This window comes from Pungitius pungitius, chromosome 1 (genome assembly GCF_949316345.1).
Source record: "Pungitius pungitius chromosome 1, fPunPun2.1, whole genome shotgun sequence".
Classification (NCBI taxonomy): Eukaryota; Metazoa; Chordata; class Actinopteri; order Perciformes; family Gasterosteidae; genus Pungitius; species Pungitius pungitius.
Window position 1 is genome coordinate 24,771,295 of NC_084900.1, and position 72,089 is coordinate 24,843,383.

General features: G+C 44.2%; 1 protein-coding gene across 1 annotated transcript; it reads left to right on the forward strand.

The window, feature by feature from the left end:
• Positions 1–11,668: 11,668 nt before the first annotated feature.
• Positions 11,669–46,703, forward strand: ajap1 (adherens junctions associated protein 1). Its single transcript, XM_037478531.2, has 6 exons — positions 11,669–12,034; positions 32,131–32,882; positions 43,056–43,143; positions 43,259–43,501; positions 45,326–45,459; positions 46,277–46,703. The coding sequence occupies exons 1-5, from the start codon at positions 12,006–12,008 to the stop codon at positions 45,396–45,398; spliced, it is 1,185 nt and encodes a 394-aa protein (XP_037334428.1). The 5' UTR covers positions 11,669–12,005; the 3' UTR covers positions 45,399–45,459; positions 46,277–46,703.
• Positions 46,704–72,089: the final 25,386 nt, after the last annotated feature.

The following is a 72,089-nucleotide window of genomic DNA, read 5'->3' on the forward strand; positions in this document are numbered from 1 at the left end:
TGTCCAATCAGAAATAATTGCCTCCTCCTTCCAGATCAAGCCACCTATAACGAGAGAAGGGCCTTAGAAAAAAAAGCGTTTTTTGGAAGCACATCTGAATATGAATGCATCGATGTTAAATAGCTGCCAGAGATTAAAAAAACAAAGCGCGCACACACACACACACACACAAACAAAGAGTTCCACCTCTTCACACCCACTCCAGCACGGATTCCTTTATAAACAATATGAGTCAGTTGCTTGGCTTTTTATCGCGGCTGTAGCTCCCCGCATCCCCGTCCTTGGACCCGAATCAGCCAATCACCGAGGAGGCAGGGAGGCGGAAGCAAGCCGCAGTTTTATCAACAGCCGACCGGAAATGAGCCGCGCACGGACCGACCAGGTGCTCGCTCTCTCTCTGGTAATTGGCTTGGTTTTAGATATGAATATGTTCAATCCAACAACAGCTTTCTGCCAGAGCCCTGAGCCTGAGTCGACTGTGGAGGAATGGGCCCTCTGTGCCGTGGCGTCCTTGTCTGGAGCTGCTTTGGCGCCTGTCTCTCAGCTTGACTCGATTGCGGTGTGCATAATTTCATGGAAACCACGGTCCAATTCAGCGGCGTGTAGACGGGGTTCAAAATAAACCCTGCGATCAAAATCTCAACAATAGTGGATCGGTAAATCCCAGGACCCCCTTTATGGTATCAGAGGTCCCTCCCGTGAAGGGTTTTAAGTGGATAAAATACCAGATGGAAAATAAATACGCTCTTTGGACAGTAAGTCTGTAATTAAACTCCTTAAACCTTTAAAAAACAAACAATTTCAGTGATTGGAGTTAATATCCCTTATTCCTTATAATTTATCCAACCATGAAATTGAAATGTTTTATAACATTATGTGCTTTCTGCATGAATTTCTTCATTTTGACGGTGCTGCAATAACTTACGTTGCCTGCATGAAATATCTGTCACTGTTTAAAGTAACCTTACAGCAAGAATCTGTCAAAAAGCTCCTACCCCAGTAAGCTTGAAAGCTGGCTGTGAAACATTGGTAGTTCGCTCCTTCTCTGAGGATGGCTGAGGTAGTCAGCTTGGATTCGCATCAGTTACACATTGGATTACAATAAAGGCTCAGAGTTACTGCCAGAATGAAAATGTGTCACAACTTATCAAGAAACTGCTCAAACCGCTGACGCAGCACAATTTCTGCTGTTAATCCATGTGTTGCGCGTGTGAAGTGCTAAACATGCCGCTGCTATACAGTTAGACTCCAAAATGTATTCATCAGCTGCTTTTTACAGTTCCAATGAGGCCAAGCGTCTGTGCACCGGAGAACCTGCACATGTGAACATGAACATGTGGATTTGAAGGTGTGCCGCTACATGAACTTTGTTACTCCATAACAACGTCCCTGTGATAAGTCTTTAAGCCACCTCGATGTACACATGCACATGTGGAGACGCTGCCTGTTCTGCAGGAGTGGTTTGGAGACAGTTATGGACATTTTGATACATTTTTCCTGCTATGACTTCATACTAAGCTGACGCGCCCTCTTCTGCCAAAGGTCAAGCTGTGAACTCTTCTGCGACAAGTACTTTGCACGTTGAGTTATCTTTTCAAACGATTTCCTAAAAAGCAGCAATTGGAGCAAATGCATTTTTAAGTTTCTTCAATGGCTGATTTAGCCTTGAGGAACATTTATTTTTCTGTGGTTAGTAATTAACTGGCAAACGATGACGATGTGAGCTGCCGTTAAAAGTGTGTCTCTTTTAAAGCCCCATAAAAACTCTTTTCCTAACATTTTTCCTAAAAGGGCCCTCTTGGTTGTGGGTGTTGATTAATTCTTCACGAACAACACACACTTTTTTCAGGGCGACAGGATCCATTAAACAGTGGAAACCGCACAAATGGAGTTAAGTTAACAGCAGATGTTTTTTTCTCGGCTGCAATTTGAGTTTTAATGACAAGGAAATATATCTTGATAATCTTTGACTCCTTTGAAGCCCTCTTGGTTACAGTCTCCTTCCATTATGGACCCAAGCTTCTGCCTAATGTTCTCTTTTAACCTTGAAAACGTATATTTTCTAATATCAGCAAATTCCACATCTCCTTATCACACGATGATGCCCTGGTATGACCGTTTCAAATGCGTTTCCTCATCGTTGCTCAAGTCTTTTATTAATGGTGACTCCGTTTTTACTTAGGCTGGTGGGTTTTGTTGAATCGTCTGTTTGAATCCCTGTCCGCTCTAAATGAAAATGCATTCAGCTTATTTCATTTATCATAAGCCTATAGTCTGGGGCCGTCTCTGCATTTCCTCCCATTTCTCATAAATAATTGAACGAGTCATTTTATCTACAGTGAAGGGCTGTGTTAGCAGGCACAAGAGCGGACTGCTATTTAATTGCATTATTTAAGGCTCAATTAAATATGAGCATTTGATTGAATACAATACATGGGACATCTTCAAAGCAAACAGAGCTATTTTAGATGCTACCCTTCATGTCCAGAAGTCCAATGATTTTATGACTATCATTCATTTTGCCGTGTTTAGCTCTGTCCATTGGACAAATTGAAATTTAAGGATTGACCAACAACCATTTAAAAGCATTTATTAGTTTAAAATGTATTAGTCACATAATTTACTACCTCGGTAAACATTGTAAGCATCAGTCATGAGAGCATTATTCATTTAGTAAATTATAGTTCTTATTATATATTATTATTATATGTTCAGAGTCAAATAAACAATAAGACAGGTTATGCTTCATGGAGGGGCTTCCTAGTGATATTCCTGTCTGGGAGTTTTCCTCTTACAACTTGAATCCTTTCACTTACTTAAAAAAAAAAATGAAATGCATATTTTGATCTGTTAGTGACTCACATTTTGGATTAATTATCCCCCGAATAGAGCCGTCGACCTTGAAAACACAAGTGTTAGTAGAGCGGCATCTCTATGCGCACTCATCCTATGATGGCCATTAATACCCGAAACACAATTCAAGAGAGTCTGTCCGCCAGCTGTGTTGGAATGACAGCGCTTGAGGAACTCTCGTCATATGACCCTGCCTTTAAAACAGCAGAAAAGCTAAAAGGGCATTTACACTCTCCTGCAAATGAAGGCATGCTGCCCAGGAAGAGCAGCAAGTAGGTGATCCCTTTTGAAGCCAGTCATTATTCCCCTGATTAGGTACAGGTTACACGGAGGGGACATTTTCGTGGTTGAATTATGGCCACGGATTTATGACGGAACCTTTTATAATCTGTATTTAAATATCCATTTCTCATTGAGATCATTACGATGGTAGGATCAGAGAATGGCACCCCAAACCCTGTCGTAAGAATGAAACTTTGACATTATGGAGGAGGGAGGCCATCCAGTCACAAATTTGTGCAACTTCTAATGGAAACAATTTCACCAGGAACTAGTTTTAATCTCATGCGATTCAAATTATTCATAATGGTGGTTTTAATTTCATCCTCAAATGTCACTCTGGGACGTGTAATCACAGTTTCTGAATATTCAAGAATTAATTTGAAAAGTTTCCACACGAGGCTTTGCGGCGAAGTCTTATTGTGCCAATCAGCCTGGACTTATGCTGGAATACCTTTTGCGAGCACGTAAAGGTCAAAACACAGAGTGAAAAATGGTCGTGCAATGCGGTCACGGCTAAATGTGGGTGTATTCAAATGTGAACCCTCTTGGGGTGAAGTTAAATATGCATATACGGACTGTAAGCAGCTCAACTCATTCAGGGGGGGGGGATGGAAACCGCCTAGTGGCTCGCTCATGGGTCCGGCACCGACAAAAACAAAACAACAAATTAGCCCACAGCGCCACATTTAACTAATGCGCACCCTCCCAGGAATAAGTCCAACAATCGTTTAACCTTTTAAAGTTGTTCCTGTGTAGGCGTCTGCTCAGTAGCTCCGGGAGGAGGGGGGTTGCTGGACTTGTTTACTCATTACAGTGCAAACTACAGCGTTCTTTGGTTGTTTCTTGACACAGCTTAGTTGTATTTCTATAATTCTGTGACCACCTCTCCTCGTTGGGCCGGTTTTATAGCAACGGAAGCGCACCCGACGTCTTACTTTGGTAACTGTGTTATGTGCATGTGTTTTGAAGACACCTTTGACCGACCGAAGACTAATAGAACATCTATTTACTTTTGCTGGTGAGTGATTTGCAATGAATACTTGTTTTTGATTCTTCAGGTAACTTACCAAATATTGCTGCCCTGTCCCACTGTCACACGTGCCCATTTGTTGGTACTGTCTTTGTGTCTAGTATCAGCATAGACTCTGTTTTTTTCTATTAATGCATGATCTGGCCAAGCTTTCTGTATGTCAAGAGATGCGTATTATTACAATCAGTATTGTTGAATCAGGGTTAATTTTAAAACCATGACGCTCCATCTCAGATCACCCAGCCCCTTGACTCATAATGAGAAAACGCCTCATGCCCGTGTGCGTAATATCTGTTCAGCTGAGCATTATGTAAGGGTTGATTGGGTAAAAAAAGGACCAGGCTCCCCACCATTGCGGTGATGCTAGGCTAAATCTTATACGCGGCTTGAGGCTTCGGATTAAATGTGTTCATCTGTTGCATTGCCAGCGGCAAAACACCCAGATACACATTAGAAAACAACTTAGCGTTGAAATAATTACGAGTCCATAGAATTATCCCAATAGCAAATTTTGGTTGGAAGTCAGTATGTACCCATGTGCTTGATATGCGTGGGTTTTTCACAGTGTGTGGGTGGGTGACAATTAAATGAGGGGAATAAATGTAATCACTGTCAGTTGATGAAAAAAAGAGGTCCGTCTCACTTCCTCCTACTAAAGCCCTAACGGAACAAGAGGACCTCAACCAGATGCACGGAGCCACTCTGCTGGTGCTCTTGCTCCCCCTCAAGTGACAAATGACTGATCCTGCATTTACATGAGCTTTGCATATTAATAAAGCTGCTCCAGAGAGGAACATGCCTTCTCCATCAGAGGGTCTGGCCTTGTTCCAAGGCTTCATCGAATGATTGTTTTGCGTCTCGTTTGAGATAGCTCCATCCCAGTCATCGCTGAGAAGCATTCGTGGGCAGACCTGAGAAATGGGGTTTATCTTATCAGCTGTTAAACCGCTGCGAAAATGAAACAGAACAGCGATCAAACAAGAGAAACCCTTGCCTCCAGCCAGACATCGCACCAGCTTTATCGTCTGCTGTTCGCAATGTGCAACCTGCATCACTCACATTGACTGAGCCCTGTTGATTTATTATTGGGTTTTTTTTGGTCCATCCATACAGCTTTATTTTACAGCAATAACTGATCTGACTGAGAAAAAAAAAATCAGGTAATACAATCGAGTAGTTGTATCTGTTTTTGCTTCCATTGATTGCTGCTCCCAGTGGACAGCGACGTCAGAGGTGAATTTGATCAGTGCAACTGTTTCACAGCAGATCCTTGACCTTACAGAGGGGGGTGGCTACATGATGACTGAACAGATGAATGCATGATTTGAACGTCTCCCCCCGAGCGATTAACAGGGTCAAGCACTGGTGAAAGCAACAAGCTTTCGTCAATAAGGGGCTGATGAAGCCTTTTCCAAAACCGATCAACCATCTCATCCGCTGTGACTGTGGTTTGGATGGAAAAATTAACGACCGGGAGACTTTGAATGTGCAGGTCGTCCGTACAACCCTTCACCACTCGCAGGACAAATTTGAAGGCAACAACTGAGATAAATAAATAGATAGATACATAGTTACTTCACTAAACACGCAAATATAAATGTTTCAGCAACAGCAGCAGTAGTAGTACAGGACAGGAACGATCTTCTGTATCTGTCCTGCTGCTCTGTCCATGCAGCAGGTGGTCTCACAGAGCCACCAGTTGCAGCTCTTTGCATCAGGTAGATGATGACGTCGCCCACTCCCACACGAGGCTGCAGAGGGTGAAGTGAGGATTTCACCTGCGGTCGGAGGAGGGCCGGGACAAGCCCTCTCCGTGTCAAAGATGTGTAGCACATCAGACAGCTGGGTGACATGACTTCAGGGCCCTGGGGCCGATGCTTTAGACAGGTGGAGACTCTCCAGCTGTCTCCTCACCTGGCTACCTTCTTTTCCACAAAATATCTGTATTTGGCAATTTCATGGCTTGGGAAGCTTTCAACATAACTTTGATAATGATTTTTTTTAATAAAAACATCCTGTTTTCACCTGGCGTTATAACTGTGACCCACAGAGCCACTGGTTCCATCCACATGGAAAATAAAAGAAATTAGAAGAAGTTCCAATCGTCCAAGGTGTTTGAAATGCAGGTGCTATACCTCTATGGGCTTTTCAAACATGATAAACATCGAAAAAGCCAACGAAAGCGATTCTTGTTAGTTGTGTAATGTAATGTAATGCTGCAGTTGATGAAGTAGTGGGGAGTTATTAAGAGTTTTCTTGGATCATATTAGGGAGCCTCTGTGTTATTATTACACTACTCTCATAAGTATAGTCTCAACTCATAACATGGGTCCCCAAGAGGGTACTTCTGTCAGAAAGAACATTCTCACTGTAACACTATTTACTGTGTAATATTCTGTCATCTGCCATTGTTCTTCTCTCCTAACTCCAGGTTAAATCCTTGGCCACTTGTTCCTTAATACAACTACTGAAACCGTTAACTATGCTCCAACTATTTTTATATGCTGGTTCCCAACAGCAGGATTTGAATGCCAACGATTTTAAGCATTTTTGTAATGAAATGTGTAAATTGGGCCGAACACAAAGCTTTAGATTGGGGTTGTAGATGAAATGATCTTTTCTCACTTACACCTCCTCATGAGCACGTGGCATTCACCTAACGCGTCTGTCTAGTTTTAAAGGGTTTTGTGACTCAAACTTTTTTGAACGAGCGAATAAAAGTTATAATTCTTGCCATTTCTCTATGAGAAGCTGTCCCATATGGTGCCTCCCCCCCCCACCCCCCAGAGAGTTTTAGAGTGAACACAGAAATATGATCTCACCCATAAATTATATTTTAAAGTAATAGCATATGCACAGCGTTACTGCTGTAAGTACTCACTAGTGCACTCGATGCTTATTATTCCAGCGCAGAGATTCAAAAGAAATGTTTAAATAGTATAGAAGCCTACTATTTAGTATGATTCACCGTTCATCAAAGACATCTAAAAAGTCCAGCATTTAAATTGAATGCTTTTTTCCTGTTGTTGTCTACTCTGCTTTTTCTTGCTGGTCCTTGAAGTCGCTGTAGTTACAGTTACTAATTACAGTTATACTAATCCATCTTTGCATATAGTTATACTGTACAGTATGTTATTTCATCATTGGCTGCCGTCTACCTTGACTGACCACCAGTGTTTGCTGTCTGCATCTCAGAACTGCACTGTGATGGCAGACCGTTTAGTCTCACAGGGTTTCAGAGCAAGGAGCAAAGACCGAAGCTGTTATCCGGCAGCCGTCCGGTGGTACCGGACCACATATTGAGCAGGAGAGCGCCAACACGTTTTGGAATCCTCTCTACTTTTTGGGTTAAGGATTTTTTGGGATCCAGGCCTGTACTTAGAATAGCTATGTGCTTACTCTACCTACACTGTTTAGTCATTGGCAGTGTGAAAGGGAAGCAGAGGTATGCAGGTGAACACTAATCCTGTACGTCATACTGGGAAATACTGGCCGGACTCGCAATCAGTGTAAAGATCAGATCAAATTTGAGTGAGTGTATGTGGTTATTTAAAACACACACACAAATATTTAATATTTATTCCAACATAAAATTGGAAAAGCTTGCGCCGAGCTTAAGTCTATTTAAGGACGCTGATTGGCTAAATTGTACATTTTTTTATTTAATCAGCCATCGGCTAAAGTGCTTCTTAGACTTTAGCTTGCCCCTAAAACACGCATGAAGACAGGAAAAATGGCAGCGACGTGCAGGAAAAGCTTTAATATTTTGCGCATATCTTATTTTACAAACATTGGAGGTCTACATTTCTCGTTTTAAAAATACAAAAATTGACAAAAAAAGAAAGGGCACTGAAGATGGGGCGACGCCCCGCTGCCGTCTATCGGCCAGCCGCCACTGGCATAGTCTCACTTTCAGCGGCGAATCGCAGACAGACCTGCTAACCGGTGAAGAAAATCCAGGGTCCTGTGACATACAGGGGGGGGGGGGGGTGGAGCCGGAATGAGGTGCGATTGACCTTGTTGACGTCTCTCCCTTTATTAGCAGCGGTAGTGACCTGGCGAGAAAAAAAACAACAACAAAAACACCACGCAGAGCGGAAGGAGAGATGCCTTGTTGCTGTGAGCACTTTGTGAATCAATAAACGTGCTGAACACCAGCAAAGTGTCCAGCTCAATCGGCGCACCCAAAAAAGAGCCCCCGGATAACCTCAGAGAAGTGAAAGAAAGAAAGAAACACCTCCTGGCCGCAGGGAAACGTGACGACCCTCACTTTTCCGCTCCCAGCTATGTTTTTTTGGTGTTTTGGCTCCCAAAACTTCTTTCACTTTGGATCAAAGCCTCAGACGGCTGCAGAGTGCACCACCAACTGTTTCCTCAGTTAAAAAGATACACAAAGGGGATTTAAAAAAAGGAAGGCCAGAAGGCTGCTTGACTGAACTGTTGCCTGATGAGAACCATGTAAAAGTCACCATATTTGATGTCTGCTACCCCATCAAGACCACGGCCATAAAGCCCCCTCTGAAGCATCAAATTCCCCCTGCGAGCTTAAACTGTGCCCACAACTGCTGTACAGAATGACTCCATCCAGCTCAGCAGATACACAGCAATACTCAAATACCTCCTCTTCCTTTCAATTCACACTCTCGAGGCGGGGTGTTAATGGCTTACACAACAGATGTTTAGCATGCTGCGTTTAGGTCCATGTGAGCCGAAGCCACCCACGGTCTTCGACATGCATGACAACCTGTGACTCTGTCTCCGAGGCAAAAAAGGAGCGCTGCATCACACTGCTGCTGCCTGCGTGGACCAACGGGGAGACAAACAGGCGCGCGAGCGCGGGCGCACGAGCACGCGCTCACGCGCGTGTGAGGCCAACGTGCAAAACGGCGAGTTTGGGAAAGAGAGTGTTAAACACGGGGGGGGGGGAAGAGAGAAGGAATAAGGCACAGAGGGGAAGAGAGCGATGGCAGCTTCCATCTGTCGGGGAGCCGCTGATGGGTTTTCCTCAGAGAGAGGTATCCACTTGGATCACAATGTATGTATACACACACTAATGCAGTAATGAGAGCTATTTGACAGAAGTGTGCTATATGGCTACAATTAGAAAGGGGAGGCAAGTTGCCTCATCGCGTGTGGAGCAGTCGATTTTATAAACAGCTGCAGTTCATCTTGACTGGGATGGAGAGGCCCTGATCAAGGCTGTCCTAAGGTGCCGGAGTCCGATGGAGCAACACAACCACACCTGAGGCAGGGAGGGAGAAGCACGGGTCTCTTTTCCTTTCTAACAATTAATCTCTCCAGAGTTGAGAGTGTGTGCACAAAACAAGTCCAAATGCAGGGAGTATAAACACTTCAGCCCTGTAAATTATTTATATTCTTCATCCCAGGAAAAGGCCAAAGCCGCCGCAAAGGCTAAAACAGGTGCGATGTGTTCATCGGGTTGACACTTTGACCCCGAGGTGTACACGAAAGGCCGCCACGTTCTCTAATTTTCTCACGCAAGAGTTGATCTTGTCGTGGGTAATATTTCCACCTATAACTCGCTGTGCAGTCATAACAGCACATTGATTCTAATCTGATGGGATTTTTCCCTACTGCTGGCATCTTGCTGTATGTGTGCAAAAAGCCTCCAGGATGACAGTTTAATGCTGTATTCATCTCATATGGGAAGGATGGTAGAAAAGTACCTGTCACTTCTGCATTCAGCTGCGAACAACACCGTTAACCTCAGCTTAGGAGAAGTTACGGTATCACCACTGTGAAGCTGGGGGTGATGGGATGGATCCTGACATGTGAGACTTTACAATTACAATTCTGTTTTTATTGATATATTTACATATAAACAATCACACTTTTTATGTTTCAGGGCATGGCTTTTTTTGTAAAAGGAGCGGATCATATCTACAAAGTTAAGCTTTTCGAAGCATTTTCGATGCTCCAAGCTAAATCTAAATCTTCAAGTGTTGTAAAATATGTAGCCCTTTCTTTTCAGCTCCATCCGCAGCATGGCTGTAGGGATGGCAATATCTGTGCGCTGTCTGACACTTTGCTGCGGAGTGAAATACCAAAACAACTGTTTGATGAGTTACCATGAGGGGAAAAGGTCATGGTGGCCTACAGAAGACGAGCGATGCCCTGAATTTTAGCTCTCATGTCACTGTGAGGCTGACACTTTTGTTTCTAGGGAAATGTCTCAGCAGTCAAGTAGTTTCATTTATTTCTCTCTCAAATGTGACGCAAACAAAGCCCTCACAATCAGTACAGTGCGTCCAACCTTAAGGAGCACATTACTTTATATTTTTCAAGCTGCAAACTAAATTACATCACTGGACTTTGAGAAAACAAATCTTTGGGTTTAATATTTATTTATGTTTCCAAATTTATAGAAATCTGCATTTTGGTTGCTTTTTTTAACCATCTCGCAAGGTGGATTCTGAGTTGGACTGGGGACTAATCTGCGTGATGAAAGGATGGAACGCTATCGGCTTCCAATCCGACCCCCTCTCGGTAAGCGCTTTGTGGCATTACAATCATTTAGTGGCTAGCTGTATGCTAGTTAGCGTTAACTAGCGTGGCCTGTTGCGCTCTGCTCCCCGCCACTAGGGGGCGACAACCGAGAGGCGACCGAAGGGTCTGTATCTCGATGCCCTCCTGCCTGCTAAGTAGTGCGGAGGGAGGTGGAGTACAAATCAATCTCATGTGGGATCTAAAAAACAGTAAGTCCATCAAAAATAATTTATTCTGCATGTAGCTATTTTCTAAGCGACTGCAGGTAGCTGTCATCTTCTGAAGGCCACGTCGTTTTTTCAACCCCCCCCTCCTCCAATACACTTAATCATGTCATGCCTAATCTGACGCACGATCATGCCTGACGTGACACTCCACCCGAATCAAGCGGGGCATCTTTTTTTGTCTTTAAAATGACGTCACGGTCGCGAGGCGCTCGGCGAGCAGGTCGTTTGTCAGTCTGAGAGACGAAGGGAAGCAGCAGGAGACGGAGCAGCCTCCCCTCCCCTCCCCTCCCCTCCTCTCCTCTCCAACGACACAACTCTCATTCCCGCTCCCTGCAACTCCCCTGAAACAACTGCCCACCTCCAGGATTCTCCGTCGTTCCCCCCTCCTCATTTTGTTTTTCAGTTGCACCTATTTTCTTTTGTATCTCTCTCACTTATTCTAACCCCTCCGCACCGCTCAACGTCACCAGAGATGTGATGTGTCTAATGAGGACCCCCTGTCAGCGGTGACTTGTCTCCTCCGTGCTTCGGAGAGCCAATCATCATCCTCCTCCTCGTCCCCCAAATTCTCTGGACTTTCATCTGCCTTTTAACGATGTAGGAGAAGGTGCGCTTTTATTTCATCGACGAGGATGCCAACTACATGTCTTTTTATTGGGTTTTTTCGCTCGCCGCATCTCACGCCTTTTTGTCCCTCGAGCCGGAAGTAGGATATGAGAGATTTCCACCAAGGCAAAGTTTGAGGGTCGATTCCCCCCCCCCCCCCCCCCCCCACACACACCCCCCCACGCTCCTCACCTGTCCGCGTGCGGGCGCGCGCGCCCTTTTCTCCGTGTGACAGAAAACATTATCGCCATTAAGGACAAGTGACGCGCAATTCGGAAAGAGACCCGAGTGTCGATTCCGCAGGTTCGGCGGCGTTGTTGGAGGGATTTGACGTGCGCAACGTTGAGGGATATGGCTTAAAGGATGGTTGCGTTGCTGACAGCCGGAGGACGGTCCGTCACTTGAGTGTTTCCATCAGCTATTTGTCGACTTTGGAGGAAACCTGACCTAAATGGGAGGCTACCTGGAGGACTGAGTCGGACTCGGCTGCCGAAAAAACAATGTGGATAAAACGGAGTGTTGCGCGCAGGTAAGACGCGAACGTTTATTTTATTTCAGGGCCGTGGAAATTCCAGTGGAATTTGCCATTTCTTGGGGGGTGGTGGGGGGGGGGGACGAAGAAACGTAACATTTCACACTGCACACCGCTGTTAGACAACATGTTGTCTTAGTGCTTTTTTCGTCTTTTAAAAAAATCTGCGCCACTGCAAGTTATGAGTCTGCTGGAATAGACGAGGAGATTTATATGTATCGATAAGTGTGGGGAAAAAAAGTGCAAACGTATTTACGGAACCAAAGTTTTCTACCACACCGACTCTTTTTCGTTGTAGTGTCGAGCCTAAGCGACGCCGTGACGGCGGAGCCTGTCATTCCGTCGGTTTTGTGATGTTTGAAGCGTCGAATATGATCGAAAATGTCCCACCCTGAACGCTGGGGGTCGCCAACAGTACGGTGCAAGACACGCACACACACACACACACACCCCTCACGAGCGCTCGCTCTCTCTAAACACACGTGTACGGACGCACCCGTTTCAACAGCCTCGAGGTCTGCCGGCTCTCGCTCTCGCTCTCTCTCTCTCTCTCTCTCTCTCTCTCTCTCTCTCTCTCTCTCTCTCTCTCTCTCTCTCTCTCTCTCTCTCTCTCTCTCTCACTTTGCGAGAAATAAGCACGCGAAAGAAGTTTCTCATGCAAAAACGCCCCATTCACAAGGTAATTAGTCGGTGAAAAGACATCACTTCATATTATGGAAGTGAAAGGGGGGGGGGGGGGGAGGGTGGAGGAGAGGATGGTGCCGCTTTACCTCATTCCTCACATTTAAATGTACATGTGCAAATGTGGGACCTAGGCTCAGAACAAACAAATGAAAGGATGCTTTATTTGTTTTTGTGATGAGTAAAATGATCATCCCCTTTATATAACCAGCATCTGCAAAAAAAAAAAAAAATGAAATGGAACTCACAAATTAGCCGTAAAATAGATTCAGAGGTGATGACACGCTGTGAAATGAGACCGAAGCTGCCAGCGGCGGGATCCTTCTGGCCACCTGCTGGATGTCGTTCCCACCAGTGGCTCTAATTCTCGCCCCCCCCCCCCCCCTTTATTTTTTATTTTTTCAACCGTTCATTTATTATGCATGACACACACTGTAGCTGCATCTTAGAGCTGACCCTGGCAGCGTAATGGCATTGTAAGGCGTAGTCAGAGCAGTTGCATAAGATGATGAAATGAAATGCATTTATGTTTCCATATCTCGAGATTGATCGTTGAGAGGCACGGAGAAACCAATTTCCATCCTTACAAATGTCCGTGTTGCAAAACGGGATGCGGGTCGAGCAGCAACTGAGGTTATGAACTTTTGTAATAACGTTTGTAATAATTCACCTTGTTCCAGATTGTTTTGGATCACAGGCTATAATACAGTATTTGTCTGTGATTGCTCTTCATCATGATGGCAGTGTCTGCTTTCTAGCATTCAATGTGTGGGATGAAGCATCGCTTTCCACTGGGTTTTCTTTCTTCAATTATTAGCTTTTAATAACAACAAGAAGAAGCCAGCAGTAATCTGAGTGCAGAGACGGCTTCTGTACCTGTTGGAACAAAGAATACAACACCTACAGCAACTTGACATGTGGGTGTAAATGCAACAGCACTGAGCCAGCAGCCTTGAGAGGAGGAGGAGGAGGAGGAGGAGGAGGATGGATGGATTCCTCATTAAAGCTGCAGATTTTGAACACTGACATTGGTTATTGTGTAAGTTTTCTCTTCAGCAATGTTAAATAGTGAGATACTTGGATATTATTGTGTTTTATTTTATGAGTAATTTGTAATACATTGACCACAAAGTGATTTAGTATTAGGTGATATGGGAATATAACTAGTTTAACTCTACAGCCTAGCTTTCAAACGTCTCATAGAAAAGAAACGTAGTAGCTGTAGTTTCTAAAAAAATACAGTTTGAATTATCAAAGATATCAAAGGTATATTTTTGAATGTCAAAAGACAATGAAACATGCCAATCAAAACCTCCCACAATGTATTTGATCCAAGTAGTTGGCCCCTAAGAAGACATAATAATAAACATTACTTAAATCAATGTTCAAAATAGGGTCAATTATTTTCTATGAATGTATGAACTTCCAAAGTGTGGTCGGAGCACTTGAAATAAGTTGGTGGAACACAGTCACAAACCTCAGAAAACAACTCCCCAGTCAACGTAATGGCATGTTTTCATTCATGTGTATGCGTCTCAAAGGAGATCAAGTCACTTTCCCGCGGTGGGCCCAGGGTTGGAACCAGCCTGAACCACCACGGGGGGGGGCTGACGATTTATTCCCTCCCAGGCTCGCCATCTACGGGCTCAATCCCTCGTGAACGCCATCAGCGGTTTTAGGTTTCCCCGCGGTGAGCCCTCCGCAACGCCGACGCCATCCGGAAAACCTCGGCACGCCGCAGCCGCTGCGTTAAAGACACCAGTTGTCTTTCAGCAGGGCTTAACTTGTCACTTTCCACCCGCCGACGAGCGCGAGACGTTAAATCCACGTGACCCCCACACATGTGTCTGACTTCCTGTAAATGATAGGGATTGGACCAGAGAGAAATGAAATGATGTTTAGTATGCTGTGTTTTACACCCGCTTGAAAAATGAAAAAAATAACTGCTTTGTATCTGAGTAATAGTGTGATTGGGATTACTGTCACTGGCTTAATGAAACAAGGTTTCTAATGTATTATACTATTACACTCCCCACGAGGTGCTATCTCCAGTGAGAAACAATCTCTCTTGCGCAACAGCCATCAGTCAAAAGCAGCGGCGTGCGACCGGCCGCTGTGGACGGGTCCATCAGACACTCACATATTCCTGTGATTTAGGTGCCATCTTAATAGCCTCTATGAGGGTTATTAGCTGGGCCTCTCTGGAGCGTGATTAACCTAATTTGCAGTGAAATAGGCTGCGTTGCCTCCCCGAGATCGTAGCCTCCGGAGATGTGTGTGTGTGTGTATGTGTGTGTGTGCGTGCCGTAAACACCCTGTGCTCAGCAGTCTGCTTAATCCAGAAGGACCAGAACAGGTTGTCCCCGTGAAACGGCGTGAGAGACAAAACAGACATTTTACAGCTGTTTGGAAATACAACCAAGCCGATGCTGAGTTCGGTCGCTGAAGCACACATGTGATGTGAAGTAGGAGGCACAAGGATGTTTAGCCTATGTTGCTTTTGGAAAACTCACAATTTGATTTTTAATTCCTGATCTGTTGGCAAATGGTTTATCATATGCACTGAAAACTAAAATATCTTTTTGGAACTTTAAAAAGGATTCAGAGCATTTTTGGACAGTAGATCAAACTGATTGTTGTTCAGAGGAGGGCTAATAACTTGTTTTTGTGCCACTGACAACTTATGAAACCGCAATGATGGGCCTTGGACAAATTAGTGTTAAAAATGTGTTGTTTGAGACGAATCAATGAGCTACTTGGGCCAACAATGACACTGCTGTCTTCCGTAGCTAAAAGCCCCTCATTCAGGGCCCAGCAAAGTGCCAGCATCCCTCAGCCTGATTGGGTTTAACGACCAGCTTGTCCAGTTTGGGCAACGTGAGAAAGTGTGTGTTTCTATCGCACATCCATCCCACTGGGAAGGAACTCACAGCCCATAAACCCACCGGTACGCGGCTCATACTTGATTCACGTAGTGAGCCTTCTGCTGGATCGATACTGCCTCTACAAAGGATCCGCTTTATCCGTCATGGCTCTCCCCGCTAACCGTCCTTCTCCAGGCACCGGCAAGGCGCCTCTCAGAGGTCCACTTTCCACAAAAAAAAATACTTCATAAATGAACCAAAGAAAGCTCTCCCCGGAGAATTGGGCCCAAAATGAAAAAGTTGCTGGTGAGAAGCTGAGCTGATGCAGCCATTGTTCTGCTTGTCTGATGCTTTTTGTGTTGTTGTTCTTTATTTCTTAGTTCACACTATTCCCTGTGCTCTTTACAGCCCCTGCTTATCTTTCTGAGCATGTGGGTCATGTACACTGCAGTGAGAGTAATTAATGGGATGATGCAACACCCTGGCTGTTACTTCTAAGACCCCCTCACACCGCACACATATCTGGAATCGCATACTCATTTTCTATTCATGCCAACGATGACGTCAAATTGAGTATCTAGTGCGTCCCGACTGCACGGTTTGTGAAAATGGTGTTGAAAAATGAGTTGAGACATTTTCAGAGACTGAGTATATTCTCTGTGGTAATGGCAGACTTAATCATTAATTTGGTATACAGGAAGTGGAACGTCGGTATGCGATTTGCAACGCCACAACTACCCTTCCTATTGTTTTTACGTCTACCACTTTGTACGATGTTCAGAGGTCAGCAATGCAACGACGGTTCGTACATTTCAACCAGAGAGGCAGCTGCCACAGCTCAGCCTTACAGGCATGGATGGAGTTTGTGTGTGTGTTGCACAGTACCCGAAGCACATTGTAGATTTCATCGAATATTTGCCTCCCATGGGCCTGCCACACAGAAGCAATCCATAAATCTCCAGATCTCTTTGGAGAGTCAGCTCTATCTCACATACATATATACAGTATATATACAGAGGAGAGCTAAACTCCTACACCTCAAAGCCAAACACCTGCCCAGCAGCTTGTATTAAAAAAAAAAACACAACCAACACACAGAGATAATTGAAGGCAGGATGTTGTTATGTGACAAGGTGAGTCCAAGGGAGGACAGGTGGGCAGTCGGATTGCAGCAATTTTCTCAGCCAAGTCACTTGTCTCCGAGGTGACGTCTAAATTAAGGAGTTATGGATGACTACTGTACATTTCGAAATGCTGTATTCTGTTTTGTCAGTCATAATAAGAGTTTATGCAGGTCGTTGTAAAGGGGATAATGTACCTGAGAGCAGCGCTTGTGAACTCAAAGTCACGCCACTTAGCGCTATGTGTCTCTTTGTCGGAGCAGCATCTGAAGAAGATTAAGCACCCATAAATCAGCAAATAAGGAAGTAGGAAACAGTGAGAATAAGTCGTTTTATTCCTGTGTATCTTGGCCGTGCAGCAAGCCTTCTTGGCGCCATTGGCGTGTGTGCGTGTGTGTGTGTGTGTGCGCGTGTGTGTGTATACATGCTTGTCTGTATTTGCCATGTCGCCTAGTCTCAAAGCTTGAGCACGCAGCCCTCCAAAGCTCCAGCGAGAGGCACTGCATATTCAACAGGCTGCAAATAGAGGCTCAGAGGTATCACGGCTCCAACGGAGGACGGATGAACCCCCTCGGCTGTGCTGCCTGAAACGCAAACACTCGCAGAACCGCGGCGCGAACACAAACCCACAAGGAGGGCCAAATCCTCCGCCTGCCTGACTGTCTGGTCCATGAATGCGAGTGGGAAATGATCAGAAAAAGTGGAGCACTTTATTGTTGGTCATTATGTGAAATATCACCGTAGGGCATTGTAGTTACAGGATAATGATAATCATCATAATTATCTCAGAATGTTTTTTCTTCTTTTTTTTTTTTCTCGAGGGTGACATTGTTGAATTCTTTTCTATTTATTCTTGCAGACCCTTCTCAAATATCATGTAAATGCCCCATGAGCTGCGGAGAAATATGTCATTAATAAACACATATCCTAAAAATAATTATATAATCTTATGTAACCCTTAAACAATGCGGCTGGTGTCAAAATCAGATTTATAGCCTCCCAATCTGCAGAAATAAGAAAAAGGTAATGTCTGTAAAGAAATTTCCTTCATTTTTATTGTAAAAATATTCATTGTAGCGAGCGAGCGTGATGGGATTTTGATAATCTGCACATCTCCACCCTGTGCTGCCAAAGGGACCTAATATGATGGTGATAGTGTGCATATAAAAGCACAAGGTTTATCAGCCGTTAGCATTCAGACGTCACGGCCATGATCTGCCCCCCCCCACCCTCCCACTCCCCCCCGTGAGCTTTTCTCAGCAACGCAGAGCCTTATCCCTGAAAAGTGCTTTACGCAATGGGAGTTGTGAGACTGGGAAGAAAGGCAAATGGGGCCAGAAAAAATGGTCGGAACCGGATTACAATAACAATAGAGCTTTTGAGGTAATGGTCCATTTTGAGCTGTTGCCACAGTATGATACAATCTGTGAGAATTATGGCCGATAAGAAAAAGGTGCTGCTGTCGGCGTGTAGAAGTCCTTAAGCGCTGCACGTCCCACCGCGTGACAACGCCACCTTGTTAACGCACATCATAAGCCCGCAGACAATCAGGATGAATGAGGCTCAGCACCTCACGTCGGGTGAAGAATTTACCTCTAGGTCCAACAATTTGCGAGGCGCTGGTTCAACAATGTGCCGAAGGTGGCCTTCGGCGTCACAACAGGCTCCATTGTGTCCAGGACTGTGGCCCAGGTGCCCGTAAAAATGAGTTTCAAATGAAACAATGCAGGAAGCCATATAGCCTCATAATTCATAACTGTCCAATATGCAGCGCCATTCATCAACACCGCGGCGAGCTCCTTTCAGCGTTTTGTATACCTTCTGACATCTTCAATTTGCTTTATCATTAACAGTTTATTGAGTTTATTGGACTGGAATGGCAGCGCCCTGCCATATTTCTCCCATTAGTAACACATTTATCTGCGAAGTTGGGCCATTGTAATGGTTGTATGTTTTCCCAAATGACGGTAGGGTGGTTGTTTCAAACTGTTCGTATGATCACAACCCGAATGTGTGGAATTTATATCCTGGTGCAAGTGGAGACCATTCCACTCAATCTAAGCGGCACCTCTCAAAACACAATTGGATTGCAATGTAGTGCCGCTATGCTAGATGGACCCGTGCAAGTACTTCTGTAGCGCTGTTGTAGTCTTCCGGCCACTCAAAGCGCTTTAACACTACATGTCGTCATTCAGCCGTTCACACGCATTCAGGCGGTGGTGACTAGGCGCACCAGGCCATCAGGACGAGTTACTCATTCGTACTCATTCACAAACGGCCCACGGGAGAAATTTGGGGTTAGGTGTCTTGCCCAAGGACACATTGAAATGGACTGTCGGAGCTGGGGATCGAAGCGCCGATCGTCTTGTTGAAGGACAGCTGATCCGCGGTCAGCACTCCTCTATCTTCATGTGTCAGTGATCAATGCGTCACACGGTGGGAGGTGAAAGTAATCGTCACCCCCTGGCTTCAGTAAATACCATGGCCCATTAATAATAATTAGAAAAACATGACTTTTTGCTATGTAACAGACATTTTGATCCATGCACTTTTTTTGGTTAGAGACAATTATCAGCAATTTCCCCTCAGCCTTAGGGTTTCTGAATGACAATTTAAGAGCATGTTATATCTCCATTGAATTTATTAATGCAGTAATTCACCTGATTAACCCTTTAGTGCTGCTCATCATATCTCCAAATTAAAATGTGTGATAGGTTTGACCCCTGAAAGGTCAAACGTTCAACAAAGTTCACATGGTTTATTCTCTGGGAAGCTGTATTGTCGCTACCAAATTGAATGGAAATCCATCCAAAAGATTTCCAGACACTTAAAATCTAACACACAGACGCTAGTCAAAAAGCTTTGCTTGGTTAAATATCTGAGATACAAAATTCAAGTGCAGTGATTATGTTTGTCACAAAGACATGAGGCCTTGCCTGAGTGAACATAAAAGAGGTTAAAAAGTTGCAAACAGCTGGCTTTTATACCTCCAGGTGGGATTCTCTAAATAATGTGGAGCTTTTTATGCCAACCCGGGTTGCATTTGTTTGTTGTCCCCAGTGTGTGGCAATGAACAACGCAAATGAGGATGAACACCTGAGAGACAGGTGTATTAGGAGGAGCATAATGGTCAGGCTGTGTGTGTGTGTGTGTGTGTGTGTGTGTGTGTGTGTGTGTGTGTGTGTGTGTGTGTGTGCGTGCGTGTGTGTGTGCAAGCTCCGTGCAACTAAAGAGCTTTTGCTCTATATACTAGAAATGTCCCCAAAGTCCCCGACACATGGTCTCCCTTCGCCCACACACATACACAGTGAAGATGATCATAGCAATACAAATAAAAACACTTTGTGACAAGGGAGGAGGAGCTTTGTTGTCATGTGGGATTCAATCAAGATGTTCACAATGTACAACCATACGCTAGGCTACACACACACAGCATAAACAAGCACCCATGATTACAATTACATTTATTGTTCGGGTTTCATGTTGCACCACTTAGCCCCTCGTGGCAGGGTCTGTATATTTTGAACCATATAGATTACATTTCTGTAAAGTTGTGGGACTGTTGTTTAACGATGATTAAAGATTTTGGCCTTCAGAAGTTGCGCCATCCCTTACTCTGAGGCCCCATCAATCTGAGTCATTGCACTGAAGACGTCTTACCCTGAAAGCCAGTCACTCCACAGACAGTTTGTTATTAGCTGACAGCTCTGAGCTTCATGGTTGCATATTAAACAGGGCTCGTGCATGGCGTGTACTCGAATGACGGCCCATTCCTCTGTTCTTCTATCTATACAAAAACAGTTGGAACTAGAGGATACTCAGATACTAGCTGCTAATGTTTAGCCAAACACTCCTTGACGGCCGCTCCGCTGTGTCAGCAGTTATCACCAGCTGTACTAACAATTGTCAATGAGGTCAATGGCAGCATAAACCAGGCAATAAAAGGGCTTCTGAGAAGTCACCGCAATGACGAGAAAGCCTTTTGGCATGCGGCCATCTCCGGCCTCACTAAATATTGAGCGGCTTCAAGCAGCGGGCCTCAAGCCGTTATTATAGCGCCACAAACAGCTGTTTCTCAAAGCCTACCCCATGAGATTGGAGAATCATTCTTTAATTCAAAAAAAGATTGAGCTCTCTTATGGGAGCTACGGCCCCGGTGAATATTTTTTCTTTTCTTTGATTAAGAAATGGTAGCCTTATGATATTCCTGAATAATGGATCATCATCCAGCGTGTCCTCGCTGTTTCCACCGCCCCCCCCCCCCCCCTCACAATGGCACCGTTGCTGCATCTCGTGCAGGGTACCAATCTCGGTCCTTGTCGTTCCCGCTCAGAATCTGTCCGCCCGGCTCACAAACCACGCCTGCGCCGCGATCAGCGCCCTGCAAGCCACGACGTCACTCGCATTGCTGCGTCCAATTGTGCCGCTTCCCTGGAGTTCTGTGCCACTGCCTTGCGCGCTGTGTCGGGCTTTCTCCCCGTGTATGGCAGGCTCGGTGGAACATACGCTAGAGAGAGAGAGAGCTGCTGCTCTCTTTCACAAAGAGAGCAGCAGCTGACATGTTCAGAGCTTCCATCTTGAGGCCGTCTCCGTATTACAGTACATCTCTGCCGTCCTCCTCTTGGAAGCCGTGATTATTCTGGGTCAGACTCTCTTAAAGCCACATGGGGGCTTAATGGGGCTGGGAAGGGCAGAGAAGGACCGCCAACATGTCCTCTTTTTGTTAATATGCTGCAGCAAAAAGCAACAAAAGCCCCCCCCCCCCCCCTAATCCCAGAGGGGTGAGAGTCATTTCTATAAGATGTGAATTTATGTTTTCCATAAGTCAGCAAGGCAATTACCAGCATATTGGAGACGATTCCAATGAGTGAGAATGATGCAACCATTTACTGTGCGTCAGCACTATTCATGTTTATTTTAGAGGTCGGTTCTAGTCTTTAAGAAGATTGAGCGGCGTTTTTTGACTCCCCAAGGCCTCACGCACTTCACGCACGATAACACGGCGTGAACCCTCCTGGATTGTGCAACGCTGTTATCGTAGTGTGACGGTGCATGATGTCATTGATGTACTGTACGTTCATCAGTCCCAGCTGACCAGGCAGTGATCTGTGGAGCAGAAGAGGGATGCTTTTCCCCTTGGCGGCAGAGAGGTGCACTTACTGAAGACATGGAGAGCTCACATGGGATTTTCCCGGGCTCAGCAATAATATCCTGACAGGTTGTAAAAGCTCTCTGAGCTGCTGACGCACAATAACACCATCCCATTGTCATAGCCATGTGCTGAGTGTTTGGGAGAATTGAGGCGGAATGCAATGTCGTAGTGACACACACTCGGCTAAATTTAGGGGCTTGGAAATAATTAAATATTTATCCCTTTCGGTGGAATCATGTTTTAATGAATGAGATAATGTCATAAAAAATGCTGGACACTTTGGTGGTTCTGATCTCATTTGAATTAAAAACATACTGCATTGGTAAATAAGGGGTTTTGTTATATATATATATATATATATATATATATATATATATATACACATACAACAGAATCTCTCTCTCTCACACTCAAGGGGCCATTGTCGTAATTTGATGAAGCGGTGAAATGCGGCTTGCCTTGCCAGTGGGGGTCCATCTGCCCTCCCACTGAGTCATCTGAAAGGAGAAGTGTCCTTGTTCTATGGCCTGGATGTTATCAGTTTTCTCCCCCTAGAGGAGCTAGAATGCCAAACTTGCTCCTTTCCTCCGTTCACTCTCTCCTTTCTTCATCTCTGCCACTCTCTTATTGGGACGCAAATCCCATCTCTATTTTAAGAGTCTTCTCACCGGTGTGAGCGGGCCGGGCAGAATCAGGGAATCAGGGATGAATGGAAATGAATGTATGAGCTTTTAGGAGCATCGCTCTGTCTTAAATGTATCCTCAATCCATAATCCTTTCACATTGTTCAATGTAGCAGCTCAGCTACTGGACCTACTGAATTGTCCCCGTCAAAATGACAGTGTGCCCCTGTGTCTCTAAGGTTTTTTTTTTTTTAATTCTCCACTGCTTCCTTTAAAGGAAGACATAATCCACCCACACTTCCCCCGGAGGGATTTCAGGAAAGCCGTGACATTATCATGTGTTTCAGACAACTTGGCTATAAATAACGTCTGATGCAATGATCTACACAGGCACTGAATGTCCGAATGAATTTTTTCAAGTGGAAACATATCTGATTATTCACTCAAATTCTCTCAATGAAAGGATCAACATTAAATTCCTTCAGATTTCCCCCCCATGGACCATGTACAGGATATGGTGTTAATATGCAAAGCTGCTTGGGAAACATATTCACTTACTAATGCTAACCAGATGTTAATATGCAACAGTGATAATAATCGCAGGGGCATGTCAAAGAAGTATTTTTTATCTGAGGATATGTTCATGTTTTCTGATTGGAAGAAAATACGTAAAAGAGCAGAAATTATTTTTAAATTGGTGTATTTACAGTAACATTACAGTGCTGAACTGCAGTAGAATAAGAAGATTCACCATGTAAACAACCTTTTTGTACACTCTGGAGACGCTGACTGGGTACAGTATTTATTGTGCTGGAACCAGCAGCAGAAGGTAAACGTGGTTGTGATGCTACAGTTCCACAGAAGTTCCTTCTGTAGTTTGATCTTGTAGACAAGAGATCCTCCCCCTTTTCCCAAAGGAAATATTTAACATGAGAGATGACTTGGGGGCAATCTTTGATATAGCAGTGTTTCCTCCGGGTTTACAGCCTCAGGGGGGGCGGAGGTTGTCATTTGCAAGAACCTTTATCACATCAATTGTTTGATTGTACAAAGAGATGCTATTTCTACCCCTCCCCGATGTAATGCGTGGGGAAACACAGTAAAGTATATGTAGACTGACAGCTGCAATTACCGACTACAGTGAAATTCCAGAGTTCAGTGGCAGTAGACTATGTCACAGAGATTTGGGTCGGGCGATGTTAACCAGCTTAGCGCATTATTGTAGATGCCATTAAAGCTGATTGAATATAAAGGAGGAGAAACCCACTGGATCATGTGAGAATATATTTGGATGGGTCCTATTGGGGATCTTCCAATAACTCCCGACCCATTGTGGTGATATTTCTGAGACTGAAGTACACTGAGGACTCTCCCTCCAGCCAAGACTCTCTAGATCCCCCCCCCCCCCCCCCCCCCCTCCCCTCTCACATTGGACATTACATTACTCACAGTTTAACACTAACCAAAGGTTTACAGCTTGGGGGGGGGGGGGGGGCTGCGGGCGGACAGAGACACATTTTCCGATGCGCCCATGTGCACAGAGAGCAGAGTGGGCAATTGTAAGACTTTCTTGGGGGGGGGGGGCATACAAATGGTACAACAGAAGGGAGTGTCAATGATCTGCTGGTACAATACTCGTTTCCAGTTGCTTTTCTCTGATGTGACGCCGGTGCGTCAATCGGCACGCGGAGAGCAAAGGTTTGGTTTGGTTATAGTGCGTGTTCAAGCTTGTATAAATCCCATTGTTTTAAAGGAGATACTTTCACAAGAGATGAACTACTGATTTGAATAATGGATAATAAGATTTGTTGTTACCAATGAAAATATCATCTTTATTTACTAATCGTCTGAATAACTTTAAACTTCGGGTAGATGAAAAAAAAAAAAAAAATGTCCCCGCATGGATCATCTTAAAATATCATGCCTGGGTGGGGACAAAAGGCCCCCCCGCCCTGGGTGTCTGAATATATATCGCATGCACTGACTGCATTTACATACATTGACTACATTTACCATCCGCACTGAACCACACAAAGGTGGCGGATTGATGGCATTTCCTTTTTATTCTAATGATTCCAGACGACATGCTGCGCTCCGCACAACACCGGCTCCATTCAAATGTCAAAAGAAAGTAGAAATCAAGTCGATGAAAACTAGTCTGTTGCTGAGATGCAGCCCTCCTGTGCGGCTCCCAAAGCCTCATTTTAACCTCTCGCCGTGTCTGTTTGGACCCACCAGAGAAAACCACCCACTGTAGTTTGAAACTTCATGAACTGCAGCTGATGAACCTTTCCCCCCGGTGGAGCGCTCTCTCACTATTTCTTCTCTTTTCTTCCTTTCTTCCAAGTGCCGTTTTTAGAAGTGTGTGTGTGTGTGTGTGTGTGTGTGGGAGAGACGTGGATACCACAGTTCATCGACTAAACGCTCCATCAATCGCCAGTGCGGCCGTGAATAAAACCGCTGGTTATTTTTTGCCACGGGGCTGAATAGCGGCACCCAGGGGAGAGCAAAAAACCCCCACTGAAAGGTCGAAAAAAGAACCCAGACTGACTCCTCCATAATACCCAGCTTTCCCTCACAGCTGGACTCACCTTCCGACGTGACACCTCTCAACGTCTGTGTTGTCTAGAAAGATAATGCGCGTTCGGCGACGGGGCCGCAGAGCGCCGCTTCCTCTGATGGCGCCGTGTGGAGGCACAGCGCGGCATGCCTTTTTTTTTCTTTTTTTTCACCTCCCTCAGGTGGGCAGCCCATCTGCTGGCTGCAAACTCCCAACAAGTTCTAATTAAGACCTACTTTGCACAAGGGATCGCAGTGTGATGGTGACACAGGCAAGTGGGCCAGAGATACGGTGCATGACCCAATAATTAGGTGCAGCATGTGATTGGCCGCGGAGATAATAGTTTTGTTTTACTGTGTGCAACATGACGCTAATCCTTCATTAGCCCCTTGTACTCTCATGGCAATCATTTACACACACTGTAAGGAAAGAAGCCGTGCTCTAAATTTAGACATTTTTAATTGCCCTGTGTGTAGTGCTTCTTTCATGCATTCTGCCCTGTTTTGCCATTCAGTGTCAACCTTGACTTCTAATGATGACGAAAAACATCCACTTTCAAAAGGGGCTTCAGAAGAGATTTTACAGTTTATTACTTTTTTTGCAGCGACGACACCCTGCCCTGTGTTTCATCCCCTTATCTGCCACATAATAGCCTACATCGCACTTGACCACTTTGATCCCTGCAGGAAGGGGGGGGGGGGGGGGGGGCAGCATCATCAAGCACTGGCCATCGCTCCCCTTTTTTCTATATACTTGACATGTTGGAAGCTTTAAGTATTTGATGAGTGAGCTCCTTCTGGGGGCTGAAATGTGGACCATCGGCGGATACGGGGGGCACTATCTGGCTTCTGTCTGACACGTGCGACATTTACAGGACTCCCTGGTAGAGTCATTCTAATCAAAAAAGGGGAGGGGGGGGGGGGGGGGGGGGTGTAAGGACTTTGTCCCGAATGCATTAGTTATTGTACTGCCAAAAGATACAGAGAAGCTTCAAAAGTGCTACGGCAGAATTCATCAATGGTGAAAAAGGGGAAAACATAACGGGCGGTGATAAAACAGCGCAGTCCTCAGCAGAGCGCCCCACAGCAACGCGGCGCGTAGACGAATTGTTCCTTCAAGGAGTAGCCGCTGTGTGAATGGACCCTTTCTTTCACTGCCCCCCCCCCCCCTCTGTGCTCGAGCATTTGATTCAGTCTGACGCCGCGAAGCTTTCTCGCCGACTTCAAAGGGCTTTTCCTCATTCATTTGGGTCTTTTGATGGCATTGTGTCGGCTGCACCAAGTGTCCGGTTACGAGGGCAGGTAAATTGCATTAAGTGCCCGTGTGTGACGGATTACTCGGCCTAATGTTTGCAGAGCGGTGCAGCGCTGCTTTTGAAGAGGAAACTGACAGGGAATTAAAACCTGAAAATAGAAAATAAGACATATATCATATAAAATAGATCCTCTTTGGTCACAGCTAGTGGTTTCCAGTTTCAGTGCTTCTCTGCACTTTTTGACCATAGACGTGTTATAAAGACACAGAATGTTATTCATGCTTTGCCAACTCTTGAATGCGATTGGCCTGCAGAAATCAACTTGAGTCGTTTTGATGTTGGGGTAAAAACGGGAAACCCTACTTATGTGCTGCTGCAGAGCGCTGGTGGCAAGCACGAAGATCATGTGTTTAATTTGGAGAGCCAGTCAGGGCCTAATCCTAACCCCCTTGACATTTGTAGGAAGCTGCAGAATAAGTTGGAAGTAGATTTACCGAATGTAGTTCATCTTAAATTGACACAGAGGGGTGAGGAAACTGAAGCTTGGTGAACTTGACCTCTTGCGATTTTTCTGTATTTGGCACCGAGAAACATAATCCAAATATATTGCCCCGAAATATCACATCTCGCATACCCTGTTACATCACTGGCTCTCCATTGCCGCAGGTGGACGAAGGACAGCCAAGGTTGGGATCCCACCCACACACACACACACACACACACACACCCACCTTCGCTCAGTTCTGGCAAATAATTTGTGTTATCGAACATATTGAAAGCAACATGGTCAGTGGATCAATACAAGACACAATGGAACGTGCCATACACAAATGGATTTATATAAGTAGATATTATGTTTGTGTTGTGCTCCATGATTGTGTGTGATAGAGAGATCAGAGATTCCTCTTTCACCTGCTGTCCGTCATGTCCTGGCCAAATTCACCGTTGCGGCGGGCCTTTTGCTGACCTTCAAACCCGACTCCTCCAGGCCAACCGAACCAACGCCACGTCAGAGTCGTCCCATCCCCCCCGCGTGTCCGGCTGCAGAATGCACTCGTCGTGTTGAGATCCCGAACGTGAAAGTAGCCGGTTTGGTTTCGATGAATACGGCCCGGATGGTGCGTACGAAGTGGCTTACAAACACGTGCGCCGGGGATGTGTGCTCATCCTCCACCGACAGACCCGTTTTTCAATTTTTAAGCTAAATGCAGTTCTATGCTGAAAAGCCATCTGCCGTGTGCCCCGCAGCCTCCGCCTGTGCTTTGTGAGAAGAGAGACATGCGAGGCGCCGGACAGCAAGGGCTCACAATCGGGAGCCGTCACAATTTCCACGAAAGGGATTTCCTGCCATCTTGTTGAGGCTTAACTATACACCGAAGTTAGGAATGACGGCATGATGGAGCATGTGCTCATAAAATAGGACACCAGACACACATTCCCACCAGAAAGCAATCTGGTACGTTCACACTGTGAATGCTGCACTTTATCAGCCATCTGTGCACTGTACTTCCAAATGATACTTTCATTATGTGGGATGTCAAAGAATGTTACACAGTCACCTGTACTTGATTAAAACTTCATATCATAGAAATTATTTTCAGTCCAATTCATCTGCAGCGCAAGCTGTTCTGTCTGTGTTTATAATTGTGCTCCATGTCAACCTTGAACATGCAAGTACCAGGACATACTTCTACTAGTGTGTGTGTGTGTGTGTGTGTGTAGACAACACATGTGCTACAATGGTACAGAATGTACCAAAGTGAATGCTGCCTGATACTGATATATGTATTCAAGAAACTATATCAATAATGTAATGGCTAATCACGGATTAGTACTAGTATTAATACTTAGTTATGTAAGTTATGTGTACATCACTCACAAGTCTGTGGACTATAGTTTTTAAGCATGCTTTTGGCATTTTTTCCATCTTGGTTTATTTCAAATCCGAAGTGACAGGAGAGGCCTTTCCACTGGACAAACATGTTTACTAAAATCAGTAAGAGAGTTAATAATGTCATAGTGTACTGTTCATGTCAATAATTGAATGCAGGGATACGTTAGGGAACACGCAACTGTATCCCGAAGGGGGTCGGCGAACACGATGCCTCAATGAGACCCGAGTGTGTCCCGACGGGCCCACGGTAAACACAGGTGGGACTTACTGATATAAATGATGGTCCCTCTCTATTTAGCGTGTCACAGCCTTTCTGCATGCGCAATGCCAGGGCCCACCTCATGGGACAGGGCCATGCTTATTGTTATTAATAGCACCTGTGTCAAAATGGCTGCGGTCAAAATGATCAATTGCTTTATCACGTAACACGGAAAAGGTGGACAGGAAATGTTCGTCTTCCGCTCTGTTTTCTTTTATTCAGCTAATTAATCTCTAAATATGGCAATGCTTCAACAGTAGGTATAAAGTGTGAGAAGGACAATGACGGTGAAAATACATTCATACATAAACTTACAAATAGTTTATTGCAACTAGACTTTTAGGGTTGGGTTAACCTGGGTATAATCTGGGTATATTATATATACATTCATATATAATTACTCAGAGATAAAGTTGACATGGAATTAGATCCTGAAACATTTGAGTGACAACTACACCATTTGGTGTGTCGAGCCTTATTAACTGTGTGTCATTTTAGCCTGAAGTTTATTACCTCAATCAGTGCTCATGCTCATTAATTAACAAATAATTAAACACAAATCAACTAATTATTATAATCTCTATCTCTACAGATTATTTACAACCGTCTGTCTTTATTGATTGTGGTATTAAATATGATGTTGTTGCCACTATAAAAATAGCATTCTTTCAAATTGTTATGTTTGGAATGAGTTATATCATTCTAATGTCTCCCCTAATGTATTCAATAGTAACGTCCCTGTTTTGTATTAGAAGCATCCCTTTTCTATAACAATCTACACCCAGCTTGATTTCAAAGTCAGAGATCTGCAGCCCTTCATTCACTATGAAAGGCTGCACTATTTCACCCCACATAACTCCATTCAGTCGCCTCTTGGGCAGATCAGGAGCAAATCCAATACCTTGGGAGTTCTATAATTCTTATGAATAAACATAACTCTGGGTGTTCAGAAAGGCATACTAATGCAATGCCATGTGCTTCACACTTAATCAGTATCTACTGCACACGCCCTCCTAAACGAACACTTAGTAAGATTTTATCGGCAGACTTTGGCCACTTTTGACTCAAGCAATGGTGACGGAACTTGTTCCCTGAAAGTATATCGAAACTCAATAAAGTTACATGTTGACAGCTCATTGCCCTAAATCAGCTAAGACGAGGGGTCTTGACGCACCCCTCCAGCAGCCTCATTCCTTATAGAGAGAGATGTTGTAGGGTAGGCTTTCCCAATAGATGGATTGAGATCAAACGCTTGGCGCCAAGGCAGTGCTCGCACATCGCCTGCCGTTGGAAAAGGTGAGAGAAAAAGTGTGGGCAGCCCGGTGAAAGGGTGTGAGTCCCTTCCACCGGTAAGTAACTTGGAGTAAAAAACCACGACGACTTCAAGACGTCGACACTCCGCGTTCTGACCATCTACACGTCTGTTTTTTCCTCTTCACTGTCCGTCTTGTGGTAATCGCATAACCAACTCAACAACGTCACGTCACAGGATTCCACACAGTTCTGGTTCATTGTGGATTCTCCCTTATGGACAAATAACTCTTGTTGCCATGGCTGCTCTGAAGTACAACTCTTTGTTGTGTCCATGTTTGAGCCCAGCGGGGTTTTAAAGTGACCTGCAGCCTATTTCCTCATGTCTTTCTGTCTAAGTGACTCTTTTTGAAAATGCTCCCGTTTTGAGGACTCTCGCTAACATCGGTCAGGGAAATGGGCTGCGAGGGAAAGTGGGCAGCGTTGATGTAACATTCCGTTAAGAGCTTGTTTTTGTTTTTGTTTGATTGTTGTTATGAGATTCTGACAACGTTACGGAAATGACCCTACACAGGAAATAAAAATGTTCCCTGCCTTTGTCTCTCCTACACGACAACAACTCTGCCCCTGGTTTCCACTGTCGTCTCCCGGCATCACGTAACCTTGCCCTAACACTTCCACATGAACAAGACTCTCTCCATAATGTCAAACCCATATAGATGTACCAATAGGGAGCCTGTCATGGCCCTCGAGCAGCTCTGGTCCAGGTTGGAAAAATACCCACGTTTACCCTTTAACAAACATGGCCATCAAACATTTTACTTCTCTTCTTCTCTGCCCCAGATCACTTTATGTATGATCAGTGACCCCCACCTCCCTAATCAGAAATTGCACTACCGTGACATGGGGAGTTAAACTTCTCCTCAAGTGTGTTGCTTTGTGAAGTGCCAGGATTTCAGTCTGAGGCTTCACAGCCAAAACACTCACACGACAAGTTATTGCCCATATTTCTAACTGTCCTTAATACGCTGACCTTGTCGCTGCTCTTTAATGGCCGCATCAGTCACCATTTATGGCTCACTCAAAAGGCCATTCTGGATTATTCATCAGTTAGTGGTTTGCTGGTCCTGCACAAGTCAAATGAAATGTGGGGTAAGTAAGACAATAGTAAAAACATTTGAAGATGTTGACCCGGCGTCACTTGGAGTGCCTCAAGTCCTATTTTTCTTTCATTAGAATGCTGAATTATGCCGGAATTTAAATGTAGCAGCTTTTCAAAGAGGGATGTGAGCATAAATCAACGTGCTGTGACTCGTTCTGAAGGTCAACACACTCACAAAACCACTGCATAAGAGTAGTACAATTGAACAATCCACTTTGAATAAATAAGAACTATTGTGAATATTGAATACATTTAAATTCCGTCTCACTTGAACAACATTCACATTTCTAATTGTCTAGATTTCCCAACGGTGGCGTGTCTCGCATTATGCGTTGTCTTGTTCCAAAGTCACTGCGGCTTACGATGCGATAGTTTGAGAGCTGCAAGAACATGACTGGGTGATAAAACTAATGACGGACATCTTTGTGTCGCTTCTGACAGGCGATGAACCCTTTCACACTTTTCCGCCCGTCATCACCTCGGTGATGCTTCCAGAATGAGTCGTCCGTGTGGGCTTAAATTGACCAAGGACAGCAGAGATGAAAGATAGCCCATAATGAGGTTTCTCCCTTAGGAATCAATGTGTAGCTTTGTAGCAGGGGCCTCTGAAGGTTGCCTGTAAAAAGATTCCCGGCCTGAGCAGCCGGCCTGTCTGTCACCTCGTCACCCTGTTTCATGGGGTTATACAACAACAAAAGAGGTTTTGGGGAGGGGGGGAGGATTCCTTTGGATACATTACTGCTCTATCTGTGCTTCGTGCTGTGTCTTCTGCTTGCATGTGACCTCCCGATCATTGTGCTGCATAATCAAATTGCCCTTTGGGAATCCGATGACTTTGTTTCTGAGGGAGATAATGCGGAATATGATGATCAGCTAAACCAGGCCTGACCTTGTGTGTCGGCGTAATCACCCCCCCCCCCCGGATTGATATGAATCTGTAACATCAAGGATAAGTCATCGCTGCTTTTGACTGCTGAGAGCAAAGAGTGCACATCCATAATCTGTCACATGTTGTACAACATTTCCTTTGCGCCCCGACTTTTGAACTGCGATTCAAGAGACCCGCGCCCGAGAACCTAATTATTATCAAAGCTCGTTTGAGGAGGAGTTGAAGAAGTTGTGGAGTAGAACTTTGCCGGCAGTGCACGGTGGAGGGTGAATGCTAATGTGAGTCTGGAAGGGGCGGCGACAGAGGGAACCTCATTGGCATGGTTGGAACACACAGTGAATAAAAGGCCTTCTCTCGTTTGCTCTCTCTCCCTTCTCTGCAGTCCGTCTGCTTCCAGGCCAGGCAGCTGTGTGGGCCAACGGGTGTGGATCCTGCTGGCCGTGACGCACCTCACCCTGGACTTCTCCGCGTGCAGCCCCCTCAGCGAGAGCACGGGGGTCAAGCTCACGGCGCAACCGGCGCCTCGCTCTCGGCCTCGCTGGCAGCCGGTGTGGGACGCGCCCAACAAGCTTCACTGGAGAACAGCCGGCCCGTTGGCCCGCCGCCTTCTCAACTCCATCCCCCCACCCCAAGACGGCAGGGCGGGGATCGGCCCCAAGGTCAAGGGCCAGAAGCATCGGAAGCCAGCGCAGAAAGAGCCGGCGGCGTGTAAGGAGTGCCGGCTGAGATACTCTCAGATGGAGACGAGCGACCCTTTGGCTTTAGTCGCTCCGGCGGTTCCGCCCAGCGGGAGCAGAGGAGGCGCGGCGGGGTCGTTACTCAGAGCCAGGAGGCAGCTCAAATGGGGCGGCCACGACAAGTCCCAGGAGGGCCGGACGACCACGGTGGCCGGATTTATTGACTGGGGACCCACTGGGACCGATGGCGTCGATGACAACGGCAAGCCCAACGCAACGCTGACCACGAAGGTGGTGGCTACCATGATGGCCACGAGCCCTAGCACTACAACCAGGCTCTCCCAAAGGACGTTCACTGTGGTGACTACCCCAGAGCCCAGGAGGCTCAGCACCACCAAGGCCACTGTCAGCACAGGGGAGGCGGAAAAAACCACAAAGCCATATGTGGACACACCAGGTAAGACGTAGAACAGCTTTTCACCTGTCGTGAATTTCATTGGTTGCAATGAGGTCGTCCAGAAATCCTGGTTCACGCTGCGTTTGTTGCATCTCTGTGCTTCAGTAGCACTTAACAGACTCATCCATGCCTACAATACAGAACAGGTATATGGAGCTGTTAGGAACTTAGTTCTCTTCTGCAGGTTGTCATTAAAAAAAAAGAATAGCGCACTTCACCTTTAACTAGAGGCAGTTTACAAATTCATGAAATTGGTACCGATAAGAGATCCGCATGGCACAGAAATGAACACCGGTAGTGTGTAAAGTGTTCTTTACCCAGATAAATTAGCTTCTGCTCTGCGAAGTTAAGATGACTTCATTTGTTTCATGCAATGAAGTATCGAAGCAGACCTTTGCACTCAACATTCTTAACAGGCCTTTTGTCTTTGCTTGCCAACGTGCATGTATTAAACTAATTAAACAAAACAACCGGATCAGGAATGTGACGAATAAGGTTTTTTAAAAATCCTCTGCTTGCGAGGGGAAAAAATATGTGGCATCAAGATGACATTTGGTTGCGGCAAAGGTCACAATGCATACAGAATGGAGGATTTTAAAGTGGGTAAATTGTTAAAATTACCCCTTTTTTATTCTTTGTAGCACAAGACTAATGATCCACCTATAAAATGGGAGAATAGCAACACATTTACGGAGTATTTACATAATTCACACACCGCTCTCCTCGTGCCTGAATTACCTCCATTAGCCCGCAGGATTTTTATGGACCGTCCCTCTGTGCAGTGAACACACAACCCTGCAGCCAGACATATCGGATTTAGCATTTCATTAAGCCCGCGAGGAACACCTCTTTTTAAATAGACCATACAGGTAGCCATAAAGCATAAGTCATGTTTAACAACTTGTGAAGCAAGCACTATGCTAATTGCACCCATTTGGTGCATTAATATAAATGTCATGAAATGAGGCAGCAAACAGAAACGGTGATCAAAAGTCCTTGGCAACCTCCTACTCAATTACATGAAAAAGGTCTTAAAGCACAGCGGAACAAAAAATTGCACTCACTCTAAATATTGATTTTTGGCTTGATTATGGATTATTTTTATGCAAGAAAAGTTCCCTGTGCTGTTTTCTCACTCCAAACACTTGAGTCACACTGTTTTGTGGAGCTGTACTCGACCTTACCGACCTCCATAGTATTGACAGTGGTGGTTTTAACCGTCGGTCCTGTGGGTTCAATATGTTCAAAACCAGTCAAACAAATACAGACGTTTGTGTTCCAATAGAACAACTATTGCCCTTATTAAAACAAAAATACAACCGTACGCCTTCTGAGTGTCATCGTAAAACACTCATGTAGGAACACAAATGATCATAAAAGTAGGTCTTAATGTCTGCGGTATGAATGTATACTGCCCTGTGGTGACTGAGGTGTACATGAAATGGCAGCATGTAATTGTCTTGTCAACAATGTTGTGATGCTTTTATTTTTTCTGGCTGGGAGGTTGGTGGGAGACCGACCAAGTGCTTCAGGGTGACAGCTTGATATTCCATCCGAGGGGAAAATGAAAAGAAGGTTCTCATTTCTTAGAGCGGGTGCACATTATTGTACCAATAAGCAGAGTGTGTCTCAGAGCAGATGAATAGAATCTCTTCTCAAAGCAAAGCAGAAAACTTTTGTATTTCCTTCACAACCCATTAACCCGTGTGAGCCTCATATTGGCCCCAAGGCAAGACATAATTACCACACGGACAGCACAGCACTGGATGGCTGATAAAACAAAAGATTTACCAAAGGAGAGGTGCTTCACTTGTTCTCTTTCTTTTATCTTTCCTGCTTTGTCTTAGAACATCTTTATGGATTCTTTACATTCAATCGAAGTCTGAACTACACACAAACGGAGACAGGAAAAACTCGAGTCAAAGGATCTTAATCAGGAGACAATTCAACTCAAATAGATTTCAGCTTGAGGCTTGGGATTTCTTATTGCATGGATTCAGCTCAGTGTTTCCCCTACTATTATAACAGACCCCTCCCCCCTCAACAGTTTAATATTAGGACTACATTGTGGTTTTATTGTGCAATCCGGTCTTTCTTCTGACAGCTCATGTTGGTGTGCTTGCTACATATTCATATATTTAGGTGGAAATCCTTTTAACAAGCATCATTTTAGTCTGAAATTGTGTTGAAAGAAATGAACAACATGAAATAGCTGCCGAGGTGCAAACAAAGCCCGGATAACAACACACACAGAGGGAGACGAAATGTGTTCTCTGCTCTGGAAGACATATCTCCAATAGGTCTCATTAATGATGATGGCTGCATGATGGTGTATTAATGTCGTATCGTATAAACAACCCCATAAAGGCTGACTTTGAGGGCCGGTGTAAACCATGTCAAGTTAATGGAGACGTATTACACTCACAAATATGTAACCGGCTCAAGTACTGCTCACACATTCCAATTGCGATTGTTCAAATAGCAGCGTGGCAGTGTGTGAAACGTGCAGCTCCATGAACGCCAGGTGATCAACCCCCCCACCGTGTGGTCGAGGGAACGTCGAACAAATGCTGATGTAATTCTTCAATATTTGATCAGAGAATCATTGTGCGCGGGAGGTGCTCTCCGTCTCGCTGCGTCATCCGACACCGTCGACTCAGACAGCACCTGGCCAGCCCGACATCACAGTTAATCGTTAATTGTTAATCTAAAAGCATATAACGGGTAACTAAGAGACGTGTCCAAGTCGTGCGGAACAAGCCACTGTAGGTACGTTCGTTCTTTTTTACCGAATGGAAGTGTTTGCTCACATAAAATGACAATTCATATCAAAGGCACAGTCAGATGGAACTGTTTAAATGTATGGAGCCTAACCCTGCACGTTGCGTCCCTTTTATTGCTAACAAAAACATTGTTTTTAGAAAGAATAATACACATAATCCCTTCCACATGCAGCTCAGAGAATGCGCGTGGTTGTGAGAGCTGTGGGATCACAGCAGGAACATAGCCCCCTGCAATAAACGATCCGCTTGAACTGCTTCAGTCTGACTCATGAAGGCAGCAAGCACACATTAGTGTACTTTGTCTCAGCCACATAAGGCATGTGATGTGAGTATCATGACCGGAATCATCTCACGCTGTTTCTGGTTGTGTGTGTGTGTGTGTGTGTGTGTGTGTGTGTGAGAATAGAGGGAGGTTTCTTGCTCTAATGTCAAACATAGATGCAGGTGGTTGTTTGTAGAAGGAGGCAGAGGAGGAGGAGGCCTTTTTGCCTCACATGGATGTGGCGGCGGTCTGAATCTCCCACTTTGCCTGTTGACGGTGGTCTGATGTAATCGTCGATACATCACGGGGTGATGCATCTTTGACAAGCGCTGTTGGATCCGTCTCACCGCGATGGCAAGGCGGCAGGGCTCGGCAAAGAAAGCTTCCAAAGTCTCCCCGCATCGAGTCAGATGTTTGCACCGTAAACAAACACACCCAGAGTCTCCTCATTAAATTACTCCTTTCTGTCTCTGGCAAGAGGAATTTTAACATGGCCAGACACTCACTCATTCACTCTTTTTAATTATCACCAGGAACGTGATGCCAGCGAGGCCCAGCGGAGCCAATTCAGCTTGTGTTGTTGGAGACCAAGTCAGGCAATCTTTTTTTTTTGCCCATGTTGCTGTGATTTGATGTTTTTTATTCCCTTAGAAGGAACATTTGCAATGTGACTTGAGCTTAAAGTATATCTTAACAACAATGTGTTATAGAACACTGGATTCTGCGGAAAAAGAAGTGTCTGCCTACTATGTTCAGAGTGGTTAGTCACAAACAGCGTTTCACTTAGCTTGTGACTCTCTGTGACATTCTGCCTACCCGTTTGGTTCGGTTGGACACCTACTGTGCAATGACACGGAGAACATGACAGCTCGCCACAGCCCGCCTGTGTTGCACTTATTGACTGCGGGCTATGTGTCTTTACTCCCACTCAGTGTTGGCACCGATGCACTGGACAATCAAAGGGACAAGTCTTTCTGTTGTTGCAGAAAATCCAACAAGTCCCTGTGCCCACCCCGCCCCCAACTTTCCCCGGACAAAGGATGCACAGCTTCACAATGGGCCGCCGTCAACTTTGTCCTCGCTGGGAAACGCCGAAGGTGGGGGGGACGTGATTCTGCAATCAGCCCAGAGGCCACGGGTCGTGGCTTCCATGCGGCCCGGGAGGTTGATAGCTTAAATGCCGTTCTAATTCCCGGTGTTGAGATTGTGTCACACAATCGGGCATTTTCAGCCTCCAAAGGCTTCTCGAGCACATCTCGGCCCGCGCGATGCAGCACTTAGAGGAGCCCTCCTGTTGATCGTGCTCTCACGGCGCTCTGGACACGCAGAAGGTGGGAGGAGGGTAACTGCGACCCCCCTCCAGTCCACGCAGATGGAGCTGTCACCTCCATTATGGCAGCGAGAGGATTAAAAGTACAGTTAGTAAAGCCACTGCTGGTAACTTTGGTCTCGTTCGGAGGTCTGAGGGTCGCAACTTTATGTTGCTAAAAATGCAAAAAAACTGTTGCCTTACTTTAAATAAGAAGAAATGGCATTGTCACATATCTGAACCATTGACAAAGGGGGGCTGAAACTGAGTAATAGAGAGCTATCACTTGATGGAACCAGAACAAACAGCGCTGTGTCTCCCTCCGTCCCCTCTGTCTCCCACACACTCATTGCTTATTTTACATTTCAGGGAGAACAGAGACACAGATTGATATTTTGTATCCAAAATATGGTTTATGGATTCTGAAAAAAAATGATACAAATCAGATTTGTATTTGGGTTTGAGATCCTAATAGTTCTAATCAGTCTACAACTCCAAACGCTGGCAACTGATTTCAAAGTGCTGAGCACAATCCATATGTTTTGTCGTTTTAACCGATTAATGTCTGCTGGAATGCGGCACACAAGCTGTCTGTCAGAGAGGCCTCACAGCTCTGTCCCCGTGGCGACCTCTCAAGTAAAAGACGGTGTCCTGTGTCGGAGCCAGCGGGTGTTTTCAAATAAATACATCCATCTCGTGGCAATTCATGTTCACCCTTTCTGGTTTGTGAAAGAACTGTGGAGGGGCAAATGAATGGAGTGAATAAGTAAGTCTACATGTACTGTAGTGCAAAGGGTGGACATGTAAAATGTATGTTAAGTGTCCCAGGAACCTATTTCTGAAGAGGAGAGCATAGCGCACATTGTAATGCATCATTTTGACCCGCGGTGGACCTGTAGAGGCGTGCAATACAGCCTCTTCAGCAGCGAAAGACACACCGGGAGACGGAGAGAAAGCACTTTCCCCAGCCGTTACCATGGAAATCCAATGAATTTGCCATTGCTGTCTGTATTGACTCCCAATAAAACGGGTAAAAATGAATCTGCTTTTCTTGACCATTAAATCGGGACATAAATGCTGATGCCTGGTGGCAGGCGTGCACGGTCGAACCCCCATTTCCCTGTTTCCTTAGAAAAAACATACGAGCCAGAAGGAAGGGAAGGGGCCAGAGCGAGAAGTACCGCTTCACTTCAGACACACCTGCCCGAAGGAAGAGAAGCACAGACGTTGACAGAGATGCTATTTGGATGCCGGAGAGTTTGGCACTGGCAGTCAGGGAGGTACACGGCTGAATTTCAACACCACCTGTTGTTTGTTGTAGCCTCGACTTGAGCAAGTGGGGTTGGACAGAAAAGACAAGCGAGGGTGCCGGAGCGGGCTTGAGAATTGGACTCGGAGCCATGCAGAAGCACTGTTTAGTGCTTCAGGAACGCTTTTGTTTGCTCACCAAATGACTCGCTTCTCGAGAACGGCGTGACGGGACACAGAGTTCGGGGACAAAGCCATTCCCCACTTACCTGAAAATGACGGTACTTTCCATTTGTTTGTTGCCACCATGAGGAGCTCAAGACCAGCGCATGCTCCTGTGAGGGATGCCGTCATGGAGGCTCAACGCTCACTTTTATGATTTGGGCCGATCATTTCCCAGCCAGCCTGACCGAGTTATGTGACAACGCGAGAAGTAGCATCCAAGAGTAATTGCTCCTCTTTCTCTCTGTCTGCACCCTCTTCTTCAATAAGCGTTTTAGATTGCTCGCTGACTCAGTGGAAATCAGCCCAGATTTACACTTTGACTTTTTGACTTTAACGTTAATTGGAAATTCCTCACCGTAAGCTCGCCACCTTTGACAGAAGTCTTCCAGCCCCCCCCCCCAACCGTCTCATGTCCCACTTAAAAAAAAAAAAACAAACATACGTGCTTGGTGCCATGTGGGAAGGAGGTGGCTCAGCGTCCACACATGGGGGGTGGAGGGGGGGGCCTTTCCCACATTCCTCAGGAGCGTATAAGCCAGCAGTGTGGGCGTAGGCTAAATGGCTCTTTGCAATGGCTGCCTGGTAAGGCTTCCACTATAACTCACACATACATGAATACTAATTAAATAGTCATTCTCTCTCTCCCCCCATCCTCTGCCCAGTGTTGCCTTATGGCATTGTTACTCAGAGGACAAACTGCCTGCTGTCACATAATACACCATGTAAATTGCAGAATTCAGCAAGGTCGTCTAAATGGCTGCATGCAGAAGCTGAATTGGTCCACGGCTACTTAAAGTTACGACTGGCTGTAACAATATGTTGTCATTTGTTTACATGGAACACATGTCCACAAGTGCATTCACGTTGGTATTCAACACGTAGATCGTTATTATTGCAGGATGCACTCTGTTATGACAACGTGGCATGTCACAGCAGCAAAGTTTTACGATGGCTGAGTTCCATTTAGCGGCTTTGAGCCCTTGTGACTTGAGGCCTTGACACACCTGGGTTGCAACGAAATAAGAGGCAGAAAAAATTCAAACTTAGTTTGAGGGATTTGCCTTGTGCGTGGATTTAAGAGTTGCTGAACTAGAAAATGTTATCTTGTGTCAGGAGAGGCGCTACTAATATGGGTTATGTTGTTTTTTTCAGCAAATCCCACCATTAGCTAAATTACAGCTGAGGGGTACTGCATAGTTGCTTATTGATATATTTACATTCTGGGGGTTTGTCACTACATCCTACAAATAGTCATTTAATACTTCAATCCGTACTGAGGAAAACATTATATCACTAAAGAGGATAGATAGCTGTGATGTACTCGGCCTGATAATACAGAGGTAATGTGATGTGACGGAGGTAAAAAAGCCATTAAGAAGGTGCTCCGAACCAGCTCGGCACATTTATTGACCTCACACTGAGTATTTGTGTCTGAACGGTGATCCTTTTATTAAAAGTAGGTATCTAGGATATATTTCATCTCACCGCCTTGCTTTTCTCACTTGACGTGTTCATCAAACTGTCATGGCCTCAAAAGCAAAGCAAGGAAATCTCATTTCTTTCTGGCTGGAAGCAACGATGGGAGCTCAAATCCTGCTGCCACCGAGGTCACAAGCTAGCTGTCCTCTCTTCTCTGAATCCATCTTCGTCCCCTTCGCGCTCCATCTTCGTCCCTCTCAGCCTCCCTTTGTCTGGCTGTGATTTGACCAAATAAAACCGAACCGGGTATCTCCAAAGCGAGGGGACTGCCAAAGGTGATTTTTCAACCTGACTGCCTGGGCTCAAAGAGTTTCACATGGCCAGGCCAAATCTCCTTTCCCTCCAACTGGCAGCCGTGGATGAAAATATAACTGGCCTCTGAGCTCCGATTTGTCCCCAACGCCATTAGCTGCTCCATTATCCCTTTACCCTTAAACGTAATGCTCTGAAAATGAGGTAATGGTGATGTTTGTTTTGCTGGACCTCACTTTGTCGGGTTAATTTGTTTCATTCGAGAGCTTTACAAGGAAAGGCTACATATCTTTGGCTTCAAACGCTAGCTTGGGGGACTTAGCATGTCGTCAATTAACTACACGCAGCGCAACCGTTTTTTCGGGTTTCAGACAGGGGGAGTTGCTCAACGTGCATGCGTTGCGTTGACTGACAACATTTGCCATTCCATGGTTAAATGCATTTTTTAGTCTCCATTGGCCCAACCTTACGTAGTGCCATGGTGTAATTTAATAAGATTTGGTATTAGAGAACAAATTCAACAAGCGCAGCTTTTAATTAGAAATGTCCTGGCTGTGAAGTGCATCCTTTCACGCTGACACCTCGGCTATTGATCAAGGTCACGGGCAAGCTCTATTATGCCTGGACTCGGGACAGATGACAATTTATAACCGAACACTTCCAGCCGAACAGCCTCGACGTCGGCCCGGAGACGAGGACAGAGAGGGGAAATGGGGGGAAATGCAAATGACTCCTCAGAGAAGTAAATGTGCCTCTTCTGTGGCGCTGGGAAGCCAGTCGGCGATGTTATTATTAATCCGAGGTTGACCTGGCCCGGCCTTTTGCACCGCCGGGGTTTATCATCCACAAGGAGGCGAGGCAGAGTGGAGGCCGCACGCTTTCCCCTAAAAATGACCGAGCAGCACTTCCTTCTGTGCCACTCAGGAGACAAATTGTCTCAGATCAGCAGCTAGGCAGCTGTGTGACGGAGAGGTGAGATGTACAAGGAACACGTGGGCACTTTCATCATGACAATCATTCTTTTTTTTCCCCCTCCTTCTCCCACTCCTGCAGCGTGTCACCTGCTGCAGTGTGTCACTCTGTCCTCAGGAGCCCCATGCTGCATCACTCACCCACACACATACAGTACAGTGGAAAAGGCTCCCCCTAATTGGACGTGTAGGGCGCAGTTGGGTCTCTGGATTACTGTTCTCTTGCAAAAATGAGGGATCAGCGCACACAGAAGTCTTAAGAACAATGCTTTTGTACTGTAGTCGTACAGAACAAAGGGAGCAAGCAGAGAACCTGTCCTCCATATTCATAAGATGCAAAGGGACGCATATTTTAAAGGCTAGACATAATTGTATTGCTTTGCAACATCCAAACCAGCTTAGTAAAACAAAGCAATAAACCAGATACCTGTGACTGAAGTGGGCTCTTTGACTATACAAAGGTCGATGGGTTTATTACCCGTCTTAAATATGTGAACAACATCAATTCTGTTTGCTCCCCATTGACCGTTGAGTGTGTAAAATTTTGATAGCCCTGTAATATAATTTTTAGAAGTTCAAATATATTCTCAAACAGCCTGTGCATTATGAATATGAAGTGGCAGGTTCTATCTGTGCTTTACAAGCGTACTGTAGAATGACTGTGGTATTCCCCACCATCATGTTGGGGGGGGGGGAGGCACCCCCAAAATGAAAGTCACATAGGTTTTAGAGTGCCAGATCTCAACTAAAGTATTTTCCTACATAACCTTGTTGTTTTATTAAAGACTGCCTTATGTTATTTATCCGATGTCATTTCAGGCTCACACATAGTCGCGTGTTTACATTTCTGCTCTCAAACACACGCACACTCCCCCTAAGTCCAAGTTCAAGGTCGGAGGTTTTCATTTGCCAATCGTGCATGGACCAACAGCCGCGATACATTGGAATTCTCTCTCTCTCTCTCTCTCCCCAGTGATAAAATGCATTTCTCATTGCCAATGTCACTTTTTGGGCAATCATGTACATTTAGTCATTCTGTCTTTGTACTTTGGTATTAAGACGTATGGATGTGTTCATTACACATTTAATTCAAAGTGTTAAAATACGCTCTTTAGAAAATCATGAACCAGCTTTACGGCTTGTGCCGCCCCTTCACCCCCTCATTAACATGCCTGACTGCAGATGAGAGCCACCTTTTGATCAAATATGTTATTTGATACAGCATATCAAACAATGGCTCTCGCTTTATTATGGAAAGCCTCGGGGCAAAATGTAAAGAAGTAAGTTCCGGTGAGAAAAGGTTACAGAGCTCGGAGTGGGGAGGATTCATTTGGTTTGACGAATACAAATAAAACTGAACAATGATGCAAGAATAATACTTTAGTAGTCGTAATCCATTAAAGTTGACTGTACTCTAATGGAATCATTCATATCACCCTTAAATTATGAATAGCAGAGGGTGACAGTGTCATCAATATTTACTGGAGAGCAAAATGTCATCCTTTACTTTTCAAGAGGGCCGCCCTTGGTCCTTCGTCGAGTACAGAGAAGTGGAGTGTGTAGCTGGGTGCTGCCGGAGCAGAACCATTTCCTCAACAAAGCTAATCCTCCTCCTGTGTTACTTTTTCTTTTTTTTTTCTGCAGGTTTGGCAGTTCACCAGATAATCACAATCACTGTGTCTCTCATTATGGTTATCGCAGCCTTGATCACAACACTCGTCCTTAAAAACTGGTAGGAAAGATTCCTTTACTGTCAGGTGCATTCACTTTAGACGCCCACGCGGTTTAGCAGGGTTCCAGGTATGATTTTATGTTTGTTTTCTTGTCTTTGGTGCGTGTTTTTGTAGCTGTGCGCAGTCGGGAAATGGCCGCCACAACAGCCATCAGCGCAAGATCCACCAGCAGGAAGAAAGCTGCCAAAACCTGACAGACTTCACCCCGGCCCGGGTGCCCAGCAAGGTGGACATCTTCACTGCCTACAATGACAGCCTGCAGTGCTCACACGAGTGCGTCCGGACAGCCGTGCCCATCTACACGGACGAGATGATCCAGCAGACGCCCGTCTACAAGAGCGCTTACAACGGGAACAGGTACGGCGCGGGGGGCTGCGTACGGCACCATGTGGATACAGCTTTTACAGCGGCAATCGTCACGTTGTTAGGGTTTAAGGGCAGTAGTGTGAAAATGCTAAATAAAAGCACAGGCAAAAGAAGGGTTTGTGTTTTTAAAAAACAATGATGGTGAGTAATACATTCATCCATTCTTAATAGGATAGAATAGGCATGCATCCACATTTTCAAAGCTACTTACAGACTGTGTGGAATCAAATGCACCAGAAACTCTGTTTTATAATGATTCACGACGTAACTGTTTATACAGATGTAATAATGACATTAGAATGTTACAAAGGCCTCAGCCTCCTACATCTGTTTGCTTTTCAAACGCCATGGTGAGCATCTCTTCCTGCCTCCTACTCACAGCAGTTTTGATTCAGGCCTGGTCAAGATGTTTTTTTCTAACAATAACGGATTTATGGATGGGATGTGATAGGATGCTTGTTTTAAATCACTTTTGCATTATCATATACTGTATAGCATTAACCATCTTCATGAAAGGGATAAGGGATGCATCAAGCAGGTGTGTTTTCCATAGAAACCAGGTGTACACTTTCAGGATCAGGAAACGTTTATTGCCATAATATGTCAGACATACATGGAATTTATCTTGGCGGTTGGTGCATGACGGCAGACAGTACGACAATGGACAACAAACAACGTAGTGCAGGAATAAGTTAATAATATGTTATATGGGTAAGTAATTTGAAGCTATGGGTTAGTTAACAAATGAAGATTAAAAATAAAAATAAAGATAAAAATAAAGTGCACAAGCCAACAGAAAGTGACAAGTGAAAGTGACAAAGTATATGTACATGGAGTAAGAGTTAGTCAGTGGGGGCCCCGGGCTCTGTTGATGAGCCCGACTGCCGACGGGAAGAAACGGTTTGTGTAGCGTGAGGTCCTGATGGGCCTCAGCCTCCTGCCAGATGGAAGGGGCACAAACAGTTTATGTCCGGGGTGAGAGGGGTCTGCTCCTGGAGAGACGGCAGATTGCAGCCAATCACCCTCTCTGCAGAGCGGATGACACGCTGCAGCCTGCCCTTGTCCTTGGCTGTGGCTGTAGCGTACCACACGGTGATGGAGGAGCTGAGGATGGACTCCATGATGGCTGTGTAGAAGTGCACCATCATCGTCTTTGGCAGGTTGAATTTCTTCAGCTGCCTCAGAAAGAACATCCTCTGCTGAGCCTTTTTGGTGATGGAGCTGATGTTCAGCTCCCACTCGAGGTCCTGGGTGATGATGGAGCCCAGGAAATGGAAGGAGTCCACAGTGGTGACGGGGGGAGTCACACAGGGTTGAGGGGGGATTTGTATGTAGCGTAACAATACGCTTTGTAGAGTGTGGACGGGGTGTTCTGTCTGAGGGGATAGCAGTAAGAGTCACCTGAGCCTCAGGGCCTGCAAAGATGGTCACACTTAAGCCGTGTGTCCAGGACCATGGAACAGATTCATCATGCTGCCAGCGAGGGGAGGATCATTCATCTCTTCAAAAGTGTATTTAATCATTTTATCTATTTATTAGTCAAGGAGGGACGGCCACATTTTCAAGAACATTATTACTGATAATCTAAGGATTCTGGAGTCTTGAGTATGTGATTATCTCCTCTGTGTTGGTCTGTGACAGATGGTACAGTGTTCACGGTGGCACTAAATATTCGATTATTACAGCAGGTGTGTGGAGTCCTTGAAAAAACAGCTATCAGCGCGCCTGCTCAGCAATAATGTACCTTGAGAATATAAATATGAACCAACTCGAATTTGCCATCAGTATTAACGTTTCCACCTCTTCATCCCGCAGGCCCTCCCCCACTGAAAGACAACTCATTCCTGTGGCCTTTGTGTCAGAGAAATGGTTCGAGATCTCTTGTTGACAAGCTGAAGGCCGTTGCTCACTTCCTGTGGGTGAAAGAGACTTCCCGACTTCATGCTCCGGTGGGTACGGCGCCACTTCGTCCCCTCACCACCCCCCCACCCTTGATTGCCGTGCCGATGCTGCCCCACTTTGGGAATAGACGACAACTTGCCATATGTTTTGTTATTTGTGACATGATTATGCTGATCTCCATGTTCTGAGCAGAGATAAAAAATGCAGTTCTTTGCCGTATCAGAGGTCTCGTTTACAAGAGATATTAATTATGTATAAATCAGTATTTATAAGCTATACACTCCCAATTAATCAGTTCCCTCCTCATCTCTGGATCACTCTCATTCATATGTATGCCGCCACTCTCATCCTTACATCCAAAGCATATTGTTTTGAACACCCAGAAACGGAGTAAAGGGGCACTTTTTTTCGTGTTTTTGTGCGCGGCTTTAATATATGCCCGACCAGCCCGCATTTGAAATGCAAAGCATGAAAGTTAAACACATGCTCCCGGCCCACGGTGTTGCTTGGAAGCCCGGGGGGGGAGGTGCAACGTCTGCTATTGACCCAGATTTTCAGACGGAATAGATGGTCCGCAGGTAGTGTAGTGAGAGGACAGCGCCTCGCCGACGTCTGGACTCACTTTAGTCTCAGTCGGCTCGGCGCTACGCACAGAGTCCCCAGTGCGGAGGCCTTGAAACGACATCACATCCATTATTGTCGTGCTGCAAGCCCAACGTATGTGTTACACTAGAAATTTCAAAAAGGCCTTTTCAGGCCAGAGCTGGATAACAATTCCCCAGGACATAAAATCACAAAGTAGCCCTTTCTGAGTGTTTGTCTGTGCTGGAATATGAGTGATAATTGTGATTTTGTTCTCCACAGGCTCCGGTTGGAAACGACAAAACACACAAAAACAGCTTCTTTTGTAAAATTGTGTGATCACTCTTTGGACACTGGTGAAGATATTTATTTTTCTAAAGATGACAAGCAGAGCAGCCACAAAGCTGCCACTCCATAAATTCCAGGAAACGTACAGTCATTTAGATATAGATTCTATATACGTATATTTACCGGATGTGTGGGACGAGATTGTGGACGTCACAGGTGTCTCAAGGAAAACATTTGATGTTTGAAAGAGGAACCCAAGGAGCTGCGGTGGGTGGAAGGTGAACTGTATTTCTGAACAATGTGCCAATAATGCCACTATGTGCCACAACCTGGATAGAAGAAAAGTTTCAACAACAAGTGATGGACTAAACGGAGAGTGCTATATCAACCCTGTATCAACTACATTTTTGTTTGTTTTTTTTAACAAATGTGAAAGATAAAAAAATGCTACCAATGTATTTGAAAATGTTTTGAAATAGTTCTAAGAAATGTGTTGCAAAAATAATGGAAAAAGATATTTATAAGACGCACTATTCTATTAGTTTGAGGCGAGAGAGGAAAGGTGGGGGATGGGTAAAGAGAGACGGTACATGCTTTAGTGAACAAAACATTGTTTCTATAGGTCCCATTTTAAAAAAAGAATAGTTACGTCTATTTTTTTACTCAGTAGAGTCTGCCACAGCCCTAACAGTGGAGCACTCGGGATTGAGCGCTGTTAGCGAAACAAAGAATCACGACAAAGAAACCCATCTGAATCCGCCTGGTGCCAGCCGCTCCAATCGCTTCGCTTGCTCCATTCGTCCCCGGTTCGGCCCGATGGAAAGAGAAACCACGCCTTTCTGTGGTGCTGGATCACAACGAATCCCACAGCGGCAATTTGCCCCGAAACAGATGGGAGTAAGGAAAGCCCCAGCAGACTGCATGGAGCTGGACAGGACATTCATACTGCCTCAGGTCTGTCGAGCTCTTTTGCACACTTCACCACGGTCTCACTTTCAGTAGATGTTTGGGATCCATTCGAATGATTGGTTGTGATTTGGCGCTGCAACGCAAAAGCAAAGTGGAATAGATTTAATTTGGGCCTCAAAAATCAAACCGTTCATGCTACAATTTGCATGAATAGGAAAGAGATTGGAAAAAATTAATCCCCTTGGCAGAAAGTAGATGAATATCCCCACGCAACTCCCGGATTCACTTGATGAATTAATAACACATTCGGGAAGCTACAAAGTCTGAATCTCTGTCAGAACGTCAAGAAGGGCATGCGCCAATTTGTTGAAGACAAATTTCCATTTTTTTTTTTTCCAATCTAAGAATGTAAGGAAGCTGTGAAAAAGGCGTCCATCCCGGGATCACAGCGACCTGCATCGCGAGTTTTCAAAAAGGCGAGGAGGAACTCCTTCGAGGAATGTGAGGTCGAGGTCAGCCGGTCCGATACTCGAGGACAATATTCCCAGCATATCAGAACGCCAAGCTATCACGGCCAGAGAATATTGGGGTTTGTGCACGAATAGATTGTTTTTTAATTTGTGCCGACACGGACATATGATAAAGGGGTGGGGGGGGGGGGGGGGCATGCGTTGGTGGAAGGTTGGAGGAAGAGGATTATGACGAGCCATTCAGCCGTTGCCAAATTGCTTTAAACTGTCTCTTGTGTGGAGGGTGAGGGAACTCCACGGCCTCCACGAGGAGACCTCTCCCCAATTATTAAGTATCGCCCTCCGGCTCTGAAACACAGATTACCGTTGGGCTGCGAAGCGTTCCACGAATCTACTTCTTACCGTGCTGTGGGGTTTGTTCAAAGCACAAATACAATTCTGTAATTGTAAACCTTTTTTTGGAGGGGGGGGGGGGGGGGGCTGTAGACAGCAATATGTACAGGTTTCAAAAATGGTGGCGGATTTCCACAAATTTGCTTCGGCCGCTACTCCTCTCCCGAAGGATTCAAGGGAAGCAGAGCGCCGCGGGGCGGGACGAGCGCCTGTACACGCGAGCCATTCAGGGGGCGCCAGCGCGGCCCGGGAGCAACACTGAAAACTCCCCGCATCCTCCCCCCCCCTCCCTCACGAGCGACCCGCACCGATTCAGCCTCCCGCGCGGCGCCGGCCCTGCCGAGTTTGCGTCTTTGACATAACATATATTTTTTTGACCGAAGAGTGTTATCTTAATAGAAGGGTGACGGAAATCTTACTGTATATTATACACGTGTAAATGTATTTTCTATATATTTGCTTCTATTTGTGTACAGGTGTGTTCTATTTTTCGGGGCCGACCCGTTTTCGGGGGAAGGTCTCAGCTAGATCGGGGATAGTGTCTTTGTTTACATGTGTAACTACAGTATTGCTTTCAACAAAACAAAACTAACCGTGTGCCAAGCTTCCTACCTGCACTTTCAAGCAGTACGTGTATTATATCCTTAGCTAACCAGTATAATACTTCAGTAGAGGCTGCAGTAGAGACCGGGCAGTGATTTCCGGGTGGGACGTGGTTCCGAGAGGCGTCGTGATCGCACCCTGCTGTGTTCACGCCCAGAAACCAGCGGCTTTCTCTTCTTAAATATCATTTCCACATCAACTCTGAGTGTTTCATCACTAGAATAATTATGAAACTATTATTAAAAAAAAAAAAAAAGTCTAAATCCAACAGCAGCTGCCAAGTAGCCAACTAAACTTAACCTGGACTCGGTTGCATTCATTTGTCACATCTTCTTTTTGTAAATAAATTGCTACAACTGCCCCAGACAATGTATGATTTGCCACATTGTAATCGCTGTGTAAACTAACCGATGCGAGTATTTACGAGCCTTTGAAAAGGATCAGGGAAAGCTGCCGGAGGAAAGGATGGGGAGGGAAGAAGGTTTGTTAACCTCTCGATGCTGAATTGACCGGTTTGAGAGTTGCGCACAGTGACGGGAGAAGCCATTCACTGCTGTCCATTTATCAACGTTTTTAAAGGATAATTCTGGTTCATTTCAACACGAGCCTTGTTTATAATCTTTCTAACCCAAACAGAAAATGTTGGCGGATAGGACATTTCACTCACGAAATAAACAAATGAAGTCCAACTGGGTGAAATACAGCTCATGCCAGCACAGTTTGTCTCTAAACTGTGTAGTCATTTTACAGTTTGCTTCTATTGTCCCCTCGGAAAAGGTAGGGCTAAATTGGGGGTTTGTTTAAAACCTGACTGCTCATGCTTTCGTTGATTTTCTTATAATTGAGGTTGGGTAAAAAGTTTACAGAACCCGAAATATCCTTTAATTTTAACAGACCAGTGTGTAGGATTTATTAGCAAAATGCAATATTCACAAGAATATTTTCACTGATGTTTAATCAAGTGACACTAAGTTTAATCAAGTGACACTAAAACTAAATGGCCTCAGACAGGCCATTTAGTTGTTAAGGACACCATAGTAACAGGTCATATGAGAGAGTTAGGCTCAAAATACTGAAAGGTTAATAATTCAACCTAACATTCATGCTGTAGATTTCACCAAATTCTACACACTGGCCCTTTAAATAATGGAGATCTGTGCTGAAGTTTCAGGGGACTAATTCCTCATGAACCCCAGACTTTCAGAAATATGGGCGGCTGACCGTGGTGATTTACAAGAGAAGGTCTCTCCATTAGTAACACTGGACTTGATCAATGTATAACATCAATGTGACCTTATTGAAAAATGTATTACAAGGCCGACAATGATTGTGTGAGATTGATTCTTTCAAACATACAAAAACCAAATTGTTGAATCCTTTTGACATTAGCGAGTTCTTTCTCTGTTTCCTACGGTATGAAAAGGGGTCGGCCCCAAAATACTATTTGGCACATTAAGCCCACGGGGAGCTGCTACCTAATAGCAAATTCAATCGGGCTTTTTGAAGGGCTTCTCGACGAGGCAGCGGCTCTGACGTGTACCTTTTCCTCCGGAGAGACTTCGGCATAGATCACCCTTCCTCCTTTCACCTGCGTCTGAACTCAAACTGATATGTCAGGAAATGCCTCGCTGCTTCTTTTCCTTTTCGGTTTATGTTTCTGGATGGCTGATGAGCAGCGTTGTATCATAGCTAAGAGGGAGGAAAATGATTCCACTTCGCTGGTCAGATTCGATTCAGGAAACATTATTTCAAGCGAAGGCAGATGGTGGAGAAGGGATGGAGGAGGAGGGGGGGGGGGGGTTGCAGCTCACAGAGAAAAGTCTTGAACAGACACCAAAGACTTGAAATGCCTTTTTTTTTTTTTCCTACAGCAAATGAATTTTTCGCAGCTCCCATTTTTTTTTTTCTTCTCCCTTTTTTCTTCTTCAGCCAACGCTCCCCCTCGGCACAAACAAGCTATCAATCAGCAAGCCCCCCCCCCCCATCCACATGAGGGATGCGCCGCGCACTCGCTTGCAGATTCCTGTTTGCATGTCAGACATGCAGAGCGCAACCTATTGACATATTTGTTTTGAAAATGACATGAAGCCCGAACGTCACGAAGGCCGAGATTTGTTTTTTTCCCCGTAACGCGGGAGGAGAAGGATCGATGGACAGGCTTGTTTTAATCAAGGCCTTCAGCTTTGAGTGTAGAAAGTGATTTTACCATAAATGTCGGCCGGGTGAGCGTCGACGGGAAGAAGGAAATGTTCAACACGCCCGTTAAAAGTCAAATGCAGCGACAAAGTGTATCTATGTAGACTAATACGTATCGTACCGAGTCCTTTTTTTTTCGTCGTCAGGACACCGTAGCTCCTCACTCACGCTCCCCCCCCCCCCCCATCCCTCGTCGCTTCTCCCCATTGTTTCAGTAGAATCACGTACTGTGCGCTTACTGTATTTAAAGCGGAGGGCTCTGACTCTCCTCTTGAGTCGTGTTTTTACTTTTCTATTCACAAGAGCTGAGGCACAGTCGCTGTCAGTGCGGGTCAATACAGAGAGAAAATCCCCCCCCCTCTCGCATTGGGCCCCCGGCTGGATGAGGACTGGCTGCGGGACGCGGATCGCCCGTTGGATTTGCTTAGTTTGCCTCTGACACAGCAGTAAGTAATTATGGAAAAAAATTGAAATAATATATATATATATACAAAAATATCACAGTTTCAATTTCTAGCGTACATGGGGTTGTGTAGATTTTCAGTGGGGGGGGGGTCACATGTGGGCACACGTTGGTCTGTTCATCGAAGCTGACTTACAATCACAATCCATACCTACCATGAAGGAAACCTGACTCGAGTTGTGTTGTCGCCATAAAAATGAAGAGTTTGTACTTTGTGACTCTTAAACTTTTTATATTTGTGTTTAATATATCAATGAGTACCTCTGTTAACTTTTGTATAACACCTATGACTATAGTAATATACAAACACACACACACACACACAACACACCTCCACAAAAGGGACTCCAGTCTGTCTCTGTGACGGCTAAATGTTGTGTGACTTTTATTTTTGTGTCTTATGAACCACATCTCTTCCTTTTGTAGTTATTGGTAAATGTTTCGATTTCCAGGTGACTTTGATTTGGTTACTCTTGTACTACTAAGCTCTGTATTTGCAAGCACTGTAAATGCGATTCTCATTGGATTCGTCCTCTGTACATTTAGTACTCTGATGTTGCTATTAATAAAATGTAAAACAAACATGGGTATGTGCCAATACCAGTTTCTTGGAGTGAGTTTAGAGGTCGGAGCCAACAGTTTTCAATGTCATGTCAATTTCCTTTCTTCAAACCATGTTCTTGTTGGATCAGGAATATCATTTCACTTACTACGAAACAATGGTTCAGCCACAGAATCTAAACCACTTCATTTTTTAGGTGAAGCTGAAATGTCAGTAAATGGTAATGAGGCAGAGCCACAGCTGGAAGAATGTTGGGACACTTTGTTTTTAGATCTCATTTAGCACTATTTTATCATAACACACAGAAATAGTGGCCATTATTCAAAACCAAAGCTGTAATCAACCCTGCTATCCCTCGCCTGCTGATTCATACTCCCATTCTTAGCTTTCGTATTCAGATCCTGGTTTTAACATGAGACAAGAGGTTCTGTTCTTTGTTTGGCACTGGCTGTGTCCATGAGTGATGGTTTTAATCGTCATTATTACAGTCATGCAACCGCTTGAAAATATCATTTTTGCATAATAATACATATAACATATTTGCAAATTCACTACCTTGTGTAACTTGATGAAAAATTATACGAGGATATTAATTATCATATTATTATTCAATAAATATTATGAATGTTACAAGCTTCTATGCTTCGCTGCTTTAGGTCTGCAAACATGTAAAATCACATAATTCATACTAAGGACACAGTAACATTTGTTATATTACTGACAATATTCTCATGGTCATTATCATTGGCTCACATGCACTATTATTAGTAGATTTACTAGTTAAGTGACAGAAGCAGCTGTGGTACTGTGCTCGGTGTGAGTAAAAAGCTCCAAAATGAGCAGAGACGTGCTTGCAGGAAGAACCTTAAGTGTTCAAACCGCTCCTTTCCCACTGAATTAAGGTGTGAAATGCCTTCTGCGCTGTCTCTCCTTCCCATCTCAAGCAGTCAGCCTTTAATAATAGCATTGATTAGAGCTTAATGAGGACAGCGCCTTTTAGTTTAGTATTCACTTCACTGTGTTTTTTGTCGGCTGGGTTGAGAATCCTGCTGAACATTCGATCAAAGTTAGAACTGGATTGTTCCAGCTTACAAGAAGAAGCCAGTGGCATCTCCTTCACTGACTACATTTCTTTCAGTTAAGTTTCCTCATTTAGTTTTTGCTCTTAGTTGCGTTATGTTTTTCGGTTAATCGGGCTGCAAGGCATTGTGGGTGTGTTGGTGTGTCGGCTCAACATTTTGATCCTGACTGAAACATCTGGAACATCATTCTTTCTACAGACATTCATAATCCCCAGAGGATGAATTCTGGTGACTTTGGTGATCTCATCACAGGCACCACCACAACTTTCACAATGTTGTGTTTGCTTGAAACAAAGGTTTGAGATGTAAATGAAAATATGTTATATTCTGTAATGACCCCTGGCTTTTCATCTTGCTCAATCAATTTGTCCATTGATTCGGTTTTATAGGTAAAATATCAACACAACTAAAAGCAATCCCACTAACTTAATATATGTTTAGTGGTAATTAGCAAAGGCTAATGCGTACATTTACCCAGAGGATGAAGCCTACAAGCACTAGGGGATTTCTTGCCTCTTTCTTTGACATCAGTATTAGTGTGAAATATCTTCACTATGCACTATACGATGTCAAATTCAGATCGTCCAATACTTTGCTAGTATTTACTGTAGTTGTACACCAAAGAATAAATGTGTCATCAGCTGTATGTGTTTAGCTCAGGCACTGCTTCAAGAACCCTGTTTAGCCACTAAATTACATTCCAGATGTCGTCATGTATTCCTTGTTAGACCCGAACGTAAGAAAAAAAAGGCTTTGCACAATTTCAATGTCAGCTAGTATTTCTTGTTATTGCATTTATGTTAACTTATAACCTTTAGCACATTTTGTTTGATTGATCTGGTAATATCCAAAAGGATAATTGCTGTTGATTAAAACTTGATTGACTATTTGGGCATTATTCTTATTGATACTAACAACATTATTTCCAACAACAAGTGATTGCTGAGATTTGGCAATGTGGCAACACTGTTAAGAAGTAAAACAGGGAAATAAACTCATTACAGAAGCTGTAATAACCAAGAGTTTGAGTTACAGAAAAATGACCACACTCTATTTCTCGCAGCTTATGACAAGACATCTGAGGTTGTGTAGTCTTCGACCTCGTGGACTCAATTAAATTACTTATTACAAGGTAGACTGACCTTGGTTTTACCACTGTGCAAATGTCATCTTTAATGGTTATTAAATGTGAACATGGAATAAGTTCAGCGACACATAACTGTATGTCGGATTTGCTGTTGAATCTCTAAAAAAAGGGATGGGATGCTGATGTCATTAGGGGGTCAAAATGAGAAAAGAAAATCTGAATAATTCAGATGGTGTTTTGTGGAACAGTATTATGTAAAAGAAGTGGAAGGGTTTCCCAGTAGACTGCCCTACTGCTTTGAAGAATTTACATTTCTTTTCAACTCAAACATAATTCTTCTTCTGCATAAAGATGCCACTTTCCCTTAGTTTCACCAGTTTGATTAATGTAAACACGTCACACTTTAAAATATATTTTTAATAAATCCTATTACTTAACTCTGCTGAAACGTAGAGGTTTGACACACATTGTGCACAGGTGTTGATGAAATGTCTGAATAACAAACAAATGCATTGAGGCATTTCCCAACTCCTTGCACGCATACACACTCAGCTGATTCCATCGACGAAGTAATTAATGTTAATTTCAGCAGAGGCCATTTAACAATCCATCTTCTGATCAGAGGCCTCCCTCTCCTCCTCGTCCTGCGTCTCTGGGTTGTCGTATCACCTCTGCCTCGCCCTGGCTTGGTCTTTCGTGCTGTCTGGACGTTTTTGGGGATCACCTGGAGATACAGTCCTCCTCTCCTGTTTGATGAATCGGCCTGGGCAGAATGAGTCCGCCTCTGTGCTCCCTTAAGCCAGGCTCTGTCCTCGGGGAGACCTGGCAGGCCGCATTAGCATGAGCCCAGTTGAGTCGGCCCGCACTGTCTGTGACAGGCCTGCAGCCCGCCTCGCTCCTCATACATTAAATAGAATTATGCAGTCCTGCTCGCACAGACGGGCGCGATCAATGGCCTGGACGACACGTGCCAACAGCTGCCAGGGAGAGATATTTCAGTGTGATGAGATTAATGCCCGCTGCAAACCTACACCCATCAAAGAGTCGCCCCCCACAGAGTTCAGACAGCACAGTCAGAGTTTATTAGCTCCTTGGTTGTCCGGTGTGGAGTGGAGGGACCACTTCTGACTGACAGCTGGAACGCGTGTGGGCAGGGCTGAGCAGACTACCAAACAGGTTCGTACATGTACAGCGACTACGGAGGTGTTTAGTTGTATCCAAGTCTAGGAACTGTAACTGCGCATTTCCCCAAAAAATGTTGCTGCTTCCATTGGTACTTTCTGTATTTGTGCCATGAAGTGATCGTCTTCTAAGAGAGCGTCTGTCAGGATCCTTCACTGTGTGTTTTGACTCTGTTCCCCACCCCCCCCAAGTCTCCTTCCCTCATGTATCTGTCCCCCCCCTGCTTGTTTTGCCATGTGCTCGTTGTGGCCGTGTTCTTGGTCCCACCTCCAGACGCCGCCCATGGCCACGTTCCTGAGCGGTGCACAGCTGCGACCAATGAGACTCGTCACTGGCTGCATTTCAACCCTGGTCCTGCAGGGCCGGGCTGTCAGCCCCGTTTCGTCCTCTGCCCCGAGTTCCTGTAGTCCACCTGCCTCCGACGTTGAGCCACGGGACTCGCGTTGAGATCTGCCTGCCCCGGTGTTGGCTCTCCGGGCTCCACACTTCCTTTTGGTGCTACTAATAAATGCTGTGGTCCTAATCACTGGTCTCCTGTCACAGAGTCAGCAACTCTCGCTGCGTTTAGGTTGCACCCGGAGTCTCAAACACCTGACCTCCTCGTGATCTTCTTTGTGTCATGTTATGGTCTCGCGTCTCCCCAGAGCACCCTTGATCGACCTCTGGAGCTCAGTTCACTTTGAAGTCAAAATCTTAAACCCGTGAAAGCCTAATAAGTCATACAGTTAGGCCATGTCTTCAGCTAACGTAATAGCTGAAGTGCTGAGCAGCAACAGGACGAAACGGTCCTTATTGTGGTCTTAAATTCCACTATTGACTTCCCAGACAGTCGGGTCTCTACGCATATCTAGAATACTCTTGATTCTTAGCAGAGTGCACAGTCTCCAGCTTAGCACATTGCAACCTTTGCAGATGACCTTTTTAGACTTTTCCCTGTGTCCACAGGGTCTCTACCCACAGGTGACACCTGTCCAGGTTGTTACTTGACTCTTGCCCAGTGTGAGCTGTGACAGGCTTTAGACGCAGCCCCAATGTTCAATGTTTTGATTCTTTTTTTTACCCGTATATGTGTGTCGTAGCTACTTTGCTGTCAGTAAAGCTCATAGAAAACTAGCGACTTCTACTAAGGTGAACCAAAAGCTGAACAGTGTTGCATCAGCATCAAGGCTGCACCTTTCTCCTTGTTTCCACACCACGAGAGATGCAGAAATAGGGCGGAAGATGATTGAGAATGGTTTATGAGGCGTATTGATTAACACTAACAGGTCGAAGTCCCAACAAATCTGCCCTGAAGCTTTTAAGCTAATATGCTTTCTTTAAAATATATATGATAGAGTTTCCAATGCAGCGAAGACAAGAAGAAACAAAACCATGGATTGTGCAGAAGCCTCTGGTCGCACACTACTCATTTATATGGAAAGATTCAGTGATAATGGTCACGGATGAGACAATTTCCAGAATGCAAAACAAATATAAAACTATCAGCACAACAGAAAAGACGGAAAAATACAATATTCTACAAAAGGGATTGTTCACTTAAGAAAAACATGAGCATTAATTGTTTCTCACAAATGCCCCAGAAATATATTCTCTCATGCTCAAGAAAACAAAGCCATCTAGTAGCTGTAGTAATTATGGCTCACAGAGCCTGAATGTCATCAAAGGAAGGATGGGACAATAAAACGCCTAACTTTCACACGTTGAACCACTCATTTAAAAGGGTTGAAGCCAGTTAAAGGAGAGATAAACATTATTATGTATTACAAATTTTAAACTAAAAATGGGGAGCAAATTTTTAGTTTCCAGAACTCTCTCGGGTTTTTCCAGCCGTGGCAAACTGGTAAATACACGAAAAACCTGAAGGTGACATCACAGTCGCTACCTTCATCTTTTTCTACAGTCTTTGATTAGAACTTAATCCTCAGAGAGAGACCCTTCATTGCTCTGGTAGGGAGCTAAAAATGCACACACCGCACTAGAGCATTACGCAGCGCTTATGGTCAAATGCCATGCGATAGAAACCCACTCATCCTCAGTGCCTCCAGTAATGCATTGTTGAGTCTGCAAATGGCAAAACACTTTCGGGTGACACATCGACTTAATATGTCCCTAAAAAAGGGGCTGTGAGATGCCAAAAGGCTGAGAGAGAGAGAGAGAGAGAGAGGGAGAGCCAGTATGGAGAGAGAGCTTTGCACAGCTGCGGCAGTTGGGACGATTTCTTTAATAAACTTGAAACCAGACGAGACCGCCCCAGGTAAGCATAAACATGACAATTTGGTTCCTCTCGCAACTGGAGGAAACTCTTGAAAAACAGGATAAAACCCAGAGCCTGAAGTTGCCAGAGGTGATTTGTGATGATGTCATTCAGTTAAAATAGCTCCTCATTAGGACCTCTGAAGCAGGTTGCATGATTAATCGTCAGCAAAGATTTACAATCTAATTAGAGAGTGTCTGGGTGTGGAACAAATTGCTCACCTTTGAGGGAAACACATCAATGAAAAGACCCAAATGGGCTGTTTTGAGCCATTTTTGCACCCCGGGCTGATTGATGCTGAAGTGGATGGGCGATGTCTCTGTGGACTTTGACGTGTCCATCACTCACCGGGCCGGCTGGCTTGTCATCAAAAAACGTGGCAAGTCAGTGAATTTAAAAAAGTGATTTTAGATTATATTCTCTCAGAGACCGGAAACAACAAAAAAAATGGGCCACAGTTTATGAGCATGCCATGTGCCTGCGAAAGCATTTCTGTGAGAATGACTAATTTAGCAGCAAACGCTTCCCAGCTCTCCAGCCTTGCCTCAAGTTTTAATCCCCACATTTGCATGGCTAAACATAGATCAGCCTCCACACATCCGCACTGGATATCGAGTCGAGGAATTTAAGGGCTTGTTTGGACTGCATGTTGAAAACGACGATAAAACATCAGCTCTCTTCCGTCTGAGTCAGACTATATGAACTTCAGATTAAAAAATAAATTAAAATATTCATCGTTTTTGCAGCTACACCATTCTGTCTTCCAACGAGTGATTCCACTTCTCCATGAGCTTCTTTGCTAAGTCTAAGGAGAGAGATCAAAGATGCGGAACGGATGCAACAACCACCGACTTGCTAGCCAATAGAATTGCATCATCGCACACTACTTGGGCTGTGGTATTCTATACCACAAAGAGCTAAATAAGATACGGTGTCATGTGTCATTGTCTATGCATTGTGATTAGGCAGATGTCAAGGAGTGCCTGTGTGTGTGTCATGTGGCTGGTAATAGTAGCTGACACTGAACACACCGCAGCAGCTGCCTGGACCTCCTGTTTGGCAAGGCTTCTTTTAGGACATCGGCCTTCGCAGAGATCGCGATGAAGAGTTCAGACAAACGTAAAGCCAACCGGTTGCGTGCTCATCTGTTTGTCGCTACACAATGGATGGCTCAAAGCTTGAGGAAAAGAGTCACGGCTACTAATTAATGTTCAGGGATATTAAGAAACCATTGGGTCAAAAAATGATGTTTGATGTTGATCAACTAGGTTTGAGGCCCTTGCCAGATGTTGGTATTGGAAGGAATTGTATTTTGTTTTTGGATCCTCCCCAAAAAGTATAAAAATGGACCATGCCTGTCTCATCGGGAAATAATGACCACAATGTGACCAATTAGGACCGGATAGTTTCATCAATTCTTCTGTCCATTTTTGAAATGTATACGACAAAACCCACACTAACTATGGACCAAACCTGAATAGGAAATCAATGACCTCATTAGTTGTGATCAACAGGGTCCCATCCTTACAGTACACAGCTTGGATGGTTCCCTGTTTTTCCCCTCTTGAGGTTCCAGGTTGTCTTCCAGAAGCACTTTGGTGCCGACCAAAACTCCTTCTCCGTAGCGAACCCCGAACTGCTCCCACACTCGCTGCTTTGCCTCCTTCATGGTCCATCTATACCCCCCTCTTCCCCCTCCACTGTCACTGCCACGCTTGCAGCAGTCACTCCTTTAGTAGACTGTGCCGGGCCGAGCGCCACGGCATGTCAAACAGGAAGCGGAATCATTATTTTCTGAACTTAAGAGTAGCAGCTTGACTCAAAATTAGTCTGACTTCTTGATTGTCACTGACACATCCCCCACTAAGCCTGTTGTCCGACCTCAGTCAGGTTTTGTAACGATCATGGTGAGTCACTAAAACACCAAAAGAGCACAGGCAAGGAAAAGAAATTGCTATTTTGTTAGGGTGCTCCTGACAAGAATGCCACACTTCATCCCACTTCACACGCACCAAAATCGAGCCTTTTATGTGTATAGAACAAAAAAACATTTAGATGTGATGTAATCTGAGAATTCCAGCAGGCTACGAGGTTTGTTAAAAATAATCAACACATCTGAAATCTGTCCTTGAGAAAGTTCCCAAAAAAAAGGGGGACTTCATTCCCGAGAACCGTTCTTATAATGATGAATACCATTGTTAATGGAATCGTGTGCCAGTTGATCCTAATTAGCTCTGCATAAAGACTGCAGGGCCGTGTGCATGGAAAAAAACCTTCAATGGTTCTGTGGAGTGCAGGAAGTGAACGCCGTCGTATGGATCATATATATATATACAGTATATATTAGAGGTTAAATAAGTAAACATTCACGATTGATTGCTGCCATATATACATTTTAAGAGGTCAAATACACAAGAGTAGAGGTTCGTAAATGTTGTTTTTTCAACTCAGCAGACACAAAATTGAATAAGAAAAGTGAGTATATAAAAAAAACAAATCTTCATCACATTATAATCAGATTGCAGACTGCAATGCTTAATATGTGAAAACAACCGCCCCCTCATTTGTGGGACAGTATGGGTACGGTTTCCTTCGAGTTAATCACAAAGGGATGTTTATTAACTCAAGTTGAACAATGCGAACATTTATTCTGTCACTCTGGAGAGTTGAGGTGAAATGGCTGTTTACTTTTTATTGCAAACTTATGCATGAAAGACAGAACAACATATTTAACTTATAGAGATGTCAAATTCCTCTATATCGACCAAAGCACTTGATCTGATTTATCTCCACATGTGTCGGTATAACAAAAAATGAGAAATCTTTCATACTAGCACATGTGACTGCACAGTGTCTCCTATTACCAGCGTCAGGAGACACAGATAGCATTACGCCCTCCGGCAACTTTGCTAAACTATCATCATGATAGAGATAAGGAACATGTCAAAAAATAGTAAACTCTATATGAACAATAAAAACAATACTTTACCAGGGACGACGGGTAATAATAATAATAACAGCCTGTCAAACTGAAAAACGTCTCTTATGCTGTGGGATTGAATATACTAAATAGATAGAATGATGTAAAATATATCTATTGCTTTAGGAGTGTTTCATTAATAATCAACCTGGTTATTTGCCATTCACTCTTTTAATTGCTTTGTCCCGCTCAGCTTCTGCATTAAGAATTTAGTTTAGATTTGTTTTCTTCTAGATGCAGTGATCTCCTGCACAAAAGGATGATGCTGTGGAACGTGCGTTATCATTGGTCAATCACGTTCCCTGCAACGAATCCAACTACTGTTCAAGCACTTGGATTGGCTAATACTCCTACTTATGGGTGACCCAATTTGTTGGCTGTCTCGACCTTAAGGTCCCCTCCCGACCTCAACCAGCTATGAGGGCTCCACACATCTTCATCCTCCTCAGTCCTACTGACTTTTGCCTTCATCACATAGAAGTTTAAATTCTCCGTAACATATCTGTACTTTTATTTTGTGGACAATCCTACCCACACCGATGCCTGGTCGCAGAAACATGTTCTTAGCCAGTAGCAGCAGCTCTTGGCCACACAGGGAAGTCACCTCTTCGGGGTATTGATTTTTTTTTTCTCGCTTCAAAAGTTAAATGTTTATTAAAAGAGGTTCAGCTGCGGCTGGAGAGGCGGGAGATGCCCAGAGGTGATGTTCTCTCTCCCTGAGTAGGCTGCCACACACGCTCTCCCCACACCACGCCACTTCATTCTAACCAGAAGACCGCGCACAGATTGACTTCAGGGGAGCCCAGATCCGCCTTTTCCCATCTACCTCCAGGATACGGCCGCTTTTCTCATCGCCCTGATGTTCCCCTCCTCTCGTCCACACAGATCTTTGATTACCTCCCTTCTCAGCCCAGTGGGTCTGAATGGCCGTACCAGCAGGTCAGGAGTCCAACTAACAATCCGGGGAGTGGGGAAGAATAGGCTGAGAGAGCTCCAGCTGGAATTACTGTTCGCCTTTTTCAACTTGTTTTTGTTCGGCTGATGGAAGATTACTTATTTCTCTCTGGCTGAGTTCTATTTCAACCAGGCGGGAGAAGATCAAAGAGGAAGGAGTGACAGCGGGAGGGAAACTTGTCTACGAATAGACTCGAAAGAGTTTATATGGCACCTACTTTATAAAATAGTTCTATTATTATTATTCCATTATTCTATTTTCTGTCATTATTTAAGGTAATTTAGGATTTTTTTTTTACATATGCACCGGGTTATGAAAATAACTGTATATCCAGTTAAATGTCCTAACTAAATCCTGCATGCTCTCTAAAAGTCAATGCCTTTAACAGTAAAACATTTGATCCTTATCCACAGGTTGACCCCAGTCACAACACACAAGATCAAAGCTGCTTCTGATAATTTTTTAGAGAGCATGGAAGAGAAACTGCATTTTGCAATAACCCAAAAAGGTTTTTGCTCATTGTAATGTTAGCGCCTGGTCTTGGGGGAATGATAGAATTAAGCAAACTGAAGCCGTGCACTTTGATGCAACAAATCCATAACATTGCATTTGTCGGAAAGAAATGCAAGACTATGGGAGGTATTAACTGGACGAGTGGAGGGAAGTTGTAAATGCTGTGTCTGTGGATCAAACTAAACAGCACAACTAAGACAATGTTTTCATACATTTTTACAGTCATTTCATACGCATTTCTGTCTCTGACTGTATTTTGAACTAGTTCTCCATTAATCATGTTTGATTATGAAATGAATTTGCTCCATATGACATATTCCAATCCAGATGCTAATTGCCTGCAGGCAACAGATGAGGTGGCTCACAGTGATTATAATCGCAGATAAGTTGGAGATTTTCATATTTTGTAGACAGCGTCTCGCCGACCTGACCTTTCAGCTGTTTTTCATGTGACTGCCCTGATTGTGATCAATAGAGCAGATGCCCTTCTGAGGATTGCGACCTGTGCCCCAAATCGGCCTTCTGCTGTCATTACAGCATCATCGACATTATCATCATAGTAATGACCTTCAGAGTTCAAGGATCTGTATTAGAAGGCTGTGTTTTGCATTGTATCGAATAGAGCTACAACCATTAAAAAAAAGAAGATTCATGTCGCTGCACAGGTGGTTTTCGGGAAGTGTGCTGGGCCTGATTTCTCAAACAGGTTATTGGGTCCACGTAAACCCAATGAATGGAATCAGTTTTACCAAGGGGTGTCTCTTACAATTTTGCAACTTCAAAAAACGCAAGTCCGAAAGGAATTGGTAAGAAGAGGTTGCATTTTTAGAGCGTATTTAAGAATGCAATGAGGGATCAAGTATAGGAAGCTAAGAATATAATCCTCACATTATTTTACAATGAGTTGTAAACCAAACAATACAGTTTAGGAAACAAACACTTGACACAAAGTCTTTTTGCAGGCGATATGTTTCTTATAGTTAAGTCGTTGATGACAGGGGCGTCCATTACCACCAGCGTACTAGAAATACCCCGAACTCCAGAGTCAGTGTGACTAGGAAAGTTAAAATTTGAAAGTCATTTCAGCAGCTGGTGAGAACATTAATTGCCAATCAGTTGATCCCAGCAGTTTGCTGGGGTTAAGACCATCGCATCTACTTAATGTCTTCTTCTGCCTCTCCCTCCTTGCATTGATTGAATGTTGTTTAATTACTGGCCAACTGTAGAGACTCAATGAAGTATTAAATAACTTAATGATTTGGCACTCTACCCCCAATAGTTCGGATCCGGTGTAGCGGCTCGATGCACATTTATTACAAATGACTACCGGCGGAGTGTATCAGCCTCGCGCTTCCGTACTCACACCAAACACGTTATAATTTAAGCTGCTATGAACCACAGTGGATATGTAAGCACCTCAGAGATTATAAGCACCGCAGTCAAAGTCGTTATCCTAGATTAGCTTTTATTTGTTTTATTTTTTTTTTAAAGGCTTGAAGACACAGACGCCATTAAGACCGACGTCATTGACACCATCTCGGGCGCCTGCCCCCCCCCCTTTCATCCTCTGGAGGTGCTGTTTATAACTGCAACGTTGCAGCCTTTATGGCACGGCGAGGAGCTGACTGCCATCGAGCCCTCAGGGGCCCGCTGTGTAAACGCTTGCAGGCGGGTCTCCCAGCGACCGTTTCATGCCGCTGCGCCCTGCTCTTACCAACAGCTTCGGTGGGACATGGAAAGTTGTGGATTATGAAAAGGCAGCTGTAATGTAAGTCTGTACCACTGGAGAGGTGTCAACCCGGAAGATTCATCCTGCTAAAAAAGGGGTGATCAAGGATCCTTTGCTGAGGCACAAATAAGGGCAATTTCCCTTCTCACTGCTGATCAAGTGATTGTGCTCTTTTTTCGCTGGTTTGACACAATTTGGTTATTTCAAGATAGTCTAAAAATAGCCAAAATAAAAATTATCTTATTGTACAGTTAATTTATTTTTTATTAATTTAATTGAAGATACCAGACATTGGAATTGAAAGGTTTATTACCACTATAAATAACCTACAATTCATGAAAAAGACACAAAATGAAATTGAAACCCTGCACTGCAAAATCATTTTTAGCAATAAGGTTTTTAGTTGCACTTACTATTTGTATCCAAAACCGATGAATGTTGGGAATTTTCGCTCTGCCAGCTTGTGACGGAAAGAAAATGAGAGTTGATTTGAAAGCGAGCGCTGACTGAATAGGTCCAACGTAATGTTGATTAGGATTGTTTGCCTCTGCATCGGTGACTACCTCATCCCATTATCCATTTGTGTGAAATTGTTATGCCAAAACAATGTTTTGTAGTAGTTCCCTGCGGGCGTACATCAGATATCATGTTCACAAGAATGGAATGAACTACACAGTTATAATGAGAAGGAGCCAGGAGGATATTTATTATATATTGTCTTTTTTTAGCTGACTTGAAAAAGACTCCACTGTGGCAAAAGGTTAGACACTTGTGTTTAAAATAGTCATCACATAAGTGTCAGTCTTTTGGACACACACATTAATACATGTGTCCTGTCTGCGCCAAAGTCCACAGAGACAGTAAAAGGTGAGTCATCCATCCTGAGACCTTTCCCGGATGCTGTGGAACCGTCAAACCATCCATCGCTTCTTTCCGCACAGCTGAGAAGCTATATCCATTCATCCTCACTACGCTTCAGCATGACCATCCATCTTCTGCTAGTTCTGACGAAACATGAGCCCCATAAGTCTTTGATGGGGTCAGAATACAAAGCTTCAAACAATCTCAAGATGCGAATAACCAACGAGAGTGTTGAGGAAGGTGCTATTTGAAGTCCTGGAAACCAGGAGAAAAATGGGAAGAGTAAAAGTGTCCCCCAACTTTTATTGGCAGAGATAGATGCCTGTCCGAGGTTTGGGGAACTGTGAAGGAACCAATGACCCAGGCAGCGTTTTCTGGTGCTCTATACTTGCACTGCTATTGGAGATATTTAAGGCCTTTGAAAAATATGTTTCTGAAAGTGCAAATCAGTCTATTTAAGAGGGAGCTAATATACTTAGAGTTTATACAACCTCAGCTCTGTGATAAAATACTTTGTATCTGCAGCAGAAAAAAGAGGGGCAGTAGTTGTCAAACACTCACAGAATATTAGTAGTTTTCTGAAAGCAAGCTACTATTAAAAAGCGACCTTTTAAATTGGTAATCTAAATCATTCAGGGGTTGATCAAATGAATTAAAATGAAAATAATTATAATTTGCAAAGACAAGATGCACAAATGAATTCTATACACAGGTGAGGCTTTAATCAGGAACCCTGCTTCATTATACCATCAGGCCACCAGTACTGCAGCTCTTTAGTTGATGAGCAAGGAAGTAATCCTGGGCCCTCTTTGATTGTTTTTTGATTTTGCAGTACATGATTTTTATGAATATCAATAGACGATACCTTACTGACTCAGAGTAAACCATATTCCTACTAACGCTCTTGTTAGTTCAAGAGCAATGTTAGTCCGATTAAAATACAAATGTCACAGGGATGTTCGGGACCAGGAGACAGGAGGCTGATCTATAGAGGTTGCATGATGCAAGCAGGTGCAAGCAGCAAATGGGCACTGCAGGAGTTCACAAGGTCAACACAGTTTGCAGACCTCGATGTGACACAGATTCCACAACAACACGTTCACATGAGTGAAAGTTGGAAGGACCTCAGAGTTCTGATTGTTGTCGCTGGCAGTGGTGTTCAGGGTCAACAACAGTTTTCAAAGAAAAGACTCTGCTGTGTCCCGGAACTGAAATGTTTGAATTAGGTCATTCATGGCGAGACAAGCAACGTGACCATGCGGCTTGATAAAAAACACTTGAAATCAGCCCAGAGGGTAGGACCATCAGTGCATTTAATACAGATGTATCCCATGGTTCTGTTCACTAGCCTGTAGAGTAATGGGCAAAGAACCAACAACACACATATTTGCGCATCAACCAAGTGAACAAATTGCTTGAAGGAAGAAACGCGTCTTTGTCCTAGATTGCTGAAATATGTCTCCTTTTGAATGGCCTCATTATCAGTTTTTTTTTCATACCCACACTGAGTGCAAAGCTCTACCTTTGTAGCCAATGCTGCCAATTTGCTGGACAAAACCAGGCAAGCCCTTTTGCCTCTAAGTGACACAGGCAGGTACATGTCATTTGAAACTTGCTCAAGGTAGCGTGGTGCATGAAGGTTTCTGTACGTCATCATTGCCTAAAGATGTCCTGGTAGTACCTGCCCACCCTCCCTAAACCTCCTCCCAGCCTTTTGCTATTATAATGCAAGGAGGGAGAAGTGGAAAGTATTGAAAGTCTTGTTTTTTAGCATCTGCTCTGTGTCTCTGTAGAGTTTTTCCTAATTACCTCCCAAAGGAGGCTCACTGCTGTCAGGCTGAAAGAGAGGAGGGTGAGGGTGAGCGAGATTCAAGACGGGAGACAATGTAGGAGATGGAAAAGGAATAAAGCAATACACAGTGAAAGGAAATGTGGTAAAGGCTTGCATGCAATATTCCATTTAGCCTTAGTCTGCTGTGTTGACTGTCACTTCAGTTCTAAAAACAGGTAGAACGCCTCCATTGCCAGTACTGGATTTTGAAAAATGCATGGAGCCACATACATATCCACGGGCCAAACACTAAAAAGCTGCAGAGAGGAAAGTGCTGCTTTCACATTCTATTTAGTGTACACCCACAAGCAAGTGTAGGAAAATATGCTCAACAGCTGCTGCGATGGCCGTAAGTGGTAAGTACCGTTTGATGGCAGGCTTCATAGGGGAAACCTGACTCCTAAATGTGTGATTCACCTCGCAACATTTCTGAATCCGACTGCTATTTCATGGAATCTGCAAATGATCTGTCCATTTAGAAATTAGCTGTAAGCTAGCTAGCAATGGACTCCCTGACTCCATTCAGAGGGCTCCGTGACTATGTGCTGGAGATGGCCTTGGCCAAACTATGAAATTGCAGCTTCCAGGTCCAAACATTATTGCAGTAAATCCACTAGTAGTCATTTACAGAGTTGCATTCCTTCCCCTGTACATCTCAATAGGCCAGTGAAAATGTTTGACTGATATCTCCAAGTCTCCTTGTATAATGCATTATAAAGACTGCGACTAATTGGTTGGCCATAGTATAGCTAAAAAATGCATTTGCTTGATCATTTGGTTCCTCACTTATGAGGTGAATCCAAATCGGTACATTTTTGTCAAGACTACAGATCTTGTGGGGTTTTTTGGATCTTCACTCAAGATAAAAGATAACCGGGCTCAGTTTGAGTTAAGTAACTTTATTAATACAAGGATCTTGAATGGTCCCAAGATCTCTACAGTGGGATAAAAAGGAAGGTAATCTATACATTCACGTAAAATCCTATTGTCCTATTATAAGTATTACTGGTTAGTAGTATGGTACCAAAATATGTCTTTATTTATTTTCACATATTCTGCAAAAGACAATAAAATGCATTTAACATGGAAATAACCAGGTTTGTCAGGTTATTTTAACCCACTTATTTGTTCATGCATTCAGCCAAAAACCAGGTTACCAGAGTAACCAGGTCATGAATGTAGTTTCTCTGAAGTGAATTTAGGCCACTCAAAACCACACTTCATACTTTGCACAGAGAGCTGTTCAAGCTAAACACACACACAGAATACTCTCAAAGGATGAAAATCAAAGTTTCCCCAGTTATCATGAACCAGGGGTTATCGCAGATAACAACGATCCGGAGTAAATAGGGCCTCAGAGGGCTACATTAAAACACATTGCCACTGGAATAAACTTTACAGGGAGGACCTGAAAGTGCTACCACTGCAGGGAATAATGTGTAAATCATATTTGAGGTTGTGGAGAAACTTCTTTGCTTAAAACTGAGAAGGAGAAAGTTTGTGCCGGCCATAAAACATCACTTATCTTGTAACTATAACCCTCTATCTCAGAGAAATACTTTGTCGATATTTAAATTGAAGCTCTTGAAAGTTAGTTTGCTGTCTCAATGTAGCTGTCCATTGTGCTGAAAAGTAAATGTTTGCCAACCTTCAGTAAGAATAACAACTCAGCAATCGGAGAATATTTTCTGGTTGATTATCCCACTGAGTACATTCTGAAAGAATAGCCTCCCTCCCGGGCTCGTCTATAATACACAATCCTAATGAATTTAGTTGTGAGGGCTTTTTATGAGCTTTACGGAGCGGGCGTCTTGTCAGTGAATGCAGGTGATGTCTCTTTGTCATCAACATAACATTCCCATACACAGCATGTGTCTGTAGTCGGAGAAAAAAAAAATTGCATCCACACCTACAGAGAGGACGGAAAAGTCAAGGAAAGTGATAAAAATAATGCAAATTAAGTTTCCTCAATTGACGATTCATTTGTATCATCTCTTTTCAGCTCATGTCTGTATCAAGAACAGGCGGAAAACTAAATTTACCCTCAAGACGATGAGAATGAATTATAATTTGTGATCTACTGCATGGTTTTCTGAAATATAACATTAATATGCATGACAGAAGTTTTAATTTGTGTCAAAGTCTCTCTATATTTCATTATTTGTGCTTTGCTGACATTCATCCCGCTCCAGCCTCTTTGCAAAGAGTGCACGCAGATACCCCAGGGCCTGTATTTATCAAGCTTCTTAATCTGAAGGGGAACACTGGACTAAAAGACGGTCCTACCTAACACCCAAGTATTACTTTAATCAAGTAGAACGTGTACTCCTGCAGGAGACTGAAGCCACGCAGACTGCAGCATGAATCGTAAAAACGTGATTAATCAAATACTTGAATCCTCATAATGATACACAGCAAAAAGACATTTCTTTGGTAGGCTATAAGTTAACACTGACAATAATAAAGACATTTTCAATCCAATCAATAAAAAGCGATTTGACACTTCAACCTATGCTAACTTTCATTTTACTACATATGAGGGTAATCTTTTATCTATGAAATGTATTTGTGTGTTTAGAAATATTCATTATAATACGGGTTGATGAAATCCAGCGTTCTGATTGGTTGAGAGTGAGTCACAGGGCGTACATCATTTAAGCAATAAGGTACGAGAGGCTATACTTTATCGTCCAACAATGTAACAGTTTGGGGGTGTTGTTAGGCCCGACATGTAGGCCCACAGCTTAAATAAAGTAAATCTATGGATGTATGAATCAATCTTTTTATCATATCCTAAAAACGTATGAGTTGGCACATTATCTGAGGAGCTGCACATGCAATCTGAGTTTGGTCAGTCGGAAAATGGTCCACGCTTTCTCTGCAGCTGTAAGGTTGCTCCGTCTGCAGTTTGGGCTTCTTTTGCATCCAGTAGAAAAAACATTCATTGCAGTGAATATCTCCTAGCAACTCGCCGGATGCCTCTGTAGGTCTTTTCATTGTCAGTAGATACGTCATTTTTACAGTTGAAGAAAAAATACAAATCTAAAAATGGGCCATTATTAAAAGTGTAACAATGATTTATTGATCTAATGTGAACTAAGGTGATCTGCTCCTCTGATCAATATTCCCATACTCAATCAATACTCATTGCAATAGGCTAAGGAAAGCAAGGAATGTCCAACAAAGTAAAGTAAAGTGCCCACGAATCCAGTCCAGTATCTTAGCTTAAAATCATTCATTTTTAGTGTTACCAAATTTTTTAGAGATATATTCATTTAAGTGGGATTTACTGTGAAATTGCCATGGGAGAGTTATAATACCAAATGTGCAGCCTATAGGAGTTTATTGAAATTTACATGAGCGCTAACTAGCAGCAATCCCCCCGTTACTGTATGAATGAATCCAGGGTGGGATTCTCCTTTGTGAAATTACTCGTGGAAATGAAATGGGATCAGTGCAAGAGACATATTTTTTTTTATTTTTTTATATTATTTTTTGAAAAATCAAGAGGGGCATTACCTCAGTGGCGTATTATTTTCTCTTCTCCCAGTCCCCCCTGCTCCCCCTCGACAGGCAGCATTAGTAAATGTGTGCTGACAGCAGAGGTTACCTTGAGCAGGCCGCTGGACCTGGGGGCTGTATGTCTTCATTTACCCCGGTATCTGCAGATGCCAGGGAAAAGAGAAAGTTATTTTCTGTGTCCGGCCCGCGGGGAAAACTGAGGCTAACGATCTTGGCCATGTTGATTGTTACCTTGCGCCAGGAATAGCACTATACTTTTCGGATGAAGCAGCGGGATGAGAAGGGATGGATGTTGTGTATGTGAGTATTAGAAGCAGAGGTGAGGGTTTGAGTTGAAGGTGTTTGGGACACCGGTTGGACACCCACCCACGCAGGGTTGTTTGTATGTGTGCGTGCGTGTGTATGATAGGTGCGGGGGGTGTAAGTCAGGTGTGTCAAGTGATTGTAAAAACCTCTGTGTGCACCCATTTTAAATGATTTGGGTCAACTTTGTTGTAAACACCTCCCATGAAGTCACAATACAGTGCCCTGTAATATTACTCTATAGTTTAGCAAGGCCTGAGTCAGCCAGAGCCGGTGACATCACTTAAAGGAAATAGCTTTCTAAAAGCCCAAATGACAGTCTGCTGGCTAAGAGGACAGATTTTGCATACAAATGACAGAATATCCAAAAAATAAATAGATGGGACACGTTTTTTTATTAGAGTCGCTGATCCAAAGTCCACTGTGTGTGTTGCCCGTGGTGATGAGGATGAGGTTATGTCTAAAGCAAGGGGAAAAGTGGCTTCCTGCCGTCTGGCAGGGGAGCAAACGAATGCTCCGTTTTAGAGATGGGCAGCTCTCAAAGATAGAAAACAATAAAGGAACGAAGGGCAGATGTGTAGAGGAGAGGAGAGCAGCTGTTGCTCCTGTTGCTGTACAAGGAGGAGCAGAGGCGGAAGGAGCAGGGAGAACAGGGCCAACAACAACAAGACCAGCTGCCGCCAGAGCACGCCTGAGTGGGCGTCTGCAATCTGGTTTTGATGAGGTGCATGAAGCGCCCTAGATGCAAGCCTTTGGGTGCACTGTATAGCTTTATAGAGTACCACATCTAACATATGGAGCACAATTGGGCCTGAGGGTCTTCGATGTTGGTTCATCTAAATGGTTCAAGAAGGATGAACGGCTGCTTGGGCGGTCAGCATACAAGCAACGAAGCATTGGGTGCCCCCACCGCCATTTATTTGATTTTGTTTAACCACCTGGAGGTAAATAATGCCAACACACGTGGTTGACATCTTATTCAGGATTTCATTCGGAATTATTATATCAGGCTTAAATATACAGTAATTCTCCGCACATTTTACCTTGGTGAAAGGTCTTCAGTAATTGTTGCCATCCATGGACCCGAAGCAATGACTTGCATCCTTGCAACCCCTTAAAATGGTTGTTGTCAGTTACATGTGCAACGTACTGTGAGAAGGCTTCCTCAGGAGCGGTGATCAAATCCAAAATGAAGGCAGAGAAAAATAAACATAAGAGCCCAATGGGATCAGAATCACACATGTATTCGCTCCTAAACAATGACATTAAAGGAGATGGAGCAGAAACAACTTGTTGCAATAACATTTACAGCCTGTACATGTAGTTCTCTTGATAAAAATGAAGAATATATTATTCTTGCTTTTTTGGGTATGATATTTGGGTACTTAAAACGTGAATGAATTGAATTTAAAGCTGCAGGACAGTTCAGTTTTTCTTACATAGGGTGTGAGTTTAAGACTATTTATGCTGCATTGGTTGGATATTAATCAATTGAACTTTCTTTATTTGATTTGACAGTCAGCTGTTTTCATACCGATGTTAATACTTTGAATTGTCTATTTGATGCAGACTCATTGTCCTTATCTACTTTGAACAGAGCTGTGCCTTCTAGCTCTTTCGTTGTAATGGAATAGATTAAGAGTGTATTTGGACGGCAGGGAGCGGGAGTCTTAGCCACAGAACTCAAATGAAGGGTTATTACAGTTAAATACAGGCTGACATTCTGTCGACTAATCCTCGGGGCCACTATTACGGAGGAGACTAATAAGCCCATCAGTAATCACGGCCACATTCATTGTCTTACCTCAGCCTCAAGAGCTTCTCTAGAAAACAACATAACCCTCTGTGCGAGCCCTCCCGACGTTTCGTGCAAAGTAGTGGTTTGTGACATTTCATAAGGGTAATTAAACTC

What these genes read in the sequence shown, in the direction of transcription:
- ajap1 (XM_037478531.2), top strand. Translation starts at nt 12,006, where the DNA reads ATGTGGATAAAACGGAGTGTTGCGCGCAG. An exon ending in AAACGGAGTGTTGCGCGCAG is followed by an intron (nt 12,035 to 32,130) that starts GTAAGACGCGAA and finishes CCTTCTCTGCAG; the next exon opens with TCCGTCTGCTTCCAGGCCAG. An exon ending in GCCATATGTGGACACACCAG is followed by an intron (nt 32,883 to 43,055) that starts GTAAGACGTAGA and finishes TTTTTTCTGCAG; the next exon opens with GTTTGGCAGTTCACCAGATA.